The sequence below is a fragment of the Oryza brachyantha genome, chromosome 11 (assembly GCF_000231095.2).
Source record: "Oryza brachyantha chromosome 11, ObraRS2, whole genome shotgun sequence".
Lineage (NCBI taxonomy): Eukaryota > Viridiplantae > Streptophyta > Magnoliopsida > Poales > Poaceae > Oryza > Oryza brachyantha.
The window spans coordinates 4,175,998-4,228,087 of record NC_023173.2 but is presented as its reverse complement, the minus strand read 5'-3'; the positions used below and the strand labels follow the sequence as shown (position 1 = coordinate 4,228,087).

Genomic DNA, 52,090 nt, shown 5'->3' with positions numbered 1-52,090 from the left:
ATCCACTGGCCTAGCTAATTTTCTAGGTGCTAATCAGTTAGGATGAAGCTAACTTTGCCTTGAGTGGTCCATGGCCATGCTTTACTGCTTCCACTATGATCGATTTGAAAACTAGTTTTGCAAGTTCAGAGTTGAGTTGCAGAAGAACTAGAACTAATTGAAAAGTAGGACAGTACTGCTTGTAGCAAAGAGAAACACCAATTAAGGGCTCACTTGTAGCAAAGAGAAACACCAATTAAGGGCTCATTTGAAACTCATGAATTTTACGTGATTTTTATAGCAATTAATTTGATTCCCATTATCGTCAAATACGTATTAATATAGAGGCTAGGTTAACTCCATTATTAGAAACAAGTTTCAATCTTCGCAAAAATTTCTTTAAATTTCTTTTCTCCAAAGGAGACCCAAGTATGCCAGGGAAGAATAGGGCATCATATTTCACAATTCTTTATTCCTAGTATTAATTATCAGAGTAAGAGAAAGAGAGATCGAAGAAAAATAAGTTTTCTCTAGGACAAATGGCAACCTTTTTTGTGATCATTAATTCAACTTTCTTATTGACATATCTGGTGCGGTTCAGCTGTTTCCCAGTCCAATTATCCAAAATCATAACCCTAAAACAATTAAAAAATGTATGATAAAAAATGGGTGAAGATTCTTTAGCAAAGACCTATCTTGAGGGAGTGGGCATGGGCTAATCAGTTTCAGTTCATCACTCACCCTCAGTGGTACCTTCTCTCTCCCTTTTCTTTTCTCTTTAATTTTTGACACAAACTCTTCCTTTTCTTCTCTTCTAATCCGGTTAGTAAGAAGTAACTTTCACATATCCATAATTGATGTCCTCCATGTAGAGAGATCACAAGCCTAAGGCTGCGTTCCCTCTGAAAAATTTTTGAAAGAGAAGTCATATCGAGGCGTATGGTCACATATTTAAAGAATTAAACATAGTCTAATTATAAAATAATTTTTAGATTCCACCGGAAAACCGTGAGACGAATTTCTTGAGTCTAATTAATATGTCATTAGCATATGTTGGTTATTGTAGCACTTATGGCTAATCATGTACTAAGTAGGCTTGAAAGATACGTCTCACGATTTCCCTCAAAACTGTGTAATTAATTTTAATATTCATATATATTTAATGCTTTTATTAGGTGTTCAAAAATTTGATGTAATATTTTTAGAAAAAGTTTTTAGGAACTAAAGAGAGCCTAACTGAACTTTTTCCCCTGTATAATCAATCTGTTATTAATTAGGTGGTGGTAAGTAGTTTTCCAAAGATGAGACATCCTACAGGAAGCAATTTAACAATCCATAATCCTCACATGCTCTAACAGTGTCCTGTGTAATCTTGTCCAGGCAACACAGCAGGACAGCAACATCTGGTGTTTATGTGTACTGCATTCTCATTTCATCACACCATAGGTTGACAGGTTAACCACACACTAATCACTAGCTAATTAGGGGAGCTGGGTAGCTAATTAAGGAGGTGATTAGTGATTAGATGAGTGTGGGGTGGATGCAATGAGCAGCTTGAGCTGCAGATGCAGATGCAGAAGAAGTGAGGTGAAGCTGGGTAGTAGTAGACCAAATCCATCTTCACCACCTGACCTCACCAAATTCCTCACACTAGCCCAAGCTTGGGTGTTGCCTTGCCATGTCCATGTCCACCCACCTGGAATCCTGCTGCCTCCTCCACCTCCAATCCTGCACGGTCCGATGCCGCATCGCCTCCATGGCCACGGCCTCCTCGTGTTCGGGGTGCTGCTGCTGCTCCTGCTGCGGCCGGCGGCGTCGAACACGCTCTCGACCTTCGCCATGGCCAAGGCGGAGTCCACGACGATAGTGTGCGCGCTGCTGCCGTCGGCGGCGTCGCCGGTGCTGGTCGACCTCAATTGCACGGCGGCCGGCGGCGACCACGAGCGGCAGGAGACGTACCCGTCGTCGCACCCGTTCTCCGCGCTCGCCGGCGGGGACCACTTCCTCTGCGCCGTCGGGCCGTCGGCGGTTAAGGCCGGGGACGTCGCGATGCGGTGGTGGGATCTGTCCAAGAACCGTACGGGCGCGCCGGAGACGAACGGGACGAAGGATGGGGCGGGTAAATCGAAGAGGGTGTATCTTGGCCCGCCGCTCCAGGCGCTGTCCTCCGGCGGGTACCGCGTCTGCGGGGTGCTCACCGGCGGGGAGCTCCACTGCTGGCGGTGGCGCGGGCTGAAGATCCCGGACGGGCTCCGGTTCGTCTCCGTCGCCGTCGGCGACTGGTTCGTGTGCGGCATCTTGGCGGGGGGGACGAAGTCCATCCGGTGCTTCGGCAACGACACGGAGGCCGTCACCACCGCGCCGCGCGGCGGGAGCTTCGACGTGGTCGCCGCGCACGGCCGGCGCGCGTGCGCGCTGTCCATGTCCGGGGGCCTCTTTTGCTGGGGCAACGGCGCGCCGTTGACGGGCGGAGGTGAGGACGCGGCCACAACCGGGTACGCGGCGCTGGCATTGGGCACGGACGGCGTCTGCGGGCTGCGCACCAACGGCACCATCCGCTGCTTCGGCGACGGCGTTGCCTCGCCGCCGGGCAGCCTCGCCGACTCCCAGTACGTCGATGTCCAGGCGCACGGGAGGGTCTTCTGCGGCGTCCTCATGGCGAACTACTCCCTTGTCTGCTGGGGCGGCCGCGAGTTCAACGCGACCAACCGCCTCGTGTTCGACCGTGTCCTGCCGGGCCCGTGCGTCGACATGTCCACCTGCAACTGCGGCGTCTTGCCGGGATCGGCCAACCTCTGCGACACCGGCCGCTGCATCTGCCGGGACTGCGCGTTCGAGTTCAACATCGCCACACCCAGTGCGCCGCTTGGGCCCGGCTCCGGCAAGAGCAGCAGCAGCAGGCGGAGCAGGATCATCTGGGTCGCCGTCGCCGCCGGCGCATTCCTCGTGCTCCTGGTGGCATTGCAATTCGTGCTGCTCCTGTGGTGTCGCCGCCGGCGCCGGCGCAGGGACGCCCAAGGGGACCAAGCGGCGAGGGTGTCGCTGATGCTGCCGCGGCATGGTTCCAGCAAGGGGCCGGGCAGCGTGGTGGAGCATTTCACCCTGGAGGTGCTCCAGGCGGCGACGGAGGGGTTCTCCGACGAGCGGCGGATCGGATCGGGGAGCTTCGGGTCGGTGTACCGCGGCACGCTCCCCGACGGGCGCGAGGTGGCGATCAAGCGCGCCGAGGACCAGGCGAAGTCGTCGAGCTCGGCGAGGCCGGCGCGGCGGCGCGACAGGGAGACGGCGTTCAACTCGGAGCTCACCGCGCTGGCGCGCGCCAACCACAAGAACATCGTGTGCCTGCTCGGCTGCTGCGCCGACTCCGGCGAGCGCGTGCTGGTGTACGAGTACATGGCGAACGGCACCCTCCACGACCAGCTCCACGACCGGAGCCCCATGGCGCCGCCGGTGTCCACCTGGCGCGGCCGCCTCACCATCGCGCTCGACGCCGCGCGCGGGATCGAGTACATGCACGTGTACGCCGTGCCGAACATCATCCACCGCGACATCAAGTCGGCCAACATCCTGCTCGACGACTCGTGGACGGCCAAGATCGCCGACTTCGGGCTCTCCTCCGTCCTGGAGCCGGCCGCCGCCGGCGGCGGCGACTGCGAGGGGAGCACCTCGCGGCCGCTCTACACCGGCGGCACGGTGGGGTACATGGACCCGGAGTACTACCGGATGCAGCACCTCACCGACAAGAGCGACGTGTACAGCTTCGGCGTGGTGCTCCTGGAGCTCATGTCGGGGTGCCGCGTCGTGCAGCGCTACGCCGAGAGCGTGACGCCCAAGAACGTCGTCGAGTTCGCCGTGCCGCACATCCTCGCCGACGAGGTCCCCCGCGTGCTCGACCCGCGCCTCCCGCCGCCGACGCCGCACGAGACCGACGCCCTCGCCTACGTCGGCTACCTCGCCGCCGACTGCGTCGGCCCCGTCGGCTGCGACCGCCCCTCCATGACCGAGGTCGTCGACGCCCTGGAGCGCGCCCTCGCCGCCTGCGCGGCGGCGCCGCTCTCCCGCTCCGGCACCGCCCGCCGCGTGCTGTCCCGCTCCGGGACAGACCAGTTTGACCTCACTGACACTGACTAGCCAATCTGCCACCACGCCATTGACCCCATCGCCTCGAGGCCGCACCGGAACACGCCATTGTCGCCGTCCACGCCGCTGCCATGCCATTCCGTCGCTGACGCGACGTCCCTATCGACATTGCGTCAGCGGCCACTCCACGGGGGTCCAAGAACCTACCCAGGTCGCCATTGGAGTGGGAGACGCGAAGACGTCGTCGTGCGCGCAGCTGGTCCTCGCGAAAGCAACACCATGGAATCCATGGAATGGGGAAGAAGAAGAAACCAAAGCGGACACAGACATCTCCGATGCTTCCGCTTCTGCTACTGCTGCAAATTAATGGCTGATTTCTTGGTGAGATAATCTCCTCCTCCTCCTCCTCCATGATCACGATGGGATTGTAGACTCGTTAACAACTTCACAGCGACATGACACCGGATCATCATCATCATCATGCACGACGGGGGATAAAAAATCATTCTTTCCTGAAAATTTCTGTTTTTTCTTTCTTTCTTTCTTTCTTTTTCCTGTGTGCACGAATTGGTGCTGTATTTGTTCTATCTTTTGCCAAAAAAAAAAGCTTTTCTTTTCTTTTATTCCCACTTTGGTCATAAGGATTCTTTATTGGTGTGTATAGATTAGTCACAGATGGTGAACAAATTTTAGTGTTACTAGTGAGGATTAGGGACAGTGTATTTATTGTCTATTGATGTTTTCTTCATGTGTTCAAACACTGCAAAGATGAGATTTTTAAGCTGTAAGTTGCCGGCAGAAAATGCAAAGTTAATGTGAAACACTTGAGTGCATCCTTGAAAGTATTCTGCAGCTAAATTTTGGCGATGATGAGGAAGATATTGTTCTTTGTACACATTTGTGAGGTCAAAAGGAGAAGAAAAAAAGAGACGTACTTTTTGTGTAGTGCTCATCTTTCTTGCTCACTTCCCAATGCTTCTCCATTTCATTCTGGTAGTCTAGCTACTTGACATCTAAAGGTAACAGTTTTAGTTAAGCTTCTCGTCAGCCCACTTTTGATAGATCACATGAACTGCTGTTCCTTTCTGGTGCATGCATGCCATTAAGGTACCTTTTATGCTTACCAAGCTATGTAGGATTCTTTGTTTATGTAGCAATTATGGGATTCTGTTAACTGAATGTAGGTTCCCTCACTGATTTCCCCACCTAATTGCACTGAAAGAAAAGCTAGAGAGATGTGGTTGATTGTTTAGTTTTTTGATACAAATGGGGTGATCGACCAAAAGGTATATTTATAAATAAAAATAGTTTATAAATAAAACTTTTATACGTGTATTATTAGCAATTTTTAAAAGTCAAGACTAAAAAATAAACTTCAGTGAAAAAACCTCAAAATCAACCCTAAATTTAAGGTTAATGAGTTATACTTATAACCATAAGTATAAGTGAAAAGATAAGGGTATCAGTGAATTTTTTTGAGAAATAACATTATTTTAATGAAAAATCGCAAGATTAGAAGTCATCCGTGGAAAATTACAATTTTAACACCCTGTCGAACAGTGGATGTTCGATTTGGGACTTGTCGAACTGCTGCTGTTCGAGAGGGGATCCTATCAAACACCCACCGTTCGACAGGGCCCACCACCTGACGTTGAGTAAGCCTGTCGAACTGTCAAAGGTTGACTGCCCCCTGTCGAACTACCAAAGGTTGACAGTGGGCCTATCAAACTGCCAAAGGTTCACAGCCCCCTGTCGAACTGCCAAAGGTTAACAAGCCCCCCTACCGCCTCAGTCGAATGATGTGGTGTTCGACAAGCACCTGTGGAGGGCCTGTCGAACTGCCCCTGTTCGATAGGGGCCTATCGAACTATGACAGATCGACAGACCCCTAAAATTACGCTTTTTCATCCCCTAATCTTATAATTTTTCATTAAAATAATATTATTTCTTAAAATAATTTGGTATCAGTGTTCATGCAGACTATCATAGGATCATTGGAGTATTGGACTGACTTGTGTAGTGAAGTTAAGTAAGCCTAATCATTTTATATTACGTTAGGAGTAGCAGGGGCAAAAGGACACAAATATTTACGTGAAAAATCCTTACGGAAAAAAACTTTGAAAAATCGACAATAACTACTTAAAAAAGATGATTATTATAACACAGAGCTAAAGTAATCATCTGTTGTTATTATTGGCAGGTGTTCGTGGATTTTTGTTGAAAGGGTTTTCACGCTATGAAGCGTGCTTTTTTGCGAGTCTATCATTACTGAAATTGGACCGAATAGCTGAAAGGATGGTTTACACCCTGCTGTTACGTGTACTTATAAGTAAAAATAAAAATTTTAACAGTTAATTTTGTTTTTTATTGAAGTTTATTTTTTATCTAACCACCTAGATCCTATAAGAGTTTTATTTGAAAATTATTTTTTTATCAATATAACTTCTGGTCACCCTTAATCATCGTATTTATCGTCGGCTTGCCAACAAGGCATGTGGTTTGACCCAGAAGTGTTAGGTAGGACAATTAGCATAGCAGAGGTACAGAGAGCGTGCTGCAGCCAAGCGACTCCAGCGTTGTCCACTTGTTTTAATTTTACTGTGCAACAATTTTTATAGGTTTGTTTCTAGAAGGTGATCTATCCATGTGTCACTCGGACACAAAACACCATGCTCTTTTTATTAATGAGATTTTCGATATATCTTTGGATTTGTGATGGCTATTTGAGAGTATAAATGAATAAATTAACTGATTTGGTAAATTCTGCTCAGGGAAGGTCATATGAAAATTTTTATAATTTTTTTTTTGGAAACCTCTACTGGTTACGCGCTGTTTCATCACATGTAAAGAGAGTCTAACGTGTTTCATTGCGTACGAAAAAAAATGTTTCAGCAATTGAATTGGTAAAACACAATTAAAACATACTCTGAAACATTTTTGCTGTACCTTATAAGACATAGTTTTCATACATTGAAACGGCATGTCTTATTTAAAACAAATAAATAAGAAACATTAAAAAAGACATTGTTATTTTAATTTAACATAAGAGAACATTAATCGCAACAATCACAAAAAAGAGTACTCCAGTAGGTATAAAACAACACCAAAGTACTCTGTGGAACATCTCAATTCAATAGAAATTATTTTTTATTTTAGCATAATATAATCATTTAAAACCTGGTTATAACAAGTTAATTGCAAAGAACTCAATAGTCAAATCAGATTATAAATTGAACAAGCTGTTAAGAAAAAAATATTATTTAAAAATTGCTAATAAATTTGATTTTGGAATTATAAATTGAATAAGCAGTCAAATCAGATCGCTATTTTTTATTACAAATATGCCATTTGACTTTTCACTCGGTCATAAAAGATTATCGTTATTTTTGATTGCACGAAACCTGTAGACGCTTAGAAATAAAGGCCTTGTTTAGTTTCCAAAAAAATTTTCCAAAAACATCACATCGAACTTTTGGACACCTAAATAAAGCCTTAAACATAGATGAACCAAAAAACTAATTGCACAGTTATGGCAAAAATCTTGAGACGAATCTTTTGAGCCTAATTAGCCTATAATTAGCCATAAGTGCTACAGTAACCAACATGTGCTAATGATAGATTAATTAGGCTCAAAAGATTCGTCTCGCGGTTTCTAGGCTAGCCGTGAAATTCGTTTTTTCATTCATGTCTAAAAACCCCTTCCGACATCCAATTAAATATTTGACATGACAGTTCTTCCAAAAATTTTCGCACTCTAAACACCACCAAAGAAAGCGCGTCCTGGCCCAAATGAGACGTGACTACTAAATCGCAAAATCGTACCGCCCCGAATCCGAGTCGGATTTGGACGCACGGGTGCTGGTCTGGTAGATGGGATGGGAACAGACCGGCCGGTGGTGGCCAAAAATCCATGGACACTAGTACGTACACAGGTGCAAACGCAGGCAGAATAATGGACTCGTACGTTGGCAACCAACCAGCTCCACCACGCATCGCTGTCGGCGTCAACGAGGGCACGCGCGCCGTCGCCGCTGTAGCCAGCCAGCCAACCAACCACGGCGAGGCGGAGCCGGCCGGCGGCGGCGGCGGCGCGGGCGCCCACGCTTGTGTACGTCCGTCCTCCGCGGCGGCGACGGTCGGTGCCTGGGTATTTTGTAAGGGACGTGACGTGATCTTTGGATCCGATTTCGCCTTCAATAATCGCCGTGCTTCTTTGCCTCCGGATGCCCGAGGTGGGATGGAAGCAGTCTTGTGAAATGCGACCGTCTCAACCGTTTAATCGTCGTCCATATAGAAACGGTGACCGATCCGTGTTGTATCGTTAAGTTAGAGTAGCAGTAAACTTCAGTACAACTACACAACCAAATGACATGATTAATTAGTTATATTTAGTTTATTTGGTCTAATCAATTTTAAAGTGTGTTTATTAAACTATTGTAGCATTGTAGCACAACTGCACTCACTGACAAGTCTAGTTGTATTAATCCGTTGTTATTTGTACTCTTTAAGTAAATAATGATGTTTTGATAATATACTTATATAAAGGTACAAATATAGCCGGTTAAAATTGTATAATCTTCATCAACTACAACTATTAACATAAAAAACATAGGCAGTAGAGTGAATGTATAAAATCCATACAATTCCATTTAATCATCTTTATTCCGACTAATCGTTTGATGGTACCTCACCCGTCCGATACCCGTATACCGTCTTCCACAACACTGCATGGAAATATGAATGACGCGTGTCCTCCATGTAAAGCATGGGTATGTGTCGCGTTCAGGTGGAAACGGGTAAAGTCCACGTATTCTTTTATAATCCTACTACTCTCTCGTTTTATAATATAAGATGTTTGATTTTAAAATAGATACAGTAATTACGAAACTATGACGTGTACGTGTCATCGATAAGAATGTGAATAGCGTAGCGACGTAAATTAAAACGTTTAATTTTTTTCTCAAAATTAATGTACATCGCATTGACCAGTAATTGAACTGTCGTTTTAGCGTCTGAGACTCTGTCTGAGTTATAGCCAGCCTGTCTCGTGGACTTATATTACTTTTCGTCCTCTCAAGGAGCTACACACAAATTTGCTTGGATTTGTCTTCGATTTGTGGCCAAACGTACCCAAACCACGGCTACCATGCATGCCTACATCGCTCACGTCCGTTTCAATTCTTTTTTCCCTTTCTTTTCGAGAAGATTTCGTTGTAATTAAACTGCATGTGTAAGTGTATGGCATTTCTTCAGAGAGGGATCGAGATATATAGTTTTTACTGCTTCCTCCGTTTTATAACATAAGACTAGCATCGTCTAAATTCATATAGATGCTAATAAATCTAAATATAAATATAAATTATATATATTTATCAATTGACGAATTTAGACAAGGCTAGAAAATCATATGATATAAAGCGAAGGTAGTAGTATTGATTGAACAGTTTGCCTTTTATCAGACATCTAATATATCCTGCTTTTGTATGTTTGTGATTGGTCCCATGTAATTAACTGTTGACATATATAATTAACTTTTGCATATTTGTCTGGAGACATAATTACTTGCGTATTCTATCTATCGTGTTAAGGGGTCATCTCCCGTACGTCTCAATTTTTATACCAAGATTTGTTTTAGTGTTCCTTTCAGCTACTTTGTTTAAAAATTTTCTTCAGCTAATTAAATTATTTAGAGCACCTATTATGTGCTGTACTGTTAAGTTTATTTTTAAAATATTTTATTTATCTCTATAATAAAGTCGATAAACTATGAGAATAATTCAATCAAGGGAAAAAAATCCAAATTACCATTCACATTTTTTACGGTGGTACGATTTACCCCCTCAACTTCAATATCAAACATTCTACAGCTCAAATTTTTAAAACCAGATCAATTACCTCCATTAGTCAAGTCAAACGATTTTTTAGTCCCACGTGGCACCTAAGTGATAATATATTAGCTATGTAGTAATCATATGTGGTAATTCATTCAATGATATTTAACAAAATAAATATTACAATTATGGATAGTCCCACGTGTCATATTTATCTCTTCTTCTTTGTTCCACCATACCAATTACTCTTAGAGACATACCAATTACTCTTAGAGAAAGTCGGTAATGGCAATAAAGTAAAGCAAGAATGCATGGAGAAGAGCAAAGACGGCAAGGTGGTCCTATGTAGTGCACATTGAGATAAAGGGTAAATTGTTCAATTTTGGCGTTCAGTTCCAAAAATTTTTTAGGAGAAAGGTCATATCGATATGTACGGTCACATATTTAAAGTATTAAACGTAGTCCAATTACAAGTAAATTTCAGATTCCGTTTGAAAACATCGAGATGAATCTTTTGAGCATAATTAATCTGTCATTAGCACATGTTGGTTACTGTAGCATTTATGGCTAATCTTGTACTAATTAGGCTCAAAAGATTCATTCCACAATTTCCCCATAACTATATAATTAGTTTTAATATTCATGTATATTTAATACTTTATTTAGGTGTTCAAAGATTCGATGTGATGTTTTTTTAGAAAAGTTTGAAGCATATTAACATCGAGGGGGATAAATCGAACTACCACAAAAGTTGAGAGGAGTACTGAACTTTTTTCTGTAATCAATAGTCTATCTCAAGGCAGTGTTTACTAGACTAAAAAAACTACATATATTGGGATCATACGGTGGTTATCTGCCTATTAGAAACCACAAAAGAGAGAATCGACACTGCAGAATGCGTGCTGCTATGAAAAGTAATCGAGATTGTGTATAACGTGTAGTTCAGCAAATTAAGAATTCACAATTGACAGAGAAATTCCAACCTCCATGCATCTAACAACTGATAAACAACCATGTGCTATTGCATTTAGTCTTATCATGCACTGCCCTACTCGTACTGTATGCGAAATGCCATTGCGCATGTGCACAACCCAAGGTAAGTGCGTAATACATTTATTTCATAACGTAAGATTATATAGCATTACTTAAATGTATATGATTATTAATAAATCTACACAAATATATAAACAATATATGACATACAGATAAATCTTTGCACTTGGAGTACTTACAACCCAATCGACCCATATATACCTTAGAATAACAATGTTGGTACTGCACCACCTTTATTAGATTGACATTTTTCTTATTATTTTTGTTTTCTCCACCTTATTTTGAATATATATATATAGTCTAGCTATGGTGAGTTGTAACTCACGGGCTGCTCTGTGAGTCGGGGTCTAAAAACATATCAAATTAACTCTAAATTTTGATTTATATGACTTACTAGATTCTTTATATCAAAATCTCATAGCACGCAAAATTTTTTTATTTTTTGAGATTTCTAAGTGTGTATATACACACACACGCCATTTCTATCATATTGGCATTTCCTTTATTTAAAGTGTTATGTAATTTGATCACTATGCACAAACAATAAAAAATTCAGTACAAGAAAAAATAATGTATATATCTGAGTAGTGATGATACCATCTCAGACAGATGCCACTTCTAGTCTTCTAGATGATATGCACTTTGCTGCAAAAAACAAATTAAAAATCTATTACAGTGCCAGCTAAGCTAGCAATACAAGTCTTCAAAAATAATGAGCAGACTTAAAGCAGCAACGGACCAATAATTGGTACATTTTTGAGGGGTGGTGTGATATGTATACCCTGCATGGTTAGCACAATTGACGGCCGAATAAAATAATCCACATATTATATGATGGCGGCTAGTGGGTGTATTTTCGCTATCTAGCTATCTCGGACGACACACGTACCTATCAACTTTTTCTTTGTTCAAACCGCCTGAAAAATTCACTTTTACTGCAAATCTCTTCAAATTCAATCGAATATTGTTAAGAAAGCATCAAATTCAACTGAACTTTGCGTGCATGGCATATTATATTATTTGTATTAACCGGCGTGGAAGAAAGAGAGTGAAGACAATTTGGCAGATCGTTCGTCATGGCACGATCACAAAGTTCAATGCAACGACCGCACGAAATTCCGTTCCAGCTTGCAAACTTGCGGGGTCTGTTGATATGTCATCTCGACCGACCTACATCATAATAGCAAACGCGTACTTGTAAATAAAAAATATTTTATAAATAAAAATTTTATATATGTGTTTAACGATAAAAAAATTAATATGAAAAATAAAGTATGAATTAAGATTGAAAATTTAAATTTTATAAAAAAAATTGAGGAGGCAGATCGATCTACGTACGTTCATTCCCTGTAATTTATTCAAGAAGGGGAAAAAAAGTTATGTTCTCATTTCTTAAATTGTGCGATCTATTGGACTTCTTTGTTTACAACTAAAAACACAGATATACATTATCATATTCACGAGATATGGCTAATCTGCGGCCGATTATCTCTACTACCACAAGTCACCTACTTACGTAACCTTTCTTGAACACATGTTTTCCGAGTTCATTTCGGCATAATGTCTCTGTTTCCAATTATCTTATAGTCTTATTGTTTCATCTGTACTTATAATTATAAGCTAAAAATTAAATTTTTAATCTTAAATTTGAAGTTGGTTTTATAATCTTTTCATTATAATTTATTTATTACCATTTATTGATAGCTAAGAACATATAAATAAAATTTTTATTCATAAATTATTTCTAATTTGCAAATATGTTGTGAAAAAGCCGAACAATGATCCCGTTCGAGCCTTAGAATTTGGCCCAATAAATGCAATACTAATTTTGTAGTATTTTGATATGAAAATTTATAGAGAAAGGCATTTGATATAAAAACATCTATAGAAGCAGTCAATATGGAAACTTTCTGCAAATAAAATTGAATTGACTTAAACAAAATAAATATAAGTTAGAAAAATGAAAAAAATGCTATAAACTTTCTACTGGGTTTAAAGTAGTCCAAGTAGAATGTAATCTCAAAGAACATTCGTGTGTGGATGTACACAACAGGGAAAACTCGTTATCGTTCATTATGTGTCAGACACACATGTTCATGAGAAAACGGTGCTTAAACAGGAAATCAAACATCATTAAGCTACCTCTCAAAAAAAACATCATTAAGCTTAATTAGAAAAGAAAAGTTTGCGCGATAGGATTTTCTGTGCACCATACCACATGTAGACACCATAAACTTGTTGCATATTTAATCATTTGTATTATTTAATTTCCTATGCAATATGAAAAAATATTTGTTATGCTTAAAGTTTATTTAGTGATAAAATAAACTATAAAAAATAAATAATAATTACATAATTTTTAATAAGAAAAGAGACGAAACATATAGGTTAAAAAACAAAGACATCAAACATAAAAACTTGGAGGGAGTATTATAGTGTGCAAATTCCTTAGTAAAATAAATAGATTGGAGTCGAAATATATGAAAAATATGCACATCAGTCCCTCAGTAAAATATAGTAAGGGGAGATATTGAAACTACTTAATCAACCATCCCAAACCTTCATATTTCAGTCTTGTCTGAGATTTTGAATGACATATTGAAGAGAATCATTTGGAAAAGTATACTTTGAATCCGCTCAACCATTGACCGAATCTGATTCATACAAACTATTAATATTGTTGTAAACTATACCCTCCACTCGGTGGTTAATTTGGAAAGTGATTTTTCTGATTTTACGCCTATGTAGCACTTTAACCCGATGACGTGGCATTTAAGTGTCATTCTTGTCCGAGAAAACAAAATAGGCATGACCCACGTGTCATCCTGATACTCATCTTCCCATTTTTTCTTATATTGGAATGATGCGTAAGCGCCATGTCATCAGCTCAAATTGCCATGTAAATGCCACATTAACAAAACCAATTTCCAAGAGGCATATATAGTTTACACCGGTATTGATTGTGAGGGGTCGATATTGGTTTTATGATTGAGGGTACAAATCAGATTCGATAATACTTGTGGGGGTCAAACTATACTTCTTTCAAATCATTTTTACATGAGGGAATTTTTATTTATATATTCTTTTATTAAAAATTAATAAAATAAATTTTGCTTGAGAAATTACAAAACTAAACTCCAATGTCTAGCTAGTGGGCAAGATATCCGACGTGTCAAACGTCCATGGGTGGCTGACAGTGCTTGCTATATTTGCATGTACCCCTGTAAACTCCCACCTATTGGGCGTTAAGAAGGCCACATGCAAAATATTCTCACTCATGAGTGGAAAGAGAGGGGGAGCAATTTTATAGACAACTCTAAAAACCCACTATTACAATGTTAAAGGGTCCACTTGCAAAATCGACGGCCCCCTCTCTCTCGTAAGTGCTTACAATGCCCCTAGCGGACGTTTGTCACGTTAGATTTATTGCCTGCTAGTGAGTGTTTTATATATACGGCACACTAGCTGGGTATTGGAGTCTAGCTTTGCAATTTATTCAAACAAAAAAATTGTTAATTTTTAATTAGAAAAATATAAATAAAAAAAATCTTATATGAGATCGCCTGAGGCCTTGCGAGTAGAGATGAAGCGGAGCCCAATACATTAAAACCTCATCAAGTGAAACATTGTTTCAGGTTGTTGCAAATTAAAGGCCCAACCATGAGATGGTACTCATACTTTGTAGGAATAAGTCTACCAAAGATCCCTAAACTTCGATGCAAGTTTGTTTTTCGTCCCTTGACCGCAATATCAGAAATGTGTACCCCTAAACTTACAGAATCCGTTCAAAAAAGGTCTCTCAGCAGTATTGATCCATTTTTGACTGGTTTTGTTGACGTGACGATCGGTGGGTCCCATATATCAGATTTTTTTTATTTTCTCTCTCCCTCTCTCTCTTCCTCTCCTCTCCTCTCCTCTCCTCTCTCTCTCCCTTCCTCTACTGCAACAACAAGCTAATCGGTGCCACCGCCGTGCCGGCTGCCGCTCGCCCTCGCCGGCCGCTACACACCACCGCCGCGTCGGCTGCTGCCTGCCCGAGCCTGCCGCCACCGTGTCCACCGCCGTCGCACTTGACAATGTCCACCCACTGCTCGGCCAGCCCGAGCCGCCGGCGGAGGCCATATAAGTAGTTGACGGTCCGGCCTCCACCGCCACGCCGGCGTCGATGGCGATGTCGGTGCATGACATTAATCCATTTGTTTTCTCCCAAATAAAGCTTCAGTTTGTTTTCTTGATTGCTACTTTCCAATAATCCATTTACACGGCAGAGATTAGCAAGCTAGAGTTCATGACATCACGCAAGCGACCTGCGCAGGAGGATGACGAAGATGATCATGTCGCCAAGAGCAAGAGGATGCGCTCCTCCATCCTCCCCTCTACTGCTACTTTCGAGAGTATCCAGTATCCACGAATGCGAGAGACTCAACGTCATCGGGGAAGGCGCCTTTGGCGTCATCTACAAGGCGCGGGACCTCCGAACCGGTGAGAAGGTCGCCCTCAAATGGATCCTTGGCGATAGTGTCGGCGAGCACGGGCCGTTCGGCATGACCGCGCTGGACCGTGAGGTCTGTTGCCAGGCCGCCTACTCCGGCCACCCGTCCATCGTGGAGATCCTCAACGAGGTTCAGGACACCGAACTCGGGTACATGTTCCTCACCATGGAGCTCGCTGACAGTGGCAGCCTCTCCGACCTCATCTCGGGGCCGTCGGGCTCCCGTGCGCCACCCGGCTGCCAAGCGGCGGGGCGGAACGTGCGCGCGGCCTTGTAGGACTTGGACGCGGCCTTGGAGGCCGCGAGCAGCGCGACGAGTGCTGAGCGGGGAAGAGGAGGTGGCCAACGTGCGCGGGGTCTTGAGTGTGGCCGCCGCGGCGGACGTGGCGGCGGTAAGCGGCTTGAGCGCGTGGGAGCGGGAGAGGAGCAGCAGCAGCCGTACCTCCACCGCTACCCCGAGCGCGGCGTGCGTCGGCAGCGCCATCGCGGCGTGCGTTGGCGGCGCCATCGCGGCGAGCCACTGGCCATAGGACGAAAGAGGACCGCACACAGAACCCGTCGGCGCGGCACACGACGAGGCGAGCCATTGGCCATCCTCCCCGCCTCCACCGCCCGCCTCTCTCCTCCCCGCAGCACCAGCCGTGCCCCTCTCCGCCTCCTCCGTAGCTGCCGCAGCCCCGACCGGACACATAGCCACCACTCGATGGGGAGGGGAGAGGATTTTTTTATTAGCTGACATGTGGCCCATATTTTATTGAGTAGGTCCCATGAATTTTTTAATATATTTTTTTGCTGACTGGGATGCCACGTCAGGAAAACCACCCTCCAATACTGCCAAAGGACCCAAAGTGAATTTTCGTAACTTCGAGAGCCAACATTTCTGGTATTGTGTTTGAGGGACGATTTTGATACTTCGTGACAACTTGAGGAACCCAAAGTGAATTTTGTTCCTACTTTGTAGTGGTAACCGGCCCATCCAAGGAGCCTTTTTTAGGCCCTTCTGAAATAAAATTCAGACCTGAAATTTACGACTGAAATGGGCTCAAAACAAATCTTCCAAGCAAGCTACAGTACAGTTATTAAAGCTGGGTTTCTCTTGATCTAAAGAACAGGGCATCCTAACTTCCCTTCAGTCTTCTTTTGTGTTGTTTGCAGATGCCTTGGCGCTTTGCTCTCACTTTACAAAACTATGTCATCGATACAAACAACCTTTTGTTCTTTGAAATAAATTCGACTTAATTATCAGTCATCACGCATATTTTCAGAAAGAGTGGGGAATTTCTCACTTTTCAGGAGGTGAAAGAGGATGAAAACCTGTCATGGAAAGGCACATCCTTTGAGTACTCTGGCAGAGAGTTGGAGAAAACAAAAGAACACTCAGATTACAAGTCAATAAGAAAGGGGATGATTGTTTGGCTTATTCACAGAAAAAACAAATAGTATATTTATAAATAAAAAAAATTTAATAAATTTTTATATACATGTTTTTAGGAACTAAAAGTCAAGACTGAAAAATAAACTATGGTGAAAAACCTCAAAATCTATTCAAAATTTTAAGATTAAAAATTTAAATTTTAACTTTTAAGTATAAGCAGATACGAAAAGATTGGAGGCTTGTATACTTCTATTGAATTGAGCTCTGATGACTAGCTAGGATATTCAGAAAATCATATCAATAAGAACAATGTGATGGCAGGAGGAATGGAGTAGCCACAATTCTTAACCAATGGCTTATTACCGTTTATGAGTTAACTAAAGATAGTACTATCTCAGTTCAATTCGATCGCCTATTACAAAGGGTAATGGTAGGTCTTACATATATATGGAACTAATTAATTAAAAAAGCGGCAGATATATAATTAATTATTTGAGATAGATTGGGTGACGCAGTCGCAGCCATGGTTGAGATATATAGCCCTTGGCCGTTAGTTGAAACTTGGGTCATTCATCGTTGCTTGTGTATCCATGGTCTTCTTCCCCATCGTCAACTGCAGCAGCATCTCCAATATCATCAGCAGCAGCTCCATCTCCATCTATATCTCCATCTCCATCTCCATCTTCGTCAGCAGCAGCAGCAGCGTTGTCATCTTCCTCCTCCTGGTAACCGTCATTTTCTGCAACCACGCTAATTGTCATTAGCTAGGTGCAAACATATAGAAAGTAGTAATTAACCTATATCTACAAGAATCACGATTGATGATAAACTATTTTGGGATTTTGTTTGGTATGGAAACATCTCAACGAGAAATGCACGTAGTTGAGTTAATTAATATATGTTGGTTATCGTACCATTCTCTTGTTCTGCAGGAACGATGTAGATCCTTTTGACGGTAACGGTGAAAACCCTGTAATAATATTGAGCTGTTACTATTTTCGTCACCATAAAGCGTTTGGCTAAATATGGAAAATACACCATAAAGTGTATTAGCGGGAAAAAATAATTTACAGTTTAAACTTTTATATTTATGTTATTAGCGACTTAAACGACAAGGCTAAAAAAAACTAGGATAAAAAAAATCAAAAACAATTCCAAAAATTCAAACTTTGGCTGCGGCATAAGGCGGGGCCAGCCGGCGAGGCTCGTGGTTTCTTTCACAGCGCAAAATTGATATAACTATCAAGTAAAATAAGAAACAATAATAAAAGAATCATGGATTCACATGAAAGAACTTACTCCCATGGGACTTCACCAAGGAAGGAACGAACACCATCCATGTCATCGTACAGGAGATCAAAATCACTGTCCTCTATGGCATCCTCTTCTTCGTTGTTCACCAAGCCTTCAGGTTCAATTAATGGTGACACTAAGAAATTGAGTTGCAGTTAACAACAAAACAATCCAAGTTTACATTCTTGTGTACGTCTGAGATCGCTTATATTGTTTTCATAATCAATATATACAATGTTAAAGGATATTCCACAATTTTTTTTCATAATTGTTCCTAACTTATGAATAAGATTGTGCCCACCCAGGAACATTAAAAATAGAACTTGGAACACAATCAGGGCTATAGGTGAATTAAAACAATAGAAATTGCAGGTACATGTATTTATATTGTAACAGCTCATAAATTAATTTCCCTGCCATATACATGCATGCGAAGATCTTCCTTCCAAACAAGTTGGTTAAACATGCATTAAAATTTCGGTTATATCACCGACACTTACATATCCGTTTAAGTTTTTGCACCGACATGTTTATTAATAGACCGATTATTATGTTTGGATGCAATATATGGAAAGTTAAACTTACTCGAATAGTTGTTGGCCAATCTTTTTAAGGTGAAGGACAAAGAGTCATAGTTGTTATGGACAGCCAAATTGATCTTCCTCCCAAAGGGTTCCCCATGCATGAAAACCTTCACAAATCTTGATGGTGACATTCCTGGCTTCACCTCTGCCCCAGCAGAAGCATTATTCCTATCCTTCATCTCACCCATGGGAGATCAATCCAGATATGTGCTCTCTGGAAGGAATTCAAAATAAAACATGGATGTTAACAGGAAGCAAAATTGAAAAGGAGCAAAAATGTAAGAACTTGTGTGAGTGCTTCCTACATTGAGAAATGATAGTAAAGTTGACCACTATAGGCATACCTATTGGGAAGCCAACTAGGGGTATTTATACTATAGTGAAGGGATATCAGAATTAAGGATTTAATGGGTGCATTTATACTTGTTGCATTTCCATCCCTACAAACTATAGTATTTCAAGAAATGTCTGTAAAGCTCATTTTACACTTTGTATACACTCAAAATCTCAAATTTCTCAAAGTGAATAGAGTTAAGTATATGAGCTTTTTTTACCATTCTTGAAAAATACCTCAAGGTACTATATTTTTCAGTATAAAAATTTAGTATCTTAAGATACAATGTACCTTTAAGGTACCAAAATTGTACACTAAATTTTTTGGGTACGTCAAGGTACTTTTAAAGGATTATAAAAAAGCCCTAAGTATATTCTATTCCATGATCATTATCTTAACAAAATTAATGCTTCACATATTCTTTTTATTTGCATCCTGATGGTGCATATATCATCCTAGAGTTGTAAATATGGGGATAAATTAGTATACAAGAATCTAAAGAAGTTCAAACAAGTTCACATCATGTATAGGATGAGGATTTCATCAGATGCGTTTTTCATAATTCCAATTTGATTAAATATTTCACATGTCAAACTCAACAGAGACTTTAACCAAACGTAATAAAAATTTAATAGTTCGACTGGATTTTTTTTTTGCATAACCCATTAGTTAGGGGAGATCCATATGTGTGTGGCTAACAGTATAATACTCCTTGATATTTAGAGGGATGTAATTCTATCCTGAAAAATAAATGTGTCTTCCGAACAATAAAACAACATATCTTGGTTTACAATTTCTTTTGTGTATCTTGCATTTATAGTATAGATATCAATGGACAATATCCTATCCTTTAGATAAAACAATATCTTCTGGATTTTCACAAATAATATCCTATCCTTTAGATAAAACAATATCTTCTGGATTTTCACAAATATTTTCCTTTGAATTCTTTCTAGATATGCTGATACACTAAAAATTGTCTAGGTGTCAAGAAATATGTTTTGGAGGGGGCAATGCACTGTCCGAGAGAAACAATTTTCATTTGTGGGCAAAAAATTATTATCCCTTCTTTTGTAGTACTTAATGTGAAGCGAGTATCGTATTATTCTACTGAGGATTCAAAATTTTACTTTTATTATAGTGATTACACTAAACACTTTGTACAAGCAGCTTAACACAATCCCCACTTTTTTGGGTGGTAGGACACAACTTCACGTCTAACTAAAACAAAATAGAACAATAAAATTGCTTGAAAGTAAATAGCAGTGGATCCAATTGTAGATAGAAATGATTATGTTTCTACCATAATTTATGAAGAGTTTGATGTATGGGTCATGTGACTTTAAGGGATAAATATGAATCAAGTATAGAAATAGTGTGTTAAGATACTCTAGAAATGCTCTCCTATTTATTGTGTACACTGAACACAAGATTCAGAAGTGATCATAACTAATCTAGCTACATGATTTTGACAGTTGTCAATTTATTTGATAAAGTCAACTTAGTGCTTTAAAGGTAATTAATAATATAACCAACCATATAAAGAAAAACCAGCTCAAGAAAATGTGTTAGATGGGAACAACGATAGAATAAAATAGATGTAATTATATAATACGATGATACTAAAGGAAAGCTAAACAACTAGAAAGAATACTTTATAATGATGAAAGGCTAAAATGAATTCAATATTTACTATGTCTACTCTCAAATTTAAGAGTATTCTAAAGAGCTATGATATGGGTTGTTCTAATAAATAATTAAGAAGAAGATGTAGAGATAATATGCACATAACGTATAAGAACCGTACCTTTGCATCGCTGAAGTCATTCTCGAGTAGACTTGACATAGTTTGTCATTGATGACATGCAATTTGCGATATTTGGTATCAAGCCTTGACATGTCTTATCTTGATTCAAATCAATCTAGAAGGATTATCTTGCCACCAAAAATTAGCACCGAACATCCCCTCCCCCTCTTGGCTTGTTTCTCCCCCTACAACAATGAGACTTTTAATGTACCATATTGCATTATCTTGGAAAATTAAGGGAGATACAACTAGAATTGGTGTGTAATATATCATACCTTGATAACAATTATTTTTTGATCAAACATGGAAAGGGATGGCCTTTCGACTCCACAAAGAACATGAAAATCATCCGGAGGACTTCTTCCCCCACAACAACAGAACAACAAAACTATGTATATCATGCTACACTATATTAGGAAGCACAACTAGATTCAAGGTCTTGGTTACCTAGTGTTAACAACATTCATGGCACTTTTTGGTGGGTGGGGTGGGTGGGTAGGGGATGAGACAGATAGATAACTTTGATGAAACGTTAAGAAGACACATATATAGGCATAGCTGTGAACGCTCGTCGGCGATATATGGACCCCACCTCATGGGAAGCATATCTAAAGAATGATGTGGATGAAGACAGGGATGACCAATTGAACTACATGAAAAATCAATAATACTTTAGTTTAGTGCTATAGAGAATAATTAAAAGTGAATATGGATTAGTAGATCTCGTTGCATTCTATGAAATAAACTACACATATATTGCAACGAGAGTCTGACAAAAGTCATGATAGTCATACTAATGACCATTTGATTTTATTAATTGTTTCTTTAAGTGGATAGAGAGAGAGAGAGAGTAGATAGAGATTGATACGCGGGAGGATCCAGAGCTAATAGAGCCATGCAAGACCTTGGCATTGCAGCCATGCCACTGCCGTTGCAGCGCCAATCGACGGTTGCGCTGCTCATCATGGCTTGTTGCCACAACAACCATTCTTTTACTTTAGCGGATATGTTTTGTTTGTTAAGTTCTTGTTGCCGGTTTGCTTGATGCTTCTGTTGCTAGCCAAGAACGAGTGAGATAAGTGAGTAGGAGAGAAGATAAAAATTTAGTTTAGTGGTTTTGTCAACCTTACCACAAATGCATGCAATATGGTTCAAGGGTTTGAAATGTCTGGTGCCATCGGTGCAACACCATGTGATAAATAGATACTTTCTATGAATGGATAGACTTTATGTTTAATGCACCAAACTATTTTATTGTTCATATGCATATTTATTATTGATGGTAATTGTTTCTTGTTATAATATTTCTTATTTTCTACTATCAATTTATACCTCAATTCGGTATTCAAGATCATGATGTTATTCAAGTTTCATAATTGTATTTCTTATTCAATTTAAATAATTCATGCACCAGTAGTGGCCATGGATAATGATTATGTACTATCGATGATTGAGATCAGCAGCAATATTACAGGGTGACAAGCGATGAGCAGAAATCAATGGTTATGCAGTAGACATATGATTACCTAGGTTCGGGGTCTTAAGATGAGATAATACCCTACTCCTGTTAAGGTTTGTATTTGGTGTTGAACATATCGCAATAGTGAGTTTGCTAATCTAGTAATTTGTGCCCCCTTGGGAACCCCCTATCCCCTTATATACAGAGGGGTAGGGCCTTACGGATAGAGACCTAACCTAATAAGATCAAGTCTATCCGATCCAAATACGATCAGATCCATCAATTTAGGGATATACTCTGGACATTACCATATGCCTAACTGACCTGATTTGATATTACATCTTTCTTCCCTACTTGGGACCCCATTTCCTATACTGATAAGTACATTACATGGTATACCTCGTATCCGAATATCCCACAATTACCTTAATTCAAAATCCTTGAGTATTCATAGCCCCCACTACTTGACTTACTCATAATGTTAAAAGGATATTTATGTATATCTATGATGATAAATATTGTTTGATGGAATGTGGTGTTTCTTTTCAAAGAAATAAAATGACAACATGTTCATTATTTATTCATAATTATTGAGTGTACAAATGTTAGTTCCAAATTGTACTTACTGAGTACTTTATAACAATCCTTTGTTTTATTTGGTTTTAGGTACCTAGTGACACTAGCATGCTTGTATGAGAGGTAGCATCCCTTTACCTTCACACCTTGGCAAATATTTGAAACCATATTTGTCAATTTTACAATAATTGTGTGAAAACATTCATGGTTAGATTTGTTGCGGTTGTTGTACTCTTGGTGTAATAGTTTATGTGGTTTTCTAGGAATTTATTGGGAAATAATGTCCATGGTCAATGATGTGTTTTTATTATCTTATAAGTTATCGGTCATGGATGCTTGTAAATACTGGGAAGACACTAGGTATGTGAAAATCTAGGTGTTACAAAAAAAACTTATATCCTTTATCTTCACCGTACAACTATAGAATTTTTTACTATATTTTTGTTAAGTTTTATGTATCCTCAAGTTAGGATGGCAACATATTTGTGCCCCCAAACTATTAAAACCATTCAGTCTTCAACATTGGATGAGATGATCTTGCAAAAGTCTAAAAGAATCTTTAAAATTTTAAGCTAATATATGTGATGGAAAAAAATATGTGAACATGCTTTTAATATTATTTGTAGCTTATAGAAATTGAGTAAGTTCAAAACGATGAATAATTGGACTTAAAAATAGAATTGACCTTAAACAAAAGCATTTCTACGAGTTAAATAAATTTTAATTTACTGAATTTTCAATAATTGTTTGAAGTATATTTGTAATTTCAAAAATTAAAATAGTGTTCAACTTTGGTTAAAGTTTCTTAATGTAACACTCTAGCCCTATATCTGCACACTCCTACATGTTCGAGTGGGACCACGTTCACATAGCATCCCACTTATACTCTTATTCTTGTTTCGCATCAAAATGGTTAGCTCAAGATACTATGCTTGGAATGACCTGAGTCTATAAGCTAGTAAAAACCAATCTAGACTCTCCATGTGGGACTATTCCCACCAAACGAATAATTGGGTTTAACGGGCCAAAATTAGAACTAGAACATGCACATAGGCTGAACTAGACTACTAATGACCTAGGGTATTACGATGTCCACTCTAGGGACCTGCCCCAACGGAACCGGGACCGGGGCCGGGGACAAATCTTGCCCGGCAGGGAATCGGGGCTTGGGCCCCGGTTTTTCGGGGCCGGGGAACAGTTTTAACCCGCGAGGCCCAAAATATAGCCACTGTTGGGCTAGCCTTCTACTACTATGCCCATAACTCCCACACAGCCGCATAGGTGCACAGCCTAACCCTAGCACAGTAACACTCCCACTGACAGCGTCTTCTCCCAGACTTCCCAGACGTGGACGTCGCTCGCCGTCGGCCATCCGCCCCGGCTGCCCCCCGCCCTCCGCTCCCCGCCGCCAACGGCCATCCATTGCCGCCCGTCGACCAACGCCGCCTCCACCGGTTCGCCTGTGGCGGCTCCACCCGACGTTGACGTGCTACCTCAGTCCCTCCGCCCGACGTCGACGTGCTCCCTCCGCCCGATTGTAGATGCAGCTGAGGCGCCGGTAGCCGATTTCATGGCCCTGCTCGAGGATGGGGAGCTAGCGGGGACGGGGACTAGTTTCCCCCAGTTCCTATTTTGGGGTCGGGGCCGGGGTCAGGGGCGTTCTGGCCATCCCCACCCCTCCCCGTTGCCAACCCTAGTCCACTCTTCATAGGCTGGCACATTTGTCAGCTTACCTCTACTTGATAGACAAATACCCAGGATCTCTCCTTGGTGCCCCGACACTACAACATGTGTCCCCCATGTGACAACATGTACGTACACCCGTGTAGAGTGGGTTGATTTTCTGATACTACCTACAACACATCTTCTTGAAATTCACCTAGCACACACTACACATTGAGAGGACCCATATTCACGTAGCACATGACTTAAATGTTCAGAATCACTTAGTAAAAAAAGTGTTAACCTAAGGGTACTATGGTTAGAGTAAACTAGATATATAAGCTGGCCCAAATATATACTCTTCACATGGAAACTATTCACATTAAACGAACGCTTGGGCTTAACAAGCCGAAACCATAACTAGAACACTCACATTAGCTGAACCAGCGTACTAATGGGCTAGAGTGTTACACTTAAATTTGAAAATTATTACAAACCCTAACTTTTCGTTGTGCAATTGTGTGCGTGTATGTCTCAAACATTTTTTAGTAGAAGAACTCCTCTAATTTTGAGTGAAGATTGAAAAGGCAATGGTTTTGATAATTCAAATTGAGTAGTGAACATTATATAAGTTGATTTTGATGAAAGTTCACGACTGTAAAATACATATTGTATAAGCAAATAAAAAATATACTCGCACATAATAATAGCCTGCAAGACAAATAGGCAACTTAAGGATGGAGTAGGTGGGAAACAAAACGTGGTTATTAGACAAGTCTTATCCACTTGGTGTGTAGACATACTGAGACCATTTCTAATACATTTTTCGGAGTACTTCTTACCTAATGCCCACAAAATTGTATGCACAGTGATCATGAAGCATTTTAACATACATTGGAACATCATAAACCTAATCTTCGCAAATAGCTTATTATAATACAAGATGAGCAGCACAAGTCGAGAGCTATATATGTTAGATTATGAAAAGTGCATATTAATTGTAGGGTATGCACAGATCAACTTGCTTTCCTTGTTCCTTCAGTTGTTTGTTGCTTCTTCAGTTTCTTGCCTTTTGGCAATTTCATCATGCTCTACAAAAGCAAAATGTACAGCAAACACATAATCTTAGCAAGCAACATTCTAATATGGAAATTTGGCAAGTGGATACATAATATGTACAAGGGGTCTGTAGCTACCTTTGCTTCTTGGTGCTGGGTTTTTGGCAATGTATAATCTTTTTGCTGATGCAAGGAACAACCTACAAGAAATTCACAGTTATGCTTCTCAAGTTATTTCATACTCAAACTAATTGTGTACCTTCTAGTTTTCTCCTTTTATATCTTAAAAAATAAAAATTAACTCTGCAAACAATATTAATAAATAGTTAGTTAAACATAGTAACATACTTCTCTCACATGAGCCCCAAGAATATATATTTTTGCACTCTTATACAAGACACATTAGCATGCTTTGGACATTATTATAGGTTATTTTTAAAAATCCTCTTAACAAAATACTTACTCCCATGGGACATCACCAACAAGCATTCGATCACCCTCAAAATCTTCATATAGAAATATGAACTCGTCACTTTTAGCGCAATTTTCTTCTCCCACATTTGTACTTGGATAATCTGCAGCTAAATTTTGTGAAATACAAATTAACTCAATGTTTTGAACAATCAAATCAATACTAGTGAAGAGAAATGCCAAAATCAATGAGAAATTCATTTCATTGGAACATATTTGAGTTAGATATTTGTTCTCAACTGAGGTATTTATATGCATGTGTTTATTAATTCTTCGTTCAAACAACCTCAAAAAGGGCAAGGAACTGATGCAAGTCACTATAGAAGAATAATTTGATCCAGTTTATAAGAAAAACTGGACCCAAGACCTTACAGTGGTAATTAATTAAGAAAAAGGATAAAAACCTTGACATATGGACGAACCATGCAAACCAAGATACCCAAAATATGCTGACAATTGTAAGAAACAAAGCAAGACCTAAGTTAACTATTCAGGTATTTTGACATCTGTATTTAACAAACAGAGAATAAATGAGCAAACAGTCCCTAGAAGATCTGAAGAGTCCTTTTAATTGCTCAAGGTGATCAGTAAGATTGGAGGTGTGGTATGACAGTCTTACAGAATTAAGCATGTTCTAACCTACTCTCAAAAAGAAAAACATGTTGTAACCGAGACCAAACTATGTTTAGTTTGCTCATATGACATAATTAACCCTGCCATGCATGGGCCCTGTCTGTATTTTCGTTTCTGTTTTGATCGTGGGACCAAAAATGCATTTTAATTTCTTTAGTATCCTATCTCATATATATATATATATATATATATATATATATATATATATATATATATAGACACACACACACACACACACACACATACGTACATATATCAATATCTTTCTATATCTTCTGTAAAATGCATATAGATCATATCCATGGATTTAAGAACATGTCTATATGATACCAAGGCACTAGAGTAGAGATGGATCATGGATATTCCATCAGTTCTATATTATATAAAAGACTTTTTGATCTTGTCTACATTTATGTATGTATTAATAAATCTAGACACATATATAAAATATATACATTGATACGTGAATTAATCTAAGCAAATCTACAAAATATTACTACCTTTGTTTTATATTGTAAGATTTTCTAACCTTGTCTAAATTCATCAATTGATGAATGTATATAATTTACATATGTGGCTAGATTCATTAGCATCGATATGAATCTAGACAAGGCTAAAAAGTCTTACATTATGAAACGGATAGAGTATAATACAAAATAGAGCGAGTAGTATTTAATTAGGGCACTCACGACAGAAGAAGTTACGAGTCATCTTGGTGAGGACCCAGCGGAGGGAGTCGTAGTTGCGATGTGCCCTGAGGTCGATCTTCCTGCCGACCTTGTGGCCATCCATGTGCACCTTGGCGAACATGTTCAATGGCCTCGCCGCCGCCGCCGTGGTCTCGTCGCCGGCGAACATCCTCGCCGCTGTTGGTCGGTCTCTGTCCCTCTTGATGGCCTCGGCGTCCGGTTTCAGGACGTTCATGGTGGCGACGAGGTTGCGCCGGGCTGTGTGCACCGGCGGCCAGCCAACCGCCGTCGGCAGCGACATGACGGCCGGGGAAGCCCTGGTTATAGGAAGAGAAAATATTAATCATCAGTTACTCTGTCTATGTGCAGTAATTTTAGCACAATTATTAATCAAAAATATGTGTATCTTTTTATTAAAGGAAAGACGCATGCACAATATTGGTGATGTATGCTACTCCAGCTTATAATTAAACGAAATGTTTAGGATCAAATTAACTAATTCCCTTGAATTTCATAGTATTAGTACTATGGACACAGTGGTAATTAACAAAATTTGAAAGAGGTGTTCTTCAGACCTTGCGTTCAGGTTCTCTTTCTTAAATTTAATTTTGGATCGGAGGAACCACAATTTGTTTCTCCTGAGTAAATTAAAACAAAAGAAATATGTATTATCCATCCACAACACAGATGTCCAATTATTAGAGCACACATCCATATAGAGACAGAAAAAGTCGTTTTATCCAAAAAGACTGCACTACACTGCATGCCTACAATCAAGCAACCCATGCTACCCTCATCATTGCTGCTCCCCTGACTGAAAATTGCCCTTGTAGTTGTAGGCCCAACCATTTTGTACATCCACCTTTTCTTTTCTGTTGGAGAGCTGCCATTACATATGCTCACTCAGATCACAAATATGTAGATCGTTTTAGTGTTGTGTATTGGAATTAAGAAAGTTTTTCAAACAATCATATTTCCTTACAAATGGTATATGTTAAAGGAACATTTATACTATCCTTAAAATGATACATTGAGATACCATATTTTCCAGTATAAAAGTAAGTTTGGTATTTCTACTTGCTATGTATCTCGAGATATCAAAAATTGTAGACTAACAACCTGGTGGCTCAACATATTTTCTAAAGAACTGTAAAATTTTTCATATTTAAAATAATATCTAGCTCAATTATACACGAGAATGGTGGTGTTTAATTAGCGAGGGCATAAGAGGAAAAAGAAAGAGAGGCAATCGCTTTGATTTGCTTTCATATCCATGACTCATATTTGGAAATGATATGTATGTAGTTTTGGAAAAGTTTGCTTCCATATTATGCATGTAAGAGGAAAAGAGAGGCAGTCGTGATGGATGTATTTTCAGCTATAGACCTAGACAGGGGGATGGAGGTACTAACATGTTAAAGCAAAGCTATATGGTATTTCGAGTCACCTAATAACTACACAAGTGCGTTTTATTTATCATGGATGTAACCCCTTCAGTTCCCTTTTTTCTACCTTGAGGATAACCTAGTAAAAAAAAAAACCTATCACACTGCTCTTTCATCTGTATTTTATAGAGATGCACATATAGTCGTCGGTTAATTACTTGGAGGCTCTTGGGTGGACAGTCTCGTCTTTTTGTTTCTGGTTATGGTTATAAGCCAAATTTTAAAATTTTAACCTAAAATATAGAGTTGATTTTAGGATTTTTTTTATCGTAGTTTATTTTTTAGACTTTGTTTTTAGGTCACTAAGAATGTGTATATCAAAATTTAGTTCTTAAATTATTTACAAATATGCTATCTGGGTTCTTTTCATGGAAAAAAAAAGATCACCCCATGGATTCCTTCACGAGGAAACAAAATAAGAAATGCTCTGTGGCTGTGCTAGGTCTTGTCATGAACAACGTTACTCGCCATGAGCCCGTCCTTCGTGCACACAAAAGGGTATCTATTCGCAATCATTTGTAAATGTAGTTCTAAGCCCACGAGGATCCGCAGAATACTTAACTATGAGTGGTAGTGCAAAATGTTCATGATTGCAATCATTTCGAATCTGCTCCCTTCAAGCACGTAAGAGCAAGTATAATAGCAGGCTATAAGCTGGCTAAATGCTTATATGGATGAGAGAGGGAAGGAGAGAGATGAGAAGTGAGTTATAATCTTATAGTCAGCTTGGGCACAAAAACCCAAAAAATATGTGAAAGTGAGATATGGGTCCTATATTTAATGATAAAGAGCTAACTATTGTATGGATAGGCTAAAAGAAGACTACAAGAACCTTATAACCAGCTTGTTGGCTATATTATTAGTCTTGCTATAAGAGTTAGATGTCTTGGTTACACAATAATCTAATCAAGCTTGCAGTATATTACTGGAGTACTCTAGTCTCTAGCTAATCACCAAAAGAATATATTTTTAGGTTATTACCGAAATTAATCCAATGAGAAACACTATGGGGTCATTGTTTGGTTGTTCAAGAAACAGTACAATGATATAATTTTGAAACGAAAATAATTTATGAATATAACTTTTATATACATGCTCTTAGTGATATAAAATCAAAGACTGAAATATAAACCGTGATAAAAAAAACCGTAAAACCAACTCCAAATTTAAGGTTAAAAAGTTAAACTTTGTCTTATTGAGTTAAAGCAAAAATGAAAAAATGATGACCACAAGAAAATTATACTATACATACGGGCCCTGTTCTTCAGTAATTAAAATTCCTTTTAAACATGTTATATCTCTATCTCTAGAACATTTTAGATGTTTAAACCTTTAGCTAAGTTTGAACAGAAACTACATCTTGGAACAATCTCAAGCATGAAGATGCTACTAATATCATGTGCTTTTGCATGTCACTTACTAATTACACTGAGTTTTACTGTTACTCTGTTGCTCTGTGCACTCAACTCTGTCATCACTTGTATAACACTTCAATTAGATAGCAGAAACTATCTCACCTTGGCAGGTACGTGGCCGACGGCAGCCTCGCAATGCTCTGCTCCTGCTCGGCGGCGGCCTTCTGCTGCCGGGCGGCGAGGCTCCACGGGTGCATGAAGCCGGTCGGGCTTGGCATGAACGCCGCCGTCCAGCTGCCGCTGCTCGCCGTAGTGCAGCCATGGCAGCAGTGCTTCCCATGGCCAACGCTAAGCACACTTGCAGTTGCAGCAGCTGCAGCCGCAGTGAGCATGCCACCGCCGCCCATGCCGCCGCCGGCGTCGCCGCCGCTGCCGCCATAGCTGGCTGTCGCCTTGGTGCCAGCGTCGCCGCCTCCGCCGCCGCTGCCGGGAGACAAGGAGATGCCGAGGCTGAGGTCAAGATGGCTGCTCTGGAAGCATGCACTGCTCGAGCTTGCTGCATCCTTCGCCTTGGCAGTGGTTGCAGCAGCAGTGATGCTGCTGCTGCTCTCTTGCCTTCCAAGATGAGGTGTTTCAAATGATATAAGATTCATCATAATGATGGATTAACTGGTCAGATTGATGAGACTAATTGGAAGAAGAAGAAGCAGAAGTAGAAGTAGAAGTAAGCCAGCTAGCTAGAGAGAGAAGCAAATGAAGAAGTGTGAGAGTGAGTGAGTAGCTAGTGTTAGTTGTTGTGAATGGATGGATGGATTGAGAGATAGATGGTTTTGTGGGTGGAGAGAATGAATGTGTGAGAGGGATATAAGATGGGTGCATTGGTGGTTGATGAAAGAATAGTGATGTGTGTACATACATATATATACTTCATATATATGTGTGTAGCTAGATATATAGATGCAAAAAGAGTGTGGGCAAAAGAGAGAAGCTAAGGGGGGAGGAGCTAGCAATGATTTCATACAAGATTTTGTAAAAGGATGGGAGCATGATGTGCAAGGTAGGGATGCCATATGTGCATGTGTGACCATGCTAGCTAGGGTTTATGGTTCCATCATGTTGTTGTTTTGTGTACCTAGATAGCCATCAATCACGCTTTGTTGTTTCATATACGGAGACGGCTACAGTAGAACCGAACCAATAGCTCCGGGACAAAATGCCAGCAAAATATAAATGAACTGAAAGCTGAGGCAACAAACCTATGTGGGTAATATTGTTGGCATTATAATATATACTAGCCTAAGTTGTTTTTTTTTAATAATGGCATTGAGTTTAGCATCTACATCTAAGATTTATCTGGCCATATATTAAATGAAATGTTGATGTATATAAACTAAGAGCAATTTAATCCACCTTGAAAAAAATACTAAAAGTTATCGTATTTTCTAGTGTAAAATTTGGTACCTCAAGATAGTGTAAATTTTGGTACATTGAGGTATTTTTTTCAAAGATGGTAATTTTTTTATCTCGCTGTTGTTCCATGATAATAGTACTAAATTTCCTCACAATGGACCCTTTTGTCTATTATCTTAGAAATTGGTTTTCTTCATCGTCACAAAAAAAAAATACAGCTATACATCCTAGCTAAAAGTCTAATTTGTCCATACAGATTATGGAGCTGACACAATTAATAAAGTTCTTATCTGTATCTTCCTGAAATACACTGTACATAAGCTTGTTGCATGCATGTATAGGGCCGGCCAGCAACAAGATCGAGCTCCTTTAATTCGCATCTAAAATTTGTGTACTGCTTGTGTTTTCTTCACTGCCATGGATGATGTGCATGGAGGAGCTAAGCTAGCTGGCTGTCGTGGTGGGGATGAAGCCATCATCTCCTCCACCAAGGTGCAGTACTTGTTGTCCATTCCCTTTAATTATTGCTTGCAGCCCTACTTTGCACCGCGAATTTCCAAATGGCCATTCAGCTCCCATACACGCACAAAATTAGATATATAAATCATAATATATATATATACGAAAATTACATTATACTACCTCCGTCCCTAAATGTTTAACGCCGCTAACTTTTTGATACAAGTTTGACCATTCGTCTTATTCAAAAATTTTATATAATTATTAATTATTTTTATATCATTTCATTTGTTGTTAAGTGTACTTTTATATATATATATATATATATATATATATATATATATATATATATATATATATATATATATATAGCTTTACATATTTTGCTAAACTTTTAAATAAAACAAATGGTCAAACGTATATAAAAAATCAACGACGTCAAACATTTAGGCTCAGAGGTAGTATATATTAATAGGTCTAGTTATTCCCTTCAAAGGTGCAAAAACACGTTCGTACATGTTTCGGTTTGTCCTTTCACCGAGGTGCATGCATACTAGATCTAGTATGTGCAAATCGCCTACAAGATTTCATATATCATTTGCATTGGCCACTTCAAATCCCTTACGAAAAGAGCAGATCTGGAAAATAGTGTTTAATTAAAGTGTTGTGGTTCTTGATTCCTGAACTTTGTTGATTTTTTTTTCTGTCCATATATAAATCGTGTGATGGACGCTGCATGCATGAATGCTAGCTAATCCGACCTTTGTAATCCTGTATGGAAAATATATATTGTTCTAGGTTTCTTGGAGACCATGTTTGTCAGTTGTCCTTTGTGATCATTGGTTAGGATACGGTGTGGTGATTATTGCACGTGTTTGTGGTGATCAGTGTGTAGCTACAAATTAATTAAACATAAACCAGCACTTGTTAATTAATTAATCCCCTAGATGAGACTAGATTGGATGTTGGATGAGTATGATTGATATGGCCGGCGCATATATGTATCAGCCAATTAATCGCTGGAAGGAATAAGTCTTTTCTATTCGGATGAATCAAATGAAATTAATTGCCAGTGTCAATTAATTGTTCTATATATGCACCTTTTCTTTTGAGAGGTAATGGAAGCATAATTCCTGGCCTACTCACCAATATTTTTTTAAAGATGGCCCTATACATTGTGAGATCTATATGGTTTACTTACACTATGTATATATTTGGTGTGTTTTCTTGAAAATATAGGCTGTGGTGAGGGTCCATTTGGAACATGGATCGAAAAACAAAGGAAATTAAAAGAAACAAAGAAAGGGGATATAAGCATGTAGAAAACAAAGGATTGAAAAAACAAACAAATTTTGCAGTAATGAATGTTTGGTTGTGTTCTTTTGGAAAATGTATGGTAAGAGCTAGTAGATTTGTCTTGATCCTAGCTGGCAAATTAAGGAATGACCTCGGAGTGAATGTTAGGGCCCGTTTGACACAACTCCAGCTTCCAGCTCCAACTTACTTAGAGCCGGAGTTGTGCCAAACGGTATATATTTTATTTTATTTTTTTGAGCGGAGCTGGTAGCACTGCTCCTTAAAAAATAAACTATAGGAATGGAGCTAGTTTTTTGCTGCTCTACAGCCCTACTCCACGCCAAAAGACCCATTACCCTTTGTTATTTTATTATAATTACTCGAATTTGCCACTAATGTGGGACTATATATTATTACTAAATATTTATATTATATGTTAACTGTTATATAGAATTTTATAACCATATAGTTGTGTTGTTCAAATTAAAAAATAATCGGTATTTAATTATATGAAAAAGAAACATAACTAAATTATGACTTAACCATGACTCCATATGATCCACAAGGGTATTATTGTCAATATACTTCGTATCCTCTCTTTTAGGAGTTCTGGAGCAGACCAAGCTAGCCAAACAGTTTTGATCTGCACTCCAGCTCCCACAGAAGCAGCTCTCACTGAAGTTGGAGTTTGAAGTTAGGATCTGGAGTTCAAAGCCCTACCAAACAGGCCCTTATTATAAGTTCCTATATATTTGCCCTAAAACAGCGGGGAAGGAGATTCTTTTCTATATTTTTCCTTTTGCTCATCCTACGAAGGGTTTGCGTTACCGCAGTAACCGTGCCCTCCAAGGAGGGCACGGCTTCAGTAAGTCGCGGTAACCGAGTTTAAATTTGAGAAGAATTTAAAAAACTTGAGGAAATTTTATAAAAAAATATATATATGTTGTATATGTTAATATATAGTGTAGTTTTGTCAAACAAATTCATGAAAAAATGTATTTTCGGTGTAATTAAAAATCATAAACGAGAATTTCGGGAAACAAAATTAAAAAATAGCCTATTGCAAATAATATTTCATAGAAAGATAGTCAAGAATATTTTGTTGTTAAGTCATTATTAATTTACACTAGTCACTAGGGTACATAATGTTGAAATACAAATATACAACGATGGATATATGAAAAATATGTATGGAGAAAAATTATACGTGCACGTTAGTAATAATTGGTAGTAAGTATAATTGTGACGCATCAATCAAAATGAAGTTGTTGTTACTTGTTATTGGTGTGAATTATTTGGTGAAGGGTGAGGTGTATGTCTGTATATTGCAATATAGAAAAGGTCATGTGAAAATTTTCTTGTTTTCCTAAAACATGTTCTATTTTCCTATTTTTTCCTATATCACAACTCACAAATATAGCCACAAAATATTTTTCTATTTTTCATGTATTTTTTAAGAATTTTTTTTTGCATTTGACATCATACACGCGGTTTCCTCGCGGTAACCGCGGTTTCGGCTAAAAAACCACGGGAAACTACGGTTTCCTTTGTTCTCATGCGTTGTTTCATCAAGAACTTACCGCGGTTATCGCGCTGTTAACGCCAGATTTTGGCAAATGGGCGTTATTGATTGAAACACGGTTATAAATCGAATCAGATGAGAAAGCTCGAATCGGCTGGAGGTGGGAAGCTGAACGCGATGGGATTGCAGCCGATGGAGTCCGAATCGGACAAGAATGGGAGTCCCATTGAACCCAAAAGATGGAGATAGGTTCGGTGTTTAACCGTGAGTCCGTGTAAATTAATTAGGATTTATCATGAAGTTTGTTTAGGATTCTGTTGTTTCATTAAAGTCCGAATAATGTAAAGTTAGTTAATAGTGGATTCTTATCGGTTAGTTGTTTCTCAGGGCTATAAATATAGGTGCCGGGGTCCTTGTAAAATATCTCCAGATCAATTTAACTTGGCGCATCGGCTCAAACCTTCGACTTGCTTGAGCTTTCGGCGCGGGGTTTGTCAGCTTCGCAATGTAAGTTCTAGTTCATCAAAACCCGTCGATCAACTAAGACAGAACTGTCTCGGTTAAATCCGATCTTCTGCTTGGTTGATCGGCGGGCTGAGTTCTATTATTACTTTTGATCTACGTTGATTTGAAGTGGTATTAGCACTCGTTCAGGTCTCTACGAGTTCCTCCTTTCGATCTGATAGCATTGTTCTAGTCAGCCTAATTCTGTCTCGATTCGGTTCCGATCAATCTGGTTTATTAGATTTGTATTGTCAAGTTGAGGCGTGGGTTCGTAGAGGCTTATTGCTAGAGTTTTAGCCAGCATTATTGTAAGTAGTCTGCCGATTGGTTGGTTAAACTTGTCGATCTTCATGTTTCTGTCGTTATATTATGCTGAACTACATACTGTCTCGATTAGGTCTGATCTATGTATGTTCAATATAATCTATCTATAGAAATATGTCTGATCGGCTGAGTTTAGTAGATCGGTTGGTGATTTACGCTGCTCTGACTATCTCATTATTCGTATGCTATAATATTTATCTGATCTTATGCGTAGTCATATTTAGATCTGTACTGTCTCGATTGAGTTCGATCTTCTAGGTCTAGGTTGGGCACGTATGTCGTCGGGTGTTATTGTTTCATGCGAATAATTAGTATAGCATTCCAGTTTACTGTACAAATTCCATATTTAGTCTTACATCGGCTAACAATTTAGCGGATGATAAATGTTGGAGCGGTCCAATCGGCCGATTAATCTTAAGACTCGGTTGGGTCCGATCTTTTAAGATTAATTTGTTGGTTGGCTTATCTAGTATTTATCCTGCTTATGGCTTAGCCGATTAGGCATATTTATAACTGTTATCACAAAATTCCTAAAAAGCCGATCATCTAGTCTATCAGCTAGGGTCCTGGAATGATATCGGCTATCCAGCTGATAGCGATTTCGGGGTTAACTGTTTTCCATGCTATATCTTGTTAGTTAGAGGATCAAACTGACTGGCACGCCCGGTATTTCTAAGAATTAGGTCCTGCACTGGAGTGGTCTAAGATTGATTCCCAAGCCTACGTGTGTGACCGTTGATTGTTATTTTCAGCGTCAACACGCGCGAAACGTGCAAAACTACACGGTAACCGCGTTTACCGTGCAGTTTTGAATTCAATTTTTTTTTGTTTTCAAATTCGTTGCGGTTTCCTTACGGGATCCGCGAGAGCGCGGTACCACGGTTTTTTGCGGGAAGATCGGTAAGGAGAACCCTGCCAAAGATATTTGCAATGATGTTTCTTATAGGATTTCATCCCTACATATTCTTCCTTCATTTGAAAGATTCATCGGTATATACTTGTGTCTGTAAAACCCATGATTGCACGGCTACTGAAATAATTTTCATAGGTGGTCAAAATGGGTTTTTTAGAAAGGAGGATGGGTCACCTATAAGAAAAGGCACATAAAAACTAACACTTTACACAAGCAAGTCCACAACTGTCCATGAATATTTTAGAAGACGGTTGCCATGGTGATGGGAGGGGATGCGTCTAGGACTTGGGTGGCTGGTAGTGAGCCCCGTCGTCTATTGGCCCACATATCAGCCACTATAACGTAAGTTAGAGGAGCCGGTTCCGATGGGAGGAGGGTGAGTATCGAGTGGGGAGAAGGCACCATTAACTGAAGTGAAATTTGAGGTGGACGATTGTTGAATGACTTCAATGACGAAGGATGAGGACTTAGGAAGGGTGGCTGGATTGGGAGGCACCTCGATCAGTTTGGTTGATGACTGTGTCGACGTTTTTTTAGGTGATTATGCTAGAATGTTCACGTTGTCAAATATGGTTTGACAGGTGGCTCTTTGAAGGGTGCTCGTAAAACTCATTATTCCTATGAAAATAATCCTATTTGTACATACAGACCAACTGACACAACTACCTATAAAAATCGTTCATATGTGGTTGTTGACTAGGAATTTACACTGAATTTTCACAAACATACCTTTCTTTTAGCCCTCGTGTAAAAATTAAGGGATGCTGCCAAGATGGTTTTTTAAGTGCCGTTGATTTCCTAGCAATAATACTCTGCTTCTACTTTGAAGAAACGTGATCGAAGTAATATGTACGTACGATATACCAGTAGTCAGATCACCGATTAATTTTAGACTAAAACAATTTATACTTTATTGTTTGCGGTTTTAAGGCAATACTCAATCACAAAATCTACATAAAATATTCTTAAAATTAAGCTCTAAAAGTTCATATTGTCCGCATCTTAAGCCGAAGGAATTAAACCAAGTAGACTCCTACTGCCTGTATGGCCGTATAGCTAGCTGCTCTATATATGTCTATATTGATGCGACGAAACAAATAAAGAGGAATATATATACAGACCATCGATCAAAGCATGCAGTCACTTCGATCGATTCGAACGACGATTCACCATATATGTTCGCCACTCAAGTGTGACTCCATTCGTATACTCCCTCTGATTTTTTTAATTTAACGCTGTTAATTTTTAAATCTATTATTTAATCGTCCTTCTTATTCAAAATTTTTGTGCACGTATGTAAAATTATCAGCCATGCTTAAAGTTTCTTTTAATACTAAGCCAAATCATAACAAAATAATTTATAGTTATATAAATTTTAAATGAGATTATTAGTCAAACGTAGACCTAAAAATCGATAGCGTCAGGAAAAAATGTGGAGGGGGTATATATTTGTGAGTTTGGTCAGCTTAGATCGTGTGGAAATGATGCGGCATTGCAAACTTGGGCCATGATATGTCGGATCATGCATCACACCCGACGGAATGAAGAGTAGAGGGCATCATGGAGCAATTGCATGCACTCACTAGCTAGGGCATCAAACGTACATTTGCACGTGTATTACGCCTGCTCCTCTAGCAGCAATTGAGATTCCTTTTTACAAGAGTTCGATCGCTTTTTGGTGCATTCAAATTATGGGTGAATTTGGAAACTAAGCTATTGATTTAACACGGTATTGTTAATTTTGACGTTATTTTAGATAATGGATTAAAACCCGGCCTCTGTACCAAATGGATGTACAGCCCACAAAGGTAATTGTAACATGTATATGGAAGGAATATGAATGTGTGGCTGGATTTGTAGTATATTCTCTCCATCCATCCAAGATTGATATACATATATTTCTTTTTACCCATTTGCTATTGATCAAACGCTGAATTTTTTTTCTTCAATCAAACACGCGCGCAATACAGGGGCCGTGTTTGTATGGGACTTTTGACTTACGTGTACGCCTTTAAATAATCATCCAACAACAGTGACCGGATTTAATTGATAGAATTATAATTTTTAAACATTTGATCAGTAGACGGACCCTTCTTTTTACGATTCGATAACCAGGTGACCATTTGCTACTCCGATACAGAATTTAAATGGCTAGATGTTGTTCTCCTTGGTCTCGCTGAACAACGTTACATGCTCATCAACATTGGATGGAGGGAATATAATGTACAAGATTACCAATCAAGTACGTACTTCTGAACACTGATCACATGCTTAGACCAGTTAGTTTAAGTTATTTATTAAGTTTATTTCCCAAAATATTTAAGTTATATCTACCATCAAAAGTAGATATTCTTACGAATAATCCATCCAATAATCTAAATCAAATGACGCCTAAATTAATGAGGCCAAATTGAATTTCAGGACATGTCCAACTTGCTTGTGAAGGTTCTCTCTAAGTGGTTCCGCATCAACTTTGTGACTTCTCCATGCATGCATCTTTAATGTGCATCATGCATGAAATAAAATAAATTTAACTGAAATAACATGATAAATTCGACCTGCTGTGTGCGTATTAATTGTGCTCATTCACATATCGTATAGATATTATAATATTTATACGGCCGTGCTCCAAAACTTAGGGAGCTCTAAATATTTTGCATGCCACCTTTGTACTTGTTAATCATAAATTAAATTGAACTAAATTAATCGCTCCACAACCAAAGATTGGACAAACAGTAGCTGAATTATATATATTTGACCCAGTTTCTTAATAAATCAGAAACCCCACCCCCATGTCACTGCTTTCCTATCTCACTGGGTTTTTTTTTTCTTGTAAAAAACCTAACTCTGATAAAGAAACTTGATCCTCTTTTGAGTCACATGGAGAAAGGTGCAGCGGAGACTTACATAATTAAACCTATAATTATTGTGATGAGCATGCAGTAATTGGGACTGGGAACCCCTAATGAGCTGCTCATAACGATGATTATACGAAATCTTTAGCTATCATGAAAGACATAAGAACTCGTTAAAGCTTGGAGACAAGAATGAGATACCCAGAGCCAATTTTCCAAGTGAAAAATTAATTAATTCTGCGGAGAAAAAGAACCTCATTATTAATACACACATTAAGCATGCTCCCCCTCCTGTTCTATAATTTTTATCGTTTTAGACAAGATCGAGATCAAACTTTAAAAACATCGATTACTTTTGAAAAATTTATAGATGAGTCTCAAAAAAACACTTTAATAAAATTAAATATTTGCTTTTTATATATTGTAAAGAAAATCACAGTGTCACTGATATCTCAATAACATGTGGGACACATATGAATCAATGACATGTGGTAAGGATGTTATATCTCTAATTTAGCAAAATTATAATGACAGACTTCAATTTTTCTCTATATTACCATGGCAGGAATTGTGTAAATAGGAGGGAGTGCCAGCTAAGCTAGCTGCCTGGCCTCTTTTAAGCTAAGTTGGAGACAGTCAGACAGAGAGATTAGTGAGGCTATTCACGAGGGCGACATGCGTACAAGAACAAGATGATGGCGATGATCGCTTTGTTTTCTTTTCTGGCCATCTTTTGCAAACTTTTTTTTTTGGCACTACTTTTTTCCTTCCGTTCTTTTATCCGGCCGGCCATCTTTCCTGCCTCTGCATTACCTTTCGTAATGTGTTACAGATCCTAAGGACAAAAGCTGACCAATTGAACCGTGCATTAGGGTAAGAAAAAAGGGCTTAATTAAAGCATGGCAATTACGCCAGAAGGTTAGCTTTTGTGTGTAAATCTGTGTTTATATGTAATATTAAATGCGTTCTTGTAATAGTATGTACTAACATTGAAGGAAAAAAAATGTAATTTACTTGAAGCGGGTATGATCAATTGGTCCCATCTCCCTAATTGTATCATAGTATACATCACAAACTGTGCTCTGCCTCGTCTTGAAATAGAGAATTAGTAACCGCAAATCACTAATTTATTAGAGAGGCAAAAGGCATGTGCTCAATCATAAAAAAGTTCTTAAAATATACTCATGCATGTATGCTGCACATACTTAGTTCAACCTATCTCTGTAGATACTTAGTTCAACCTATCTCTGTAGAGGTTATGAGGTGAAGATTTCCATAGTCCAATCTGACCTATTTAACATGGATTTTGGGACATGTGCATTTCTCTTATTAATGGAGAAAATACTTAATTTCTTTATTATTGCCATGTCATTATTCTGTCCTTTCAATAATTATAGGCTACGTGCATCCTACCTATGTTGAAAATGATAGTAACTGTATTATCTTGATATGATGTAACAGTTCAATATCATTAAAACTTCTTTAATCCAAAGAAACAAACCACTAAAACAATGAAGCTCAAATTTCACGAAAATCCATGGCTACAAGCTAGGCAAAAAGATGTCATATTCAAATAGGAGCTGTGCCCTTAAATACATAATGCATCACCTTTCTTGCCTGCAGTTATAAATCCAGCTACAAATTCTGAGGTTGATACACACCCATACACAGGAGTACCTGCACCTCACAAACAGCTTGTGGAATACACTTTTGGATTTCTAACTAAGCAATTCAATTCCATAAGAATTCACACCAGCCAGTAGCACAGTAGAAGCTAACTGTAGCATGTGAGAGCTAAGCAGAATCTCAGTTGTCTGAAGCATCAAGGTATGGAACAGCCAATGGGTCCCACCAGACATACAGGGAAAAAGAGAAAGATTAAAGGCAATGTTGGCATCATGAGGTTGTTTAAATCCAGTGTAGAGGGTAGCCCAGGGGCAGCCCCATCCAGAGGCAAAAAGGCTTTACAGGGCCATCCCTAAGTTCACAAGTGAGGCTCTCCTAAAATTCCTGTACTAATCATGGGGTTATATTAGCGATCTATGGTACAGTCAAATAGTTTCACCGAGTATAACAAATAATAGTAATTGCAAATATTTTTATGAGTTGACCACAGCAAGGTCATTAAGGCCTTGTTTAGTTCTCAATTTTTTCCAAAAATATCACATCAAATTTTTAAACACCTAAATAAAGCATTAAACATAGATGAATCAAAAACTAATTGTACAGTTATGGAAGAAATCTTGAGACGAATCTTTTGAGCCTAATTAAGCCATGATTAGTCATAAGTGCTACAGTAAACAACATATGCTAATGACGGATTAATTAGACTCAAAAGATTCGTCTCGCGGTTTCTAGACTACCCGTGAAATTCGTTTTTTCATTCGTGTCCAAAAACCTCTTTCGACATCCAGTCAAACATTCGACGTGACACTTTTCTCAAAAATTTTCTTAATCTAAACACCCCTAAAATCTATGCAATGAAAAGGTTATACTAAGTATTTACTCCCTCCATTTTATTTATTTGACACCATTGACATTTTCGATCTACGATTGATGGTGATTTTTTTTGCAAATATTTAAAAATATAAATCATACTTAAAGTACATTTAGTAATAGATTAAATCACAAATAAAATAATTAATAATTATGTAAATTATTCAAATAAGGTAAATAATCAAACATGTACTTATAAGTTAACAGCGTCGAATAACAAAAATGTTGGGAGTATGATTGAGCTAGCTACATGTTCCTATGACAATATATAACCATCGAATTGTTACTTGTTTACCCGTCTACAACGAAATTGAGAGAAAACATACGCCATACCATATTCCAGATAACAACCTTAGATTGGCGATATTGTAGCCATTACCTCTACCACCATCACGGCGACCATCATCTCGTCGAAACCCCACCCATAGCTGAAAGAAAAAGAACCCCGAGGGAGGGGGGGAGGAGGAGGAGCTTTTGCCCCGTGCAAATCTACTGTCCATCTTTCCCCAAAGGCGCACCTCTGCTCCCCCTCGTTTGCCCTGGATGGATGGAAGAAAAATGGCGGTCACCTCACCTCACCCAGCCACCCGATCATAGCCGCCTTGACTCACTGGCCCCATGGCTGGCAGGGGCTCACCTCAATTCTTTCCCTGTTTCATGGCAGCCTTGCACTGCAGCCTGCATGCAGAGGGGAGAGAGAGAGAGAGGAAGGCCCCCACAGCCTATCCTCTCTCTCACTCACTCTCTGGATCAGATCAGATTTCAGATCCGTGTTGGTGATGGCATTATGCATGGGCACAAATCAAGGCTGCAATGATAACCCATGAAACATGGGATGGGGGGTGTGTTAAAGCAGCGGAGGATTCAGTAGAGGCGAGATGCAGAGCATGAGTGCAGGAATTGGGAAGTGAAGCGAAGTTCAGAGTTCAGGGAATGAATGCATGGATGGATGGATGGATGGATGGACAGACAGGCTAGATGTTTTGCACGCATGCATGCATTACTGCAAACCTGAATGATGATGGCATTGTAAGAGCGCTTGGGGGGGTGGTCAGCTTGCTTCAATTGTGCCATCAGATCACTTCAAAGATTTTTCAGGAGTGAAGAAAAGCATAGTAGCTTCAGTCTTCAGAGAACGAACAGCTGGGTCCCTTGGAAATTCAGAAATGTGTAGGTGATTCAGATTCAAACATTGTGATATGATCTCAACTTATTTATGTAATGCACTAAAAATACAAGAGTAAGTAGAGTATATATAAATGGTTGTTTGCAACAGGTTTGAATAAGTATGTTCCTGGAATAATAGTGGCTGGGATAGCAACATTTCAGAAGGAACTTTGCCTGGACTTCTGAACTGGTGGTGAGCATGCAAGTCCTGCTTCCAATGAAAGCACTCATGGACCCCTCACACATCAATGATTGGAAATCAAGGGCGTGTCTGTTATACTGATGGTTCTGTTATATATGTTACATGGAAGAACCGAAACTAATGGACTGTTAACTTATGTCCATATGAGGCTAAACTGAAGCTCCAAACTAAGTTCCAAATTAATGAATCCTGACAATAACTCATGATAGACAAATTGTTCGTGTAAACAAAACATCACAAGAAAACAGAAGTAAAAGTAATGAGTGGTGACAAATTCTTGCATATATGCAAATACAGAAGTGAAGTTGTTTTCTTTTCAAAAAACTACATGTAGAAAAAATGGCAAACTCAGCTGAATTGAACTAAATATCCATGGACGTGATCATGTCAGACTAGAGCATTGTGTATAGGACTGATTTAGTAAACCATTAAACAAGGCAGAAGCAGATTATGAAAGCTACTTACAAGGCATGGGCAGATTATGAAAATTACAGGTGAAGTTACATGCCATTCACGCGCCAGTCAGACAAAATGCCATTCTTGCTTGGACGGTAGTTTTTCAGGGTGTTGCAAACTTGCAGTAGGAATTTTGCTGTGCACCTCTTCCATCTCTGTTCTCAGCTGGCTTCAAGAGACATACAGATCAGCATCAAAGCAATTGTTTTCTGGGAGCAAGATCACACAACGTGTACCAAAACAAAGGTGAACAAACACAGTACTGCAAGCCCGTCTAAGAAGTAACAACAGAAGGTGAGTAAAGCTGGTATCAGGTACAAGTTCAAAATTATTGCAAGTAGAGATGGGAGTGAACTGAACCGAATATATGGGTACCCCTAGTTGAACTATATTTTCATAAGCAGCGAAAAAAATATCGTATCAGAGAAACAACAAAATATACCACACAACACACATCAAACACAATTGTCTGAGATTATGATAATTATGATACTGCTGGATTACCTGTAATTAGAGAGTACAGGTTTTCCCGAAATACTAGGAAGCATAGGTTGCATACATTGGGAAGTGGAAAAATTGCATGTCACACATGGTTCATATATAACAAACAGGAGTTCATAAGTAAGTAGGTCATGCAGCAACCAGTTCACACAAGTAGCTTGTACGAATAATTCATATGATAAGCAGGCAAACAAGTAGTGCAGCTCAAACTGATCATCGAGCTATGATCTCAGTCTGCAAGATCGAGATTTATTCTTTTTGTTGCCCAGTCATACCATTAAGGTCCACGTTCATAATTCTCTCCTCTCTCCATCTGGAATTGCAACTTCAATCTCTTTCTTTCTATTAAATCTTCCTGAAATTCTAACTCTTATTTCCCTGTTCCAATCTCTTTCTTTCTATTAAAATTTTTCAAAGCGCTTATCTTTCTTGGACACCTTTATAGCATTAAGCTCTCTCATATTCAACCAAATACTATTCAATGCGACAATGACCAGATTTGTTTCACTTGCAGAGGAAGTGCTTTCAGTTTCACTTGAAGTTTCACCTGTACAAGATGAGTAATCTGCAGAAAGAAATATGTGTTATTAAATTTGCTCATGTAAGCCTCATCTTTTCGCTTGCTTAAAAGCTAGAATTTGAATTATAAAACTTAAATTTAGAGTTAATTTTGGGGGTTTTCATTGTAGTTTATTTTTTAGTCTTTGCTTTTAGATCGCTAAGAATTAATTTGCTTTATTTTTCATTGTAGTTTATGTAAAGCTAGAATTAATTTTGGGGTTTTTCAATATAAAAGTTTTACCCATAAATTATTTTTTAATTATTCATAGGTCATTTTTCTTATGCTTAATTTCAGCAAAAAAAATGAGGCATAGATAAAGCTAAAAGCAATTTATCAGATTGATACATAACTAATCTTTCTCTGTCATCCTACTTTGCATTCTATTCTAAAATCCGCTCACAGCAACCAAAAAACCTGTTAATCTATTGTTGGATGGTACCCCAACGGTTGGATAGAGAAACCCTCGCCTAGTAAGAGGCACAAGTTTGTTCATTCCTTACAGCTAGAACCAAACTTGTATTCAGCCAAGCGGACACCAACAAATTACTACCTCTGTATTTTAACAGATGATCATTCGTCTTATTCAAAAAATTTATATAATTATCATTTATTTTGTTGTGATTAGATTTATTATAAAATGTATTTTAACTGTAACATAAACTTTTACATATTTTCTCAAATTTTTTGAATAAGACGAATGATCAAACGTATGAAAAAAAGTTAACAGCATCATGTATTAAAATACGGAGGGTCGGAGGCGGTATCTTTTATTTCTCAAGAGAAAATGTTTGATCCTTTGTTTTGGCCTCATGGAGATCAGTAGATGGTAGCTTCTACCAGTGTCTTTGGTTCCTCTCTCGACGTCACCCCAGCCTCCACATCCGCCTTGTGCACCTCCCCACCTCGTTGCCATTGATGGACATGGCTGCTCGGCCTCGTCCACCTCCCCACACACATCCCTGCCGTTGGGCTGGAAGAGGAACAGGAGCGAATGGCCAGTGCAATGACCGCCCTGCCACCGCACTTGGAGTTCAAGATGGATGGGGTACTGGATGAACAGATTTTACGCAAGGAGATTACCATTACTGACTATAATGAACTATAGATTGCACTGAAAAGCTAACTGGACCTTGCTCTCAATCACAGCAGCAGGTGTCTTTGCAACTGCAAGAACTTCTATATAACTAGAGAGCAGCTCAACCACCTAAACTGCGCAAATGGCATCGACAAAATTAAGTAAATGGGGGCATCTACAATCGAGCGATTTTGGCTGCAATTGATTCTAGTAGCTGCGCATCTCATCAATCGACTCGGCGCATCTCCAGTGATCTAACATTGTAAAGATATCAAAAGCTTAGATTCCACCAAACCCTAGGGCTTAAACGAACCAACGAGCGCACGCCCGCACCGCTCCTCGACCTACACACATGGGTTTGTGGAAACCGCAGTCAAAACGAGGAGAGAGAGAGACGGAGCGAAGGAAGCACGCACCTCGGTGGGGGCGATGCGGCGGCGGCTAGGCCTCCTCGCCGCAGGAACCGAGTCGGAGTCGGCGGCGGCGTCGGCAACGAGGAGTCGGCGGCGGGGCTGGGGCTACCGAACCCCGTCCTCCCCGCCACCGCGTTCTCGCCGGAGCTGATCCCATCCGAGGAGGCCGGCGGCGAGGGGTCGGGGTCGGGGGCTGAGGTGTCGCTTGCGGGGAAGGGGGTCGCCGGCGTCCATGGGGGATCGAGGCGAGGCGAGGCGAAGCGCGGGGCGGAGGAGGGAGGAGGCATTTTCGTTTTCGCGGGATTTTTACTCTCCTCGTCAAATTTTGGTCTCCAAATTTTCGTTTTCTTCCACTTTGCTTCGGATTAAATTAGAGTAAATTGCACTTTTCACCGGCGAGAATGTGTAATGTTTCATTTTGCTCTAGATTTAGCACATATTTTTATATTACGCTTGGTTGTATTAAAATAAGTTTCACTTAACACCAGGATACGTACATCGTAAACTCAATAAAATTCCACGAAATCTTATACAACCCGAGTGAAAGTTTATGAAAGATAGTCTAAGTTTTTAATAAGATTTATTCCTATTTAAAAAGATATCTCTCCAATTATATGATATAATCTTGTGCAAATTAAAACTCATTTCAATGTATCGTGGTGTTAAGTACAAGTATTTTACTAAACCTAGCATAAAATAAAACAAGATTCACACTACCCAGTGCAAAGTACAATTTACTTACTTTGCATGGAGTGAAACATGTTATATTTTACCTTGCACTAGTTTTAACATAAAAGTTTTTGCATTAGCGTATACTAAAGAAATAAGTTTTGCTTAACGTAGGCCAAATGAATCAAACCTACATGCCTTCTCTTCTTTAAATAATTGTCACTAAATACTATTCACTTTATAACTTTGACCTCTCGTCTTCTTTTAAAAAAAAAGTGTACTTAAATTTAGTCATATTGATAATGTAGCTTTCATTAATTATAAACTAATTATTTAGAAGTTATTAACGATCGAAATTAAAACATATATGGTTAAAGTGACAAGTATTTGAACCCGGAGGTAGTAAATTTTATGAGAAGGACATAGAATATGAATGAAACATAGTCCAAGTTGAGCAGGCTCATACTCCATCAATCAATCCATGCATATTAAACTGTTGTATTTTACACAATTCCGAAATTGTTACATAATGCCCTTCCCCATGATAGAACTACGTCCTTCCCCCAGCCCAAGTGCACAAAGCATTCCCAAATTCATAGCCAATCCAACAAATAAGTTAGAAACTACGCAACAATCTACACTGCCGGTTTGCGGTAGAGCCAAAATCTAGCTAAATTTTAGCACTGCCAATTTATTGGATTGGTCGGGTAGAGTTATATTGTCCATATGTTTGTGAGGTGCGTAGAGACATTGTGAGGTGGTGCATCGTCGACCATTGATCAAGAGAGATAATGTACTGAGTAAAATTATAATAATTGATGGTATTGGAGTAATTAAATAACAAAGTGATGGTAATTTTGTCTTGTGTAAATACATTCATGGCTCCATGGGCATCAAAGCAATACCGATCAATCAATTTACAGATTCGTATTAGAATGCGGGAAGGCACAGGAGATTATTGTTCTTCTCTGCATCTGTTCATTCTCTAGGATTTGAGTACATGCCCCAATCAAATTAAGCACCAGGATAAGAATTAGCATACAGTTAGCCTTTTTATTTTATTTTGAAGCGGAAACATTTTTCCAAAGAAGACTCGTAGGTCTGAATGCAAAGTTACATACTGAACATGTATGCGTTTTTCTCCTTGGTGATACACCGTGTAATCAGAATAATATTGTTAGAACAGTATAATATCGTATTTTTGCTGCATGTGAAAATACTATCTTTTAATGTATGATAATGAAAACAGAGTTGATGCAGCTGCACTGTAATTTTCATTGCTTTCATTGGCAAGTAAGTTTATAGGTACACAGTTACTCTGATGTACTCTATCCACTTCGACAATTCCTATTGTTTTGGACAACATCACAGTCTCAAAATCTATCTTTAGACCACATGTTTATCCAAAACGATATGAATTATCAATCTAGAGGGAGTAGCAAAATAAGGGTCAGTAGAGGGCTTATATTCAATGTTCTGTTAAGATTGTCAGTTACGTGTCTTTTGCCTTTCCTAAATACTTTAACCGTCAGTCTCTGACACAAACAAATTCAGGGTGTTGTAGTGCCTATTGATTTCATGTCTAAAATCCATGATGCGTCTACCACACTTATTCGCTTTCTAGCCGGTTCATGGCCTACATACACAAACAAGTTCGGTTAGGGTTTATTTTTTAAATAAATTGCACGCAATAAGATACAAGCAACATACATGTTATCTTCTTATATTTCAGCCTTTGTAATGACACTTTCATAAATGTCAGGTATCATTAAGGGGTTTGTTGCACTGAATCGTGTCAAGGCACACCTAAGCACCTTGTGTGTAACCTACAATGAAAACTAGAGATGCACCACCACAACGAGTAGATGCCCCTGAACAATCACTTGGAGGGACCCCATGAGAATGAACACATACTTATTTATTTTAGACTTAGTAGGCCAACTGAAACGTCATCTAACATCATAGAGATAAAAGACAACAAACAGTTAGAATGTTTCTAGCTGAATCGGTATAGGATACATGAATCAGAAAGCGAGAGATGTAGAAAATAGATCTTAGGTATTTATTCGATTGATTGGTTATTGATTGAATTGACTTTGGAACCCTATATTTACCATAGGAGTGATCTTGCATCTATTACGTTTAGAGAATAAAGATTAACTAGGACTCTTTATCTTTCTTAAGTGGACTCGAAGTTAGAACTATGGTCTGGTCGTAGTGCACCATTTGGTCTGGCGAGCCACACAACACCGGATATACCTCCTTCCTCAGGGAAACTCCGATTTTTGTCAAATTATTTCTTGAACTTGCTTTAGATATTATACCTAATTTTGGTGAAAACGGATCTGTATATTTTAGTCTAAAATCTTTTTAAAATAATTCACCATTGTTTGTTTTTCATCATTTTTTGTCCATCATTGGATGAGCCATCAAAGGTGCTGCCAAAAGAATTCGTTGGGCTTCTTTAGGATTTGTTAACGAGTATGTTCTACTAAAGGCCCATTAAGGCCTTGTTTGATTGGGCTAGGAACGGCTGGGGTCGGGCTAAAATCTCCGTGGTATACATGTTCGGTTAAACCTAGTAGGGATTCTATCCCAGTCCATCCTAGCACTTTTCCATTGTCTCCGGCAAGAAATCATCTCCACCGGAGACGTGGAAAATATCCGTGCGAGTTGCGACGCGAGAAAAGGAGAGGCGAGACGCGGTACGACGCTGGGCGGCGTGCAGCCGGCGGCGACGCAGCTTGGAGGCGACGGACGGCAGCTCTCCCCTCCGGCGGCTCTCCCCTCCTTGACGGTAAGTTCTCTCCTCCTCTCCCCTCTCTCCGGGGTTAGGGTTCCATGCATCTCGCCGTTGAGCCGTTGAGCCTCCAGCTCGCCGTTGAGCCGCCTGATCTCCCTCCTGTACTTGCTCGGGAAATACCTGCACGGCTGCACCACACCGGCACAGGCGACACCACCACCGATCCAACAAACAAACACCATTTCGTCAGCCATTGCACCTTGCATTGTAGTTCTGAGCTACCACCAAAAATTTTCTTTAATTAATCGCTAATTTTATAGTTGTAGATACATCTGGACTTTAGCAATAAATCCTGTTTTGCCGGTGGAACACATTGCTTTGTCAAATGATCTTGACTATTAACTGAAGGGTACAACCTCTCCTTACTGTCCTTTGAGGCTTCTCTGATGTAAGTCTTGCATATTTACTTCTGAATATTGCTGCAGCATGTTCTTTGTTCAAATGCTCAAATAAATGTGTTTCTTAAAGAAACTCTTCCTGCAAACAATGAACGATTTATGTTAAGTACTCCCTCTATTTCACAATGTAAGTCTTTCTAGTATTGTCTATATTCATATAGATGTTAGTGAATCTAGACATATATATAAAGTATATACAATCGTCCATCAATGAATTTAGACAAACCCAGAAAAACTTGCAATATGAAACGGAGGCAGTACTTCTCTAGAAAGACCAAGCTTTATCTGTTGCAACCTCTCCTTACTGTCCTTTGAAGCTTCACATGCTTGCAATGCAAATGCTAATCTCACGAGTTATGTGATTTACACTTTTCATCTAGTTAGTCATGCTGTCTCGTCATTTCTTGGTTCAGTTACGATGGATGATGACCATTCGGGAAAATAAAACCTTTATCCTGCACTAGTGTTTGAATGCCTTATGCCAGATTTTTAGTAATTGTGTGTCAATATTGTATAGCAGTATCTGCTGGATAATTCATCAGTTTAGGATTTTTCTGAATTGTTATATGTGGTATGTGCTGTTGTTTCAGTGATGACAAGTTAGAGCTATGAATTTTGTTCCCTGGCTGGTTAATTTGCTGTTGGTGCCTGAATTGGTAGGAAGAGTATATGATTCTGGGTTTTGTGACACTATCCTTGACCTTCTCTCAGGAACATAACTTGGAAAAAAGTATAAATTGTTATACAATTGAGAAAAAAAAAACAGTCATCTGGGGTTTGCAGGAGGGTAATTGAAGGCAGCTACAACATTCAAGAATGATGATAGTGTTCTTGGCTGATTGATGATTTTTTTTAGTAGAGTGATTCTTGTTTCTTTTGATTCTCTAATTTATGACTGCCATCCTTTACCAAAAAAAAAATAGTTAGCTGATAGTTCTGAAGGTGTAGGTGATTCTCATTAAAACTAAATTTTACATACTGCTATAGAATAATTTTTTGTTATGCCGTAGAACAATAGGCAAATCTTAGCATTTTATTATGTAGATAAGAATTTAGAAATTGTAGAACCGGATCAAAATATGGATCAGAAAAGGTATGGAATCTTCACATTTAAAGTTGGGAGTAGCTCAGCATTCAGGCGGCTGCTGCTGCTACTTCACCTTCCTGATTCAGTCAATAAAAATTCACCATGTAGCTACCAAAGATCCTTCTAAAATCTACGTATTGATTGATTGTTGTTTAGATATTTCTCTTATTTTTTCCCAGGTAGAATATATTATTGATTTAGAATTGAAAACTAAAGGAAACTTCTTTTTCCCTTGCAGGCTTTATACTGCTTATGTTTTTTAGGTTATGCCCACGTCTTTCCCTGCACTCAAATTCTGTTGTACGGGTCTAATTAACCCCCAAAATTTACAGTATGTGAAAAAGTAGGTCCAACGGTGGCATAGTCATATATAATAGTTTGGTTCAATTTTTTTAAAAATATCAGTGGCACCCATTTAGATTATGGTTGAAATTTTAAATGATTTGGATTATTGATGAAACTAAATTGCATAATCTAGAAACATACATAGTTGGCGATTCCCTTATCTGAAGCCTAGTCCATTTGTATAAAAGACCAATCAGACCATCTCACTTTTTTGTCCTCTTTTTATAGAGCAAGACTAAGAAAAAAGTCCACGTATCGCTCACATAAAAAGTCAACAAAAGACAATTCAAGCTGAAACATCCCTTAGATCTTGTTCGGTTATTTAGGATTTAATCCCAAAAGGGAATCTATCCAGAAGGGGATTGGTGAATTCTTCCCATGTCACTCAAACCCTATGGAGATAAAATCCCTTGCTTTCTTCAAAACCCTCCCTATAAACCATGTTTTGGTTTTGGCT

At 39.3% G+C, this 52,090-nt stretch overlaps 4 protein-coding genes and 1 long non-coding RNA gene across 9 annotated transcripts; 2 read left to right on the top strand and 3 right to left on the bottom strand.

The window, feature by feature from the left end:
- The first annotated feature begins 1,376 nt into the window (after positions 1 to 1,376).
- Positions 1,377 to 5,104, top strand: LOC102718033 (serine/threonine-protein kinase-like protein CCR4). The gene has a single exon (XM_040529113.1). The coding sequence runs from the start codon at positions 1,525 to 1,527 to the stop codon at positions 4,108 to 4,110; it is 2,586 nt and encodes an 861-aa protein (XP_040385047.1). The 5' UTR covers positions 1,377 to 1,524; the 3' UTR covers positions 4,111 to 5,104.
- Positions 5,105 to 17,376: 12,272 nt separating this feature from the next.
- On the bottom strand, positions 17,377 to 18,866 carry LOC102703724 (putative auxin-responsive protein IAA29). Its single transcript, XM_006662773.2, has 4 exons — positions 18,689 to 18,866; positions 18,110 to 18,239; positions 17,725 to 17,780; positions 17,377 to 17,549 (listed from the first exon to the last, which is right to left on the bottom strand). Exons 1-4 carry the CDS (start codon positions 18,864 to 18,866, stop codon positions 17,377 to 17,379), a joined length of 537 nt encoding a protein of 178 aa, XP_006662836.2.
- A 6,410-nt stretch (positions 18,867 to 25,276) lies between these two features.
- Positions 25,277 to 31,078, bottom strand: LOC102704005 (auxin-responsive protein IAA27-like). Of its 2 annotated transcripts, none has more exons than XM_006662774.3 (5): positions 30,339 to 31,078; positions 27,377 to 27,693; positions 26,047 to 26,164; positions 25,722 to 25,783; positions 25,277 to 25,616 (listed from the first exon to the last, which is right to left on the bottom strand). In XM_006662774.3, exons 1-5 carry the CDS (start codon positions 30,830 to 30,832, stop codon positions 25,564 to 25,566), a joined length of 1,044 nt encoding a protein of 347 aa, XP_006662837.2. In that variant the 5' UTR covers positions 30,833 to 31,078; the 3' UTR covers positions 25,277 to 25,563. The 2 variants fall into 2 exon arrangements, with proteins under 2 accessions (XP_006662837.2, XP_040384788.1); XM_040528854.1 differs by having other exon boundaries at positions 26,047 to 26,158.
- An 11,086-nt stretch (positions 31,079 to 42,164) lies between these two features.
- Positions 42,165 to 46,634, bottom strand: LOC107305258 (vegetative cell wall protein gp1-like). 4 transcript variants are annotated; one of them, XR_005812698.1, is made up of 5 exons: positions 46,335 to 46,634; positions 43,790 to 44,846; positions 42,967 to 43,106; positions 42,593 to 42,763; positions 42,165 to 42,494 (listed from the first exon to the last, which is right to left on the bottom strand). XR_005812698.1 is itself a non-coding variant. In XM_040528627.1 (3 exons), exons 1-3 carry the CDS (start codon positions 46,616 to 46,618, stop codon positions 43,847 to 43,849), a joined length of 405 nt encoding a protein of 134 aa, XP_040384561.1. In that variant the 5' UTR covers positions 46,619 to 46,634; the 3' UTR covers positions 43,599 to 43,846. The 4 variants fall into 4 exon arrangements, 1 of the variants encoding a protein (XP_040384561.1); XR_005812697.1 differs by having other exon boundaries at positions 42,165 to 42,763; XR_005812696.1 differs by having other exon boundaries at positions 42,165 to 43,106; positions 43,790 to 43,949; positions 44,829 to 44,846.
- Positions 46,635 to 49,612: 2,978 nt separating this feature from the next.
- On the top strand, positions 49,613 to 51,826 carry LOC121055778. Its single transcript, XR_005812791.1, has 3 exons — positions 49,613 to 49,797; positions 50,064 to 50,191; positions 51,527 to 51,826. It is a non-coding gene; the product is annotated as an uncharacterized LOC121055778 (long non-coding RNA).
- The last annotated feature ends 264 nt before the right edge of the window (positions 51,827 to 52,090 follow it).

What these genes read in the sequence shown, in the direction of transcription:
- LOC102718033 (XM_040529113.1), top strand. Translation starts at nt 1,525, where the DNA reads ATGAGCAGCTTGAGCTGCAGATGCAGATGCAGAAGAAGTGAGGTGAAG.
- LOC102703724 (XM_006662773.2), bottom strand. Translation starts at nt 18,866, where the DNA reads ATGAAGGATAGGAATAATGCTTCTGCTGGGGCAGAGGTGAAGCCAGGA. An exon ending in ATTGGCCAACAACTATTCGA is followed by an intron (nt 18,240 to 18,688) that starts GTAAGTTTAACT and finishes TCAATTTCTTAG; the next exon opens with TGTCACCATTAATTGAACCT. An exon ending in CTTGGTGAAGTCCCATGGGA is followed by an intron (nt 17,781 to 18,109) that starts GTAAGTTCTTTC and finishes ATATTATTACAG; the next exon opens with GGTTTTCACCGTTACCGTCA.
- LOC102704005 (XM_006662774.3), bottom strand. Translation starts at nt 30,832, where the DNA reads ATGATGAATCTTATATCATTTGAAACACCTCATCTTGGAAGGCAAGAG. An exon ending in GACTCGTAACTTCTTCTGTC is followed by an intron (nt 26,165 to 27,376) that starts GTGAGTGCCCTA and finishes CACAAAATTTAG; the next exon opens with CTGCAGATTATCCAAGTACA. An exon ending in CCCAGCACCAAGAAGCAAAG is followed by an intron (nt 25,617 to 25,721) that starts GTAGCTACAGAC and finishes TTGCTTTTGTAG; the next exon opens with AGCATGATGAAATTGCCAAA.
- LOC107305258 (XM_040528627.1), bottom strand. Translation starts at nt 46,618, where the DNA reads ATGCCTCCTCCCTCCTCCGCCCCGCGCTTCGCCTCGCCTCGCCTCGAT.